General features: G+C 39.8%; 3 protein-coding genes and 1 pseudogene across 4 annotated transcripts in view; 3 read left to right on the top strand and 1 right to left on the bottom strand.

The window, feature by feature from the left end:
• Nucleotides 1-30,909: 30,909 nt before the first annotated feature.
• Nucleotides 30,910-31,536, top strand: LOC142605781 (uncharacterized). The gene has a single exon (XM_075777219.1). It carries the CDS (start codon nucleotides 30,910-30,912, stop codon nucleotides 31,534-31,536), a length of 627 nt encoding a protein of 208 aa, XP_075633334.1.
• Nucleotides 31,537-54,065: 22,529 nt separating this feature from the next.
• LOC142605780 (serine carboxypeptidase 1-like) lies at nucleotides 54,066-61,692 on the top strand (annotated as a pseudogene).
• Nucleotides 58,798-61,301, top strand: LOC142607546 (uncharacterized). Its single transcript, XM_075779083.1, has 3 exons — nucleotides 58,798-59,504; nucleotides 59,586-60,401; nucleotides 60,492-61,301. Exons 1-3 carry the CDS (start codon nucleotides 58,798-58,800, stop codon nucleotides 61,150-61,152), a joined length of 2,184 nt encoding a protein of 727 aa, XP_075635198.1. The 3' UTR covers nucleotides 61,153-61,301.
• A 5,010-nt stretch (nucleotides 61,693-66,702) lies between the features above and the next one.
• The window catches only part of LOC142607509 (putative protein phosphatase 2C 33), a 6,485-nt gene continuing 1,098 nt past the window's right edge, over nucleotides 66,703-72,089 (bottom strand). The window contains exons 1-6 of one of the 2 annotated variants that reach the window (XM_075779033.1): nucleotides 71,996-72,089; nucleotides 70,707-71,096; nucleotides 70,491-70,608; nucleotides 67,676-67,899; nucleotides 67,078-67,560; nucleotides 66,703-66,956 (exon numbers count right to left, since the gene is read on the bottom strand). The exon at nucleotides 71,996-72,089 is cut by the window's right edge and continues 975 nt beyond it. In XM_075779033.1, the coding sequence (XP_075635148.1) occupies nucleotides 67,093-67,560; nucleotides 67,676-67,899; nucleotides 70,491-70,608; nucleotides 70,707-71,096; nucleotides 71,996-72,089 (1,294 nt within the window). In that variant the 3' untranslated portion in view covers nucleotides 66,703-66,956; nucleotides 67,078-67,092. Of the gene's footprint in view, nucleotides 67,561-67,675; nucleotides 67,900-70,490; nucleotides 70,609-70,706; nucleotides 71,097-71,995 lie in introns of both variants that reach the window. The other variant, XM_075779032.1, reaches the window with a different exon arrangement.

Here is a 72,089-nt window from a genome sequence, read left to right as displayed (position 1 = left end):
AAGTCAGATACAATTTGCAAGATGATAGTTTGCAAGAAAAGAAAGTAAGATTCAATTTGTAAGAAAAGGAATACAGATACAGTTTGCAAGAAAAAGGATATGGGTACAGTTTACAAGATGAGAGTTTGCATGGAAGTACGACGCAGTTTGCAAGAGCATGAAATGTAGTTTGTAAACTTAGATGACATCTCAAAGATATGAGACAAATACAATTTGCAAGTGTTTAAGATACAATTGTTAGAACTACATGGGAAAAGGAAAAGAGTATAACTTCAAGGAGCTTCTAAGGCCCTGCTAGCTAGTGCAGTGTCCTTGGCTTAGTGTATCCATGATTGAGTAGAGGTATGCAAGGTAAGCATGTCCCCAGTTCACCTCTGGAGCTTGCTCAAAGTCACTGTTTGACTCCCATTAGCAAAGAAATATGCCCTTACCACATATAATAGAAACACCCTAACCATCTAGGAACGATCATAAGGAGTTGCTTGAGAAAGAGGCTTGTAATTCCTCTCTAGATCAAAGTAGCAAATATGCTCACTAGGGTAGGCACGCTCTATCAAGTTTATGCCCAGTGGAATGCCCAACTTGTCCTCCAAGTTGATGATAGGCCCATTGGATCTCAAACAGTTCATTCGGTGGAAATCATATGGAGTTACAGTGATTTCCCTCTTAGCAATGTTGAAAGTGTGGGTAGTGTCCCACCGCCTCTTAGGAAGGGCTTGAACTAGTATGTTGTTGGCTGCACCCTTAGGAAGAAGGCATATGAGTGGCCCATAGCCAGCCGCATTTACCAATTCCCTCGTCTCGGCCATCAAGGTTTGATACCACGGGGATATATGGTTAGCACTACCTCTACTAGAGTAAGTGATGGAAATATGCATGTGCGTAGTGGATAAATAACGGATCTACTTCATTCATAAATGTTAATATGCACTATGTAAGTTTCAGAATTAAAGAACAAGAGAGTGTACGTTAGAGCAGTGAATTTCAAAACCGAAGATCAAAATCACTTGGGAAGACTTTCAATCTTCACTCCAATTCCACTAACGCACAAGATGTGTGGTCTCTCAATCAGTTCCAAAAGGAGAATGTCAAAGTAGTGTCTAACACTTTTTGCACCACTTCACAATAGTGTTCTTAAAAAAAATTCTCTACAAAATCTTTCTGTGTGTATCTCCCTTTGTGTCTAACCGATTATCTAATTGGGCTGACCTTTTGGGCCTTTCCAATTGGGCTTAAGTGTGTGGCTTGGAGTGTGACCAAAAGGGACCAATAAGACACTAGCTTCAATGGGCCTTGGGCTTTTCTATCAACTCTTGACAAGTCCAAAGTTACCATTAACTATATTTAATACTACTTTATAAATATAGTTGCACTCTAGGCCTTATCTATAAATTATATCCCAAGACTTTATTATACATGCAACCCCTTCATAAAATATTCGTAGTAACACAAAGTCATGAAAGAAGACTGTCACTTTGTAGATTACTACATCTTAATTCCTTGAGTACCCGGTTTAATCCTTTAAAGTTATTCATTATATATATACTTTAGTAACTCCTTACTAAAGTGGTTAGGCTTAACTCTCTGAATAACAATCTCATTAAACTTATCTCAAGGGAATATTTTATATCTCCATTAAGAGACTATGAATTCCATCTTGAGAATATATGTTCTAGCAACACTAAATGTGGTTGCCCAACATACTGAGGTTTTGACCGTTACTCTAGATCTCACTCCTGATATGTCAAAGCAACCTACACCTCATGATCAAGTCCATTATTCTCTTAGGATTAAGAGTTCATGCAAATATAAGTCGTGAGTTTATTATTCATTTAACAGTCGTTGGAAGAATAATAAATCTCACACGGTCCAGTTCAATATGTTTTAACTCTTAAAACATATCAGTATACCAACTAGAAATCTTCATTTCCATGATCAAGAAAAATTATCTTAGTTGATATGTTATAGTCTTCGCAGATGAAATGCCCAATTTTCATCACCGACTACGAACTACATTTTGAGTTTACAAGGAACTTGTGATTTACATCTTCTGTGACTAAATCACATAAATCACATACAATGCATCTCATGGACTATATGATAATGTCCCAATATTCATGTTACCATTATTTTTAGATAATAATAAAACAAATTTATTAAACACAATATTAAGTCATACATCATGTCATACATAATGTCATACATAATGTCAAACATAATATCATACATAACATCATACAATAGGATTTAAGGGCACTAATACTAACAATAAGACTGCAAACCCTGTAGAAGACTTGAACAGAGAATCATTTTGGACAAAAATAAGTGGAAAAAAAAATATCAAACTGGCGTAAAACTGTGATTCTGACTCTCAGTATACATTCGCGTACTGAGAGTATGCATATACATGCCTTCTGTACATATGCGTATGTTGAGGCATGTGTCCATGTGATTTTATGAACATCTAAGTGTACACATACAGAGTGTACACACATGACTTGGCTGTGCATGCATGCACAATGCATGAGTATGCATGGGTGCAACTGGAATGGTTTCTTCAACATTGTTGGCCTGCCATGGATCAAACCTAATACTAAACATGTTCCTACCCCTCCTAGGACATTAGGTTTTCATCTAAACACAAGCATTTACAAGTCTAAAAACGGATTAAAACAGAAGATCATAATAAAACTCAAAAATAAGAAAAGTTTGAGAAATTTACTAATTCGACCTGTGCATTGTCAGAGAGATGATCATTTGGTCTGTAGAGCAATAGAGGAGACTCATTCAGCCTTGTGGCTCCAACTCGGCAGTTGAGGTTGAAAATTTCACCGGTGATCAAGTAAGAAGGTTTCTTGGTCTTGGGTGCCATTGGAGGGAATGAGAGAGTTTGAGAGAAAGAGATTTTCAGATTGTGAGAGGGTGAAGGATGAGGAGAAAGAGTAGAGGCTTTTTTAGGGAAAGAGGCAGTTGAAGAGTTAGAGAGAAAATGAAAAGATGAAGAAGATGAAGAGAACAAAAGGAAAAAAAATGGTTGGTAATTGTTTAGAAAATGAAGAGGCGGGAAAGACACCCAGTAGCTAGACTACATGTAATTTAGGCCCCCACTAAACTACGTGTAGTTTAGTTAAAAAAAATTGTAAGGCATCCCTAATAGACTCCTAGAAAATAGGAAATGAAAGGAAAAGTTCAAAAGCATCCCCAGTGGATCAAGAAACATTAGAAGTTACAAAAACATGCTAGAACGACAGAAATACCCTATTGTGGGTCGAAAGGCATCAAAATTTCAAGAAAACTCCCTCGTGAGTTAGAATCCCCAAGGAAACACCTTCATGAGTTAAAACCACCAAATCAACTCCCTAGTGGATCACAAAAAGAAGATTTCCCTAGTGGATCATACATCATTAAGGACTTCCCCATAAGTCAAAAATTATCGAGAAAAACCCCATGCATGTTTGGGAAGCCCTCCGAGTGAGCTTTCCCCCCAAGATCACAACTACCACCATTCTTGTGCACATATCCTTCGAGAATTGAATATGCAGGTACAAACCCCCAAGATAAGTTAGAAAAGAAGAATACAAAATTTGAGTACATATCCTTCTTGGAATTGAACATGTACACAAGAATTGAGGTGTTAGCCATTTGGAATAGAAGAGCTTGAGACATGGTCAAGAGCCATCTAAAAGTGAAAAGATTAAGATAGATACAAAAATCACCTAGAGGCAAGAGCCATGCGAAGACGTTTGAGGTAAGAGCCCCAAATGGACACCACAAATATGAATCCTTTTAGCTCGTAAGAGCACTTTGTTTTTTTGGTTGATGGTTGAGGTTGTTGGCCATGTTTGTTTTTCTTTTTAAGTGGCTCTAAGATAATGAGTCACTTGCCTTTTGCTTGCAACTAGTAAACCAGGTTTTGAGATAGTGAACCTATTATTACTTGTTTCTCGAGTAACACTCGTGGGACTTCAAACACACGAATCCCACGCAACTTTGCGAAGTTGCACCATGCCCTTTGTATGCGTGTTGTTTGCCTAGTGCGTGGGTTGGGCCTAAGTTATACGTTCAAAAAAAAAAATTTCTCTCTTTTTCTTTTGATTCCATTAGCAGAGCTCACGAATCAAAAGACGAGCATCTATAGACACCTCATTTTATACCCCTTATGACTCGGGCCCCCGTTCCCCAATGATGATAGTACTCTAAGGCCCAAGGTTGGTTTAGGGCCTAATATGATGAAAATTGACTTGAGGAAGTATTTATGGAAAACATAACTTATTTTCAGAAGGAATAAATCTATTTTTGAAAACCCTAAGTTTGCGAACGCATACACGCGTATATGTACGCACACTCAAGCCATGGCATGTATACGCATACATGGGCATGCATACACAGCTAAGGTTCCAGAAACTTTGAAAGGAAAGTTTTTCTACATTAAACTTGGTTTGGAATGAATCCTACATCGCCTGGGTGCTACCCTACTCTCCTATTTTACCATTATATAAAGCCATAGAAGTCACTTTTTCAAAACACACAAAAACGGAGGCAAAATACGCAAGATTCACTAGAAAATAGTGAATCAAATAGGGAATTTTTCACGAAAACATCCTCAAGTCAAATTTTACTTGATTGGAACCTATTCTGCTCTTGATCTTTGAGTTCCAAATTTTGCTAACCTATTTTGATTTGGTTGTCAATAGATTGACTGAAGGGAACGATCAAAACCAAGCTCTAAAGAGTTCTAGTATTGAGGTAAAGGTTCTGACTTTGGTTCTTCACTTTTCTTTGTTTTATTATTGTTTTGTACATTTTCTTTGTTTTAATATGTTTGTTTAGTTTAGGTTCCATTTTGTGTTTATGTTAGAAGCATGCTAGGTTGTTAGATTTTCTGTCTTCTTTGTTTTTATGTTCTGAGTTTTTGGGTTTAGATTTTTGGGTGTGTATCCATGCACATGCTTCATGCATGCATACACATACTTGAAGTGTGTGTACGCGTACAGTTGGGATGCACATGCATACCTTATGTATGCTTAAGCATGCTTGTGCCCAGAAACCCTAATTCACTTATATTTGTTCTTTCTTTGTTTTCTTTGACATGTTTAGTTTCTATTTAACCCCCTTTTTTTTTATATCTTTGGGTATCAATTCATCTGCTTTGTTTTGTTTTGTTTAGTTTTATCCCTTTAATGCTTATTAAGTTTTTATATTGTGTGAATACCATGAACATGTACATGCACATGAACATGAAACATGAATATGCATTGATGCATATGTGTTGTGTTGTAGTGAGGTAAGTCATGCATAGATCACATGAACATGCATTCTAGCTGTGAATATGAGATGTTTAATATGTTTGGTTGAATACCATGAGCTTTGATGCTTGGATTTCTGGATATGCTTGTTTGAATTTGCCTTGTGAGGTTCTGCCTTTAGAGATGTATGTTAAATGCCACGATAGACGAATGCTAGGCTTGGGGATGATATGCCATGTTGTTTTTGTTTAGATGCATGTTAAAGTGTGTGTGAGTTAGAATAACATGTTACATAACCCTTTAACGAGATTAAGACTTGGAACATAATGAGTGGAGGCCAACCCATGGGTCAGGTGGGGATGGGTGCCTAACACTTTCCCATCCCCATGCCTAAACTCTGGACACATGCTCTGGTAAAGATCAGTTCTTCCACAAGGGCGCTATATTTATGGTTCCTAGACCTAATCTAGGTGGTGACTCCATTTATACCTTCCCCCATGGTCCACCCTAGGCCAATGCGTACTTTCCACGGATTTTAGGGAAAACCCCAAGAAGCTTGTCACGGGTGCTGGCTCCCACAACTGCTTTTATAGCCCCGTTAGTCTGTAGTTGATATGTTGAAGACGTGTGATGCTCAATTTTGTACAACATAATCCTTTTAACTTCCCCTTCAAATTGAGACGCATTGTCAAAGATGATCTTTTGTGGCAGTCTAAATCAACAAATGATGTTGTTCTCTATAAATCAGGCCACATGCTTGGCTTTCAACACAGAATTGGAGGCTGCCTCCACAGATTTAATGAAGTAGTCGATGGTAACCAAAATGTACTCATGTCCATTCAATTCTTTAGGAACTCTTCTTCCAATCACATTTATGCCCCATACAAAGAAAGGCCATGAGGAGGTCATATTGTATAGTTCACTAGGTGGTATATGGTTTAGATTGGCATGTGTTTGGTAGTCATTGCAACACTTCATAAATTTTGTGCAATTAGTCTCCATTGTATTCCCGTAGTATCTCATCCTTAAAATCTTCTTTGCTAGCATCTCCCCATTCATATAATGACCACAAATTCCTTGGTGGACTTCTTCCATGATCCTTTTAGCTTCCTCTTTATTCAGAAAATGAAGGTGCACCCCATAATAGGACCTCCTATAGAGTTGATCTCCACACAAAATGTATTACATTGCGATCATTCTCACAGAATAGTGTTCTTTCTTGCTAGCGTTATCGGGATAGATTCCTAATTCTAGGAACTTTAGGTTGTCATTGTTAGGATTAGTGCCCTAAAATCCTATTGTATGCCATATGTATGACATTATATTCTATGTAATAAACTTGTTTTATTGTTATCTAACATAATGATAACATGAATGTTTGGACATTATCATATAGTCCTTAAGACGCATAGTATATGATTTAGTCACAGAAGATATAAATCACGAGTTCTTTGTAAACTCAAAATCTTAGTTCGTAGTCAGTGATGAAATTGGGCATTTCATCTTCGAAGACTATAACATATCAATTAAGATTTTTTGTCTTGATCATGGAAGTGGAGACTTCTAGTTGATATGTTGATGTGTTTTAAGTGTATAAAAAGTTGATATGTTGATATATTTTAAGTGTACAAAACATATTGAACTAGACCGTTATGAGATTTATTATTCTATCAACAACTGTCAAATGAATAATAAATCTCACGATTTCTCATTTACATAAACTCTCAATCCTGAGGGAATAGTGAACTTGATCATAAAATGTAGGTTACTTTAATATATCAGGAGTGAGATCTAGACAAACGGTCAAAACCTCAATATGTTGGACAACCACACATAATGTTGAAGGAACACATATTCTCAAGATGGAATTCATAGTCTCTTCATAGAGATATAAAATATTCCCTTGAGATAAGTTTAATGAGATTGGTTATTCAGAGTTTTAGGCCTAACCGCTTTAATAAAGAGTTACTAAAATTTATATTTTATGAAATTAGATTTCATAAAATATACATAAATAACTTAAAGGATTAAACTGGGTACTCAATGATCAAGAAGTAGTAATTTACGAGTGACAGTTACACATTATGACTTTGTATTACTACGAATATTTTCATGAAGGGGTTGATTGTTTAATAAAGTCTTGGGATATAATTTATTAATAAGGCCTAGAGTGCAATTTTATTTATACAGTGGTATTAAATATAATTACTGGTAACTTTGAGCTTGTCAAGAGTTGAAAGATAAGTCCAAAGCCCATTGGAGCTAGAGCTTTATTTGTTCCTTTTGGTCCCACTCTAAGCCACACACTACATCCCAATTGGGTTGGCCCAAAAGGCTAACCCAATTAGATAGTCAATTATTTATTTAATTAGAGTTATTAAATAAAAGTAATTGTCTAAGTGCAAAAATATATGTGTGATTAAAATGGAGAAAGAAATAGAGAGATCTTCTTAACTGAGACAAATGATTATTCTCTTGAAAGATTACATATAAAACTGATTGAGAGACCACACATCTTGGGCACATTGTGGAATTGGAGTGAAAATTGGAAGACATCTCAAGTCTAATCTTCATTTGCTTTTGAATTTCACTGCATTAAGGTACGCTCTCTCATTCGTTTTTTTCGAAACTCAAATGTTACATGCTATCTCACATGAATGCAGTAGATCCGTTCATATTCCGCTGCGTGTTTTTGTATGAGATGCAAAACTGTATTTTCCATGTGTTTTTCCAACAAATGGTATCAGAGCGGTCTTTGATCTCATGTTTGCATAATGTGTTGAGTGAGTTTTAGAATCAAAGAAAACTAGTTTCATGATTTTGAAAATTCTACAGTAGATTATTCTGCATTTTTAGTTTTAGAACTATGGTTTGATAAACATGGGAATATGTGCGAAGTGGGGAAGGAATGATGATTGCCCCACTAGCAAGAGCTTATAAGAGGAAGGAGTGGGTAAATTTTTTGTGGTTGGAAAACACTCTAAAGGAGGAGATATACAAAGAAGATACTAGGAAACATAGGGGAAGGGGAGGGAAAAAATGGTGAGGGAGGTGCATCAAGGCTAGGAGGAGGTAAACCAAGTGAAGCTCAGAGCCCAATTGGTAGGATTGTGCCAAAGCCCACATACAAATTGATTAAGGGCCCAAATACTGTTGTCCAACTAGGATTTGGTGCCCACAATTATGTTTTTTTATTTTCCCCTTTTTCTCTTTCTCTTTCTCTTTCTTTTCCTTTCACCCATACCTTCTTTCCTTCAATTTTACCTCTTTTGGATTTGGTCATACAGGATGCTCCAATTATTTCATCCAACTTTAAGATATAGAAATGACTTAAGGCTATCATGAAGTAGGTTCACATAGCTGAGAAAGCTAACAAAAAGTCTAATCAAAAGAAAGAAAGATTGACCGACCACCTTGATATCCCCCAAATTTTACTTTTCTGCACTTTATGATTCTCATGTCTTTTCTTATAAATTTAATAAAGGATCGGAATGTTCCACATCCCCCATAAAAACAATTTATCATCTTTTAATTTAAGCAATGAGAGAACCACCCATTTATTATCTTTGCTTATTGTCATCATTTTTCTTTTTCTTCTTTTTTTCCATGCCATGTAAATTTTTGCCCATGACATCCTTTGAGGAATTTTTGCCATGCCCATGGTCTTTGCCCCTATCTTTTACCTAGATCGCCCATCCGAATTTTCAACCTAGCAGGATTCTTTTGCCTTAATTTTTGCCTAGGCTGCCCTTTTGGGTTTTCAACCTACTAGGCTTCTTTCTTTTCAAATGTTGTACCTGTGGAATCTATCCATGTTGATTAGGCAAAGCATTTCTTCCCCATCCAAATATGTAATTCTTGTAGCACCTATTGACATGATCTTCTTAATAATAAAAGGACCAGTCCACCTTGGTTTCATCTTTCTTCTCGGATCAAAAGTTTCATCTCCACTTTTAAAACCAAGTCCCCTTCTATAAGGTTTCTAGGTATCACTTTTTTGTTGAATGCTCTAGCAATCCTCTTTTGGTATCCTTGTGCATAGAATTTTACCCTAGCTCTCTTCTCATTTATCAAAGCCAATTGCTCATATCTTTGTTTCACCCAATCTTCCTCTAGGACTTTGGTTTCTGCTAGTACCCTCAAAGATTGTATCTCCACCTTAATGGGAAGTACCGCTTCACTACCGTAGACCAAAGAGTAGTGGGTTGCCCCAGTTGATGCACGGCTAGAAGTTCTATAACCCCATAAGGCAAATGGGAGCCCCTCGGCCTAATCTTTGTAAGTCACTACCATTTTGGCTAGGATGTTCTTGATATTTTTATTGGCTGATTCTATGGTTCCATTGGTCTATGGTCGATATGGTGAAGACTTGTAATGCTAAATGATGTACAATTCCATGATTGTTTTAAACTCTCTCTCAAAATGAGAACCATTATTGAAGATGATTTCTTGGGATATCCCATACCAACAAATGATGTTATTCTCTATGAATCGAGCCACATGCTTGGCTTTTAACATGGAGTTGGAGGTTGCCTCTACCTACTTGGGGAAGAAGTCAATTGCCACTAGGATGTATTCATGTCCATTCAAGGCCTTCGGGGCTATCCTTCCAATCACATCTATGCCCTAGACTAAGAAAGCCCATGGAGAGTTCATGCTATATAGCTCACTAGGTGGCATGTGATTCAAATTCACGTGTTTGGCAATCATGGAAACTCTTCACAAAGTCTACACAATCGGTCTCCACCATGTTCCAATAGTACCTTATCCTTAAGATCTTCTTGGCTAACATTCTCCCATTCATATGAGGACCACAAATCCCTTAATGAATTTCTCTTGTAACTTTCTCGGCTTCTTCTTTCTTTAGACAACGAAGATGTATACCATCATAAAATCTTCTATAGAGCTGACCTCCACATAAGATGTATTACATTGCCATCAACCTAATTGAATGACTCTCTCTTTTGTTGGCGCCATCTGGATATACCCCTAATTCCAAGAATTTTGTGATTTCATAATACCAAGAAACCATTTCCACTTCTATAACCAAGATGAAAGCTTCGGTCTTCTCTTTTTGTGCCATCCCATAACTTTGTTCAATCTCTAAAGGCCATGTCCATACTCCTTCGAGCATTTCAACTATGGAAGCTTAAGTAGCCAAGGCATTTGCAAACTGATTTTGAGCTCTAGGGATGACTGTGTATTCAATCTTGTCAAAAGTCTTGGTCAAACCCTCTAAATTTTGATAACATGTCCTGGTGTTATCTTGTGTTTGCTTCTCTCTTCCCTACTCTTTAAGCTTTCATTTAATTGTATATTGTGGATTGATATGGCTTAGAGTAGTGTTATCAGTTCATTGTGCTTATTAATCTTGTTCCACACTTAGTCTAAGTTAGAGTAAAAGCAATCTAACCGTAATTTTTAATTGGGAGTCTGAACAAGTTCTTTTGTTTTAGCACAAATCCAAGCTTTCATCTTCTTCTTCTTCTTCTTCTTCTTTTTTTTTTTTTTTTTTTTGAGAATGAGGAGGACATTATCTAGGATTACATAATAAATAATAATTAAGTTTTTAACACCACTTGAGGATACACTTTTCACCTTTTCCTTTTATGATCTTTTTTGGATCTATGGCTAAGGTAGCAATTATGATGCTTTTTTTTTTTCTCTTTTTTTAAATTACAATATGTTTTTAACTTTGTAATTCGAATCCTTTCTCTCTAGGTCCCCATGTATTTTATTTTTTTTACTAAAAGATCACATGCATTTAATGCATACGGAGGTGCCAATGTAAATAAAAGTTTATTATAATTTTGACTTGGGAAAAAAGCGTTAGTATTGGTGGTGTCAAATTGCCAAATTGCTATTTTTAACAACCAATATAACAAAAATGAGCCTGCATTAGTGGAGGTAATGCTATAAATTTTACCACTTGAGCTACAGTAGCAGTGCAATTAAATACTATCATTTTATTTGCTCCTCAATTAAATATTGTTTTCCTTTTCTTTTTCTTTCTCTTTTTACATTTTATCCCTCTCATTCCACTCACCCTCTCCCTTTCATTTTTCTTTTATCTCTTCCTCCACTCTCATCTCCCCTGCCTAGCCACCATTTCTCTTGTTCCATTCTCTCTCTCTCTCTCTCTCTCTCTCTCTCTCTCTCTCTCTCTTTATTTTTTTTTCTCTTTCGCTTCTCCTTTTCTCTCTAGCTGAGATCGGTGACGATGTGGGTCAGTTTGTTGCTCGATTTTGTGTGTTGACGATGTGGGTCAATTTGTTGCTGGGTTTTATGGGTTTTGGGTTACTAGGTTTTGTGGGTCAGTTTGTTGCAAGCAGTGGCGGTGGTGGGTGTTGAGTTGTTGGTGTTGAATTGAATGCTAAAATAAAGCCAAAAAATATTATTTTATTGTGTTGAATGCTAAAATAAAACTATTGATATTGAGTATTTTGTAAATTGATGTGGTTAAATAGATAAAGTAATTTTTTGTGGTGTCAAATTATTAAATTTTTGGAACCACCAATACTGATGCTCTTATAAATGCTTTTGGCAGGAGGAAAGGCCACCTTGCATTGTAATTTAAGTCTATACCAATTAACAAATTGTGTTGCATTGTAATATGATTACTGATTTATGAAATATAGATTCAAATTTCCTTTAAAAAAATGAAAAGAAAGCCAAGAAAAGAAAATATTTATATTTTTTATTTAATATATATATATATATATATATATATATATATATATATATATATAATTCAATAGTTACAATAAAAAGAAATCCCTACCTTAACAACCCAAAACAAAAATATAAAAATCTAATAAATGAAAATTCTCAACCTCCTTCCACCAACGTCCCTTCAACAAAATTCATATAATCATTTTCTATTTGCAAAGATAAGTAGGTCCCAAATCATTTCTCATTGAAAATCAGGCCAAGATTATCACCCATTCATTACATAATCTGTGTGCTTACATTTCTCTATTTCCAGAAAAGTTCCCCTTTTTTTTGTTGGAAGAATAGTTCCATTTTGTCTCTTACGTCACATTCATGGCAATTTCAGGACAGTTCATCAAATAGCAAAAGAAGTGTGAGGATACATCTAGGATGGTTTGTGTGGGGGGTAAAAATGCTTAAATGCACGTTTGGGCCTTGGGCCTGGTTTGTTGGTATAAGTCCGTTCAGTCAGAGTCTTCAAGGCCCACAAGTCAGTCCGTGCTACAAGGGGCCGAGGAGTTGTCCGAGGAGGAGTATCTCCTCGGACAGGCCTAGTAAAGGCCAAGGGACTTGCTAAAGGGTTTAGAGATAGAATTCTGGAAGATCTTTTGGGTAAAGGCGTGATCCAAGCACCCGTTAGGAGTAGGAATGTGTGAGAAATATCTGAGGAAAAAGCTGCTACCATCGCATTAAAGGCCCTGCATCTACCTCTCTGGCCGCATTAATGGAGAAATGACCTCTGAAAAGTAGTATTTAGCCTTCCAACTATTATTTGAAGACTTTAAGAAGGTGGTGGATGGGACAAGTATCTAGGAGGAAAATCTGTGTTGCACGTGGATGAAACAGGGAAAAAGAAGAAGGATATAAGAAGATGAGAGAGGAAAGAAGAGAGGGATCTCTTGGAAAAACTAAAAAATTGTAATCTTTTGCTTAGAAAAAGAAAGGCTATACAAATTGTCCTCGGCTTACGTCCGAGGAGAGTTTTTTTTCATATTCAGCTATTACTTGCATAGATTGCGGCATTCTAGCTTGTTGATCAACTTTCCAATATCCCTAACCTAGGTTTCAAACTCATACTCTACAAATTTCATTGTATAAGGCTCTTTGGACCGGAGCCTATCACTCGTTTGGGTCTGGGTACAAATTGTGCACTTACAATTGGCGCCGTCTGTGGGAAATCTAGTGTTGAAGGAATTGGAACATCATGACAGGCTTAGGTTCGCATCATGCAGAGTCTTAGGGGTCTTAGCGTGAAGATCATTTTGAGCGTCGGAGGGATCGAGAGGGAAGAATGCATACAGTATACCCTAATGCAAGCCATTCACGTGGTGGAAGCAAGGCCACCCATGAGGATGATGCCAAGGCCATGTAGAGGGAGATTGACCACCTCAAGAAAAAGCTACGCTGTGTCAGACGAAGGCGGGCTTCACCTCCATCCAATCCTTCCTTTGGGGGGTCCTGGGGAAGCAGTTACAGTCCAAGGTCCAGGACTCCCCCTAGCGAAACCTTCTCTTACGAGAAGGATGAGCTTCCAAGTCGTAAGCATAAGAGGTTTCCCTCCAGGGGCTTGGGGAACGATGCTATGAGCTGAGCGTTGCACCAACTCTCCAAGTCACCCTTCTCACGCAGGATCGAGAAGGGAAAGCTCCCAAGATGGTTCACTCAGCCCACCTTCACCATCTATAATGGCAGGACAAACCCAGTCGAACATGTGAGCCATTTTAATTAGAGGATGGCGGTACATTCTCAGAACGAAACCTTGATGTGCAAAGTCTTTCCTTCTAGCCTAGGACCTGTTGCTATGAGATGGTTTAACGGACTAAAGTTGAGGTCTGTCGATTCTTTCATGGAACTCACTAGGGAATTCGCGTCTCGGTTCATTACATACAGCAGAGTCCCTCGGCCTTTGGACTCATTGTTATCCATGGCCATGAGGGAGGGTGAGACTTTGAAAGCGTATTCTGACAGATACTGGGAAATGTTTAATGAAATCGACGGAGATTTTGACGAAGTGGTGATTAACACTTTCAAAGTGGGCCTCCCAAAAAGCTCGTGCGAAGTGTACGTCGTCTCATGGATCGCACCAACGAGTACAAAAGGGCTGAGGAAGATCAGCAACAAGGTAAGGGTAAGGCGAAGGTTATCCCGCAGGAGAGAAGGGATTTCAGGTCAGACAGGTACCATAACAATAAGCCGAGGAGAGATTTCTCTGGGAAATCTGGTTCAGCCACTCCTCAAGTAGTTAATACCGTAATCTGAGAACCAGTGCACCAATTGCTGGAGAAAGTTCGTAAGGAACCCTACTTTAAGTGGCCCAATAAGATGGCGGGGGACCCTACGAAACGGAATCAGAATCTCTTTTGCTAGTATCATCAGGATGTGGGTCATACTACCGAGAATTGTCGGACCCTTTAGAACCATTTGGAGCAGCTTGTTAGCGAGGGAAAATTGAAGCAGCACCTGTATCAACCCAACAGACAAGGAAATCATTCGGGTTCAAATAATCAGAGGTACAACTCATCTCGGCCGCCCTTGGGAACGATTAATGTCATCTTCGCTGCACCTGGCAGGACCGGTTCCTATCCCATAAGGGTGATGGCGGTGTCACATTCCCAGGTCGAGGAGTCTAGCTTGAGGCCGAAGAGGATCAAAGGGAGTATGCCTATTTTGGGATTCTCTGATGAAGATAAGGTTGGGATTGTTCAACCACACGACGATGCCCTGGTGGTCACATTGAGGATAGGGAATTATGACGTCAAGAGGGTGATGGTTGATTAGGGTAGCGGTGCGAATATAATGTACCCTAACTTATTCAAGGGGCTTAAGTTAGGGCTGGAGGATCTCACTCCCTATGATTCACCGTTGATAAGCTTTGAAGGGAAGGCTATCATGCCAAAGGGACAAATTCGACTGCCCGTACAACCGGGCTCGGAGACGGTCGATGTAGATTTCATTATGGTTGACGCATATTCTCCATACACGGCCATCGTCGCCAGGTCTTGGCTGCATGCTTTGGGTGTTGTCTCCTCGACTTTACATGTTAAAGTGAAATTTTCCTCGGGTGGATTGATTGAAGAAATTCTTGGTAGCCAATCAGTAGCAGGGCAATGCATATCGGCCGTAGTACTGCATCAAGCCGAATCAGAATCCTCAGCGTCGGCTGTGGCAGACTTATAGCAATTAACAACTCTGGATGCGCCCGGTGCGATGACAGCAAAGGAGGCCTCGTGTGAAGATTTGGAAAGGTTTCTCATAAATGATGACCCCGAAAGGTGTTAGGATTAGTGCCCTTAAATCCTATTGTATGATGCTATGTATGATATTATGTATGACATTATGTATGACATGATGTATGACTTAATATTGTGGTTGATAAAGTTATTTTATTATTATATAAAATAACGGTAACATGAATATGTGGCATTATCATATAGTCCATGAGATGCATTGTATGTGATTTATGTGAAAAGTCACAGAAGATGTAAATCACAAGTTCTTTGTAAACTCAGAATTTATAGTTCGTAGTCGGTGATGAAATTGGGCATTTCATCTGCGAAGACTATAACGTGTCAACTAAGATGATTTGTCTTGATCATGGAAGTGGAAACTTCTAGTTGATATGTTGATATGTTTTAAGAGTTAAAACATATTGAACAGGACCGCTGTGAGATTTATTATTCTTCTAACGACTGTCAAATGAATAATAAATCTCACGACTTCTATTTGCATGAACTCTTAATCCTGAGAGAATAATGGATCTGATCATGAAGTGTAGGTTGCTTTGATATATCAGGAGTGAGATCTGAAGTGATGGTCAAAACCTCAGTATGTTGGGCAGCCACATTTAGTGTTGATGGAACATATATTCTCAAGATGGAATTCATAGTCTCTTGATGGAGATATAAAATATTCCCTTGAGATAAGTTTAATGGTTCGATTATTCGAGAGTTAGGCCTAACCACTTTAGTAAGAAATTGCTAAAGTATATATTTATGAAATTGGATTTCATAAATATATAATGAATAACTTTAAAGAATTAAACCGGGTACTCAAGGATAAGATGTAGTAATTTACAAAGTGGCAGTCTACGTTTATGACTTTGTGTTATTACGAATATTTTATGAAGGGGTTACGTGTATAATAAAGTCTTGGGATATAATTTATTAATAAGGCCTAGAGTAAAATTATATTTATATAGTGGTATTAAATATAATTAATGGTAACTTTGGACTTGTCAAGAGTTGATGGAAAAGCCCAAGGCCCATTGGAGCTAGTGTCTTATTGGTCCCTTTTGGTCCCACTCCAAGCCACACACTAAAGCCCAATTGGAAAGGCCCAATAGGCCAACCCAATTAGATAATCAGTTAGTTATAAAGGGAGAAACATATAGAATTTTTATTGAGAAGAGATTAGAAAAGAAAAAAAAACGGTGTGTGAGAGAGTGTGAGACACACTTTCATTCTCCCTTTGAAAAACTGATTGAGAGACCACACATCTTGGGCGTAAAGTGGAATTGGAGTGAAGATTAAAAGTGTTCCCAAGTGCTTCTAATCTTTATTTTGAATTTCTCCACACCAAGGTACGCTATCTTGTTCTTAAATTCTGAAATTTACATTGTGCACGTTATCAATCATGAATGAAATAGATCCTAGTTCGTCGCTTCCGCTGTGGGTTTTGTATGAGATGCAAAACCAAAATTTTTCCTTCAAAAGGTTCTTTCAAGTTGGGATACAATTACCACACCAAAAGAAGATGGAATTGGTGATGTTTTTGAAAAACAATATCGATGTTTTTGCCTAGGATCCCTATGAGGCTTCGGGGGTTGACCCAAGTTTTATTTGCCATCATTTGAACGTCAAACCTGTTGTTATTCCCAGGAGGCAACCACCTCGGCGTTCTTCGAAAGAACATTCCAAGGTCGTCAAGGAAGAAGTGCTCAAGCTCAAAAGGGCTGGGGCTATTAAAGAAGTTTTCTACCCAGAATGGTTGGCGCACACTGTCGTAGTAAAAAAGAAGAGTGGAAAGTAGAGAGTATGTGTGGACTTCATGGACCTGAACAAAGCCTGCCCAAAAGACTCGTTCCCGATGCCTCGCATCGATCAACTAGTGGATGCTACGGTTGGGCATCTTCGAATGAGTTTTTTAGATGCTTTCCAAGGTTATCACCAAATACCTTTGGCATTGGGTGATCAGGAGAAGACTGCCTTCATTATCACTATAAAGTGATGCCATTTGGTTTGAAAAATGCAGGGGCTACTTACCAAAGGATGATGACCAGGATGTTCGAATCTCAGCTTGGGAAGACCATTGAGGTATATGTGGATGATATGGTATTGAAGAGTAAGATAGTACCTATGCATGTAAAAGATTTGGATGACACCTTTCAAACACTTAGGAAGTACAAGCTGCGTCTTAACGCCTCAAAGTGTTCTTTTGGGTGGGCTTCGGAAAGTTCTTAGGCTACATGGTGACTTATAGAGGAATAGAGGTAAACCTGGCATAGGTCAGAGCCCTTCAGGGCTTGCAACCACCTCGAAATTCGAAGGAAGTTCAGAAATTGACTGAGATGACTGTTGCTCTCAGCAGATATATCTCTCAGTCCGTTGATAGGTGTAGGCCTTTTTTCCAATTGTTAAATAAATGGAAAGGATTCCAATGGTCCGAGGAGTGCGCTTTAGCTTTTCAGCAACTTAAGGAATATCTTTCCCGGCCACCCATCATGTCTCGGTCGGAGGTCGATGAAATCCTGATTGCATACCTAGCTGTAGCTATCCATGTAGTCAGCCTGGTTTTGATAAGGGATGACGGTGGGGTACAAAGACCGGTTTATTATGTCACCAAATCTTTGAATGAAGCTGAGGTGTGTTATTTACCTTTGGAGAAGGCAATTCTAGCCGTAGTCCATGCTACACGAAAGCTTCCTCACTACTTTCAATCCCACATCGTCGTGGTTTTGACTCAACTGCCTCTTAAGTCAGTATTGCGAAGTACTGACTACTCGGGGAGGGTAGCTAAGTGGGGAACTATTCTGGGAGCTTTCGATATCAAATACATGACACGCACCTCGGTGAAGGACCAGGTTCTCGCTGATTTGGTGGCAGAATTTGCCAAACCGTTGTTAGAAGAAACTACGAAGGATCGCACATGGATGAAAAATCAGTTGGCATGATCACATGCAAAGCGCCTCCAGTTTGGAAAGCGTATGTTGATGGGGCAGCAAACCAAAGGGGATCAGGCGTTGGACTTGTTTTGGTATCCCCGGAAGGAATTACATTTGAGAAATCATTGAGATTAGCGTTCTCGGCCACTAATAACGAGGCTGAGTACGAAGCTGTCTTAGTCGGTATGGATATGGTATGGAGAATGGGGGGAAAGGCAGTTCATATGTCCTCGGATTCTCAATTAGTTGTGGGCCAAGTGACGGGGACCATGGAGGCTAGGGATCCAAGAATGCAAGAGTACCTGACCCAGGTCAAATGTTTACAATCCAAGTTTGATTCTTTCATCCTTTCGTATGTTTCTAGAAGTGGAAACACGCATGCAGACTCGTTGGCCACTTTGGTGACATCCTTGGCTCAGTGTTTGCCTAGGATTATCCTCGTCGAAGACTTGTTGAAACCGACTTTAACCACCACAAGTGCCGTGCATATCCATCTGATAAGGCTCGGACCTAGCTGGATGGACCCCGTGGTTTCTTTTCTAAAAAGCGATGTTTTGCTCGAGGAAAAGTCTGAAGTAGATAAAATTCGTCGAAAGGCTCCTCGATTCTAATTGTCCGAGGATCAGAAGTTGTATAAACGCTCCTTTTTCGGACCATACCTGCTATGTGTACATCCTGAAGTGATGGAGGCACTTTTGGAAGAACTGCACGAGGGAATTTGTGGAAGCCATACTGGGGGAGATCCTTAGCCCATAGAGCTCTGACTCAGGAATATTGGTGGCCCAATATACAGAGAGAAGCTCAAGACTACGCAAGAAAATGTGACCAATTCTGAAGGTTTGCTCCCAATATTCATCAGCCTGGTGGTGTCCTTAATCCTTTGTCTAGTCCTTGGCCATTCGCTCAATGGGGACTGGATATAGTTGGGCCTTTTCCGAGGGCTGTGGGAAATAAAAGGTGGCTACTCGTGGGAACTGACTACTTCACCAAGTGGGTCGAAGCTGAGCCTTTATCAAATATTAGGGATGTGGACTCCAAGAAATTTATCAGGAAGAACATTATTACTAGATTTGGGGTACCTCACACACTTATTTTAGAAAATGGCGTGCAATTTGATAGCAAAGCTTTCAGGAAATACTATAATGACTTAGGCATCACAAATAGATAATCCACTTCCGCTTATCCTCAGGGAAATGGGCAGGCTGAGGCCGTTAACAAAGTTATAGTTAGTGGACTTAAGAAGAGGCTGGATGACGCAAAGGGTAGATGGGTAGAGGAATTGCCACACATTTTGTGGACATATCAGACTACGCTGTGAAGATCCACAGGAGAAACACCTTTCTCCATCACCTACGGGGCTGAGGCGGTAATACCTTTGAAATTTGGGTTTCCCACATTAAGGATGAGTTCTTTCAGCCCGGGAAATAACGATGGCCTCCTGGAAAGAAGCCTAGATCTGGTTGAGGAACGGCGAGAGGCTGCCATGGTCCAAATGACTTATTATTAGCAGAAGCTCAAATGAGGATATGATGCTTATGTGAAGCTAAGGCCATTAGCGCCTAGGGATTTGGTGTTGAGGAAAATCATGGGTACTTTCAAAAATCTAGCGTGGGGAAAGCTAGCACCAAATTGGGAAGGACCATATCGGATCATTTCTGTAGCGGGCATAGGGTTATATCACTTAGCTGATCTAGATGAAAAAATTGTACAACGCCCTTGGAATGTAAACAACCTACGAAGGTATTATTTTCAATACAAAGCACTTTTGTCATTCATTGTTCAAATTATCATTATGCAGTTCAATTCACTATTTCTAAATATCAAACAGAAACTTGGTTATGTATGGTCCTCGGACCACATACCTCGTGGAAATTGATATCCTATTGATTGTCAAACAGAATCTTGGTCATGCATGGTCCTCGGACCACATACCTCGTGGAAATTGATATCTTATTGATTGTTAAAAAGAACCTTAGTTATGTCGGGTCCCCGGACCTTCTACTTTGGGGAAATTAACATTTCAATTCACTATTTCTAAATATCAAACAGAAACTTGGTTATATATGGTCCTCGGACCACATACCTCGTGGAAATTGATATCCTATTGATTGTTAAACAGAACCTTAGTTATGTCAGGTCCTCAGACCTTCTACTTTGGGGAAATTAACACTTCAATTCACTATTTCTAAATATCAAACAGAAACTTGGTCATGCATGGTCCTCGGACCACATACCTCGTGGCAATTGATGTGTTGATGAGCCACAGTAAGTTTGATGGATTGCTTTATGCCCCAAACTAAATGCTAAGTTCAGTTTTAGATTGTGTATTGCTGTATTACATGTATTATGGTTTTAAGGCATAATTTACATATATACGTTAAGTGTATGTACTATTATTTGAAGTTACTGCTAATCGAAATGTTGTAAAGACCTTCCTATGTATTAGGAGGTGGAGTTAATTGTTCCATTCATGTAGTTTTGCGCTAAAGAGAAGCGAATTAGTATTGTTGTACTGAAGGTTGAAAGCCAGTTGAAAATCAAAATTTTCAAATTTCTAATTAATTTTTGTCAATGGATACATTGGAGATAATTTTTAAATAAAAAAGTTAAAATGAAAATCCTAATACAAAAAACTCATCACAAAAAGGAAAAAGGGGGTCCTAAGTGGCCTGAGCCTTAAGCCTTGGTAGGGGGTCCTGCTTGGAAGTGCTGGCAGTCCCTTTTGCTTTGCAGTCCTCCTCCGTTTGTTTCAGCTCTGCTTCGAATGAGGTCTGGACTTGTTTCCCTTTGTCTCTTGCCGCTAGTGGAGGAACATTGGGCTCAGCATCCTGGCTCGTAGGCTTCTCGGCTCCGTCGCCTTGTTCCTTCTCTTTGTCAGAACCCGCAGGTTCTTTAGGAGTTGGAATGGGCTCTGGAATCATGGATGGATGCGTTGAAGGCGCTGTCTCGGGGGTAGGAGCGACAGGAGGAAGCTCTTCGAGCATTTGAATGTCCTGAGGAAGCCAAGTGTTCTCAGGCTTCCTCAACTCGGAAGTTGTGGGAATTCCTACCACATTTAGAGCTTCCACCCACACTTGTTGGCAGTACTCCCGGCATAGCTCGGTGAACTCCTCTGTCAGTTGATTTTCTGTCACCTCAACCCCTTCTTTGTAAGTAGCCTTCTTTGCGGCCTCCATGCTTTCCTTGAAGGTACGAGCCTCTTCCCTCATTCTAGCAAGCTCCTTCTTCAGGTCGGAGTTTTCTTGCTGGGCTTTGGAAAAGTCCTCGTCCTTTTGACGCAGAAGCTTGCATTGCCCCTCCACCTGGGTTTTCATCGTTTTCAGGTTGGCCTTAGCACCGTCCCTCTCCCTTTTCTGCTCTGCCAACTTCTTGGTTAGGTTCTCGTTCTCCGCAAGAGCTTGGCCTAAGGACTTCTCGGTCTCCTGCCTGACCTCAAGTTCAGCTGTAGCTTTCTTCCGAGAGTCTTCCACCCACTTTTCGGTAGCAAAGACTTCTTGAATGGCCTGCGTTAAGATATTAAAATAAATGCATTATTGTTAAGGCAAATTCAAAGTACATGAGAATGATTTTTTTCGGTAAAGTGTAATGAAAGCAGTAAAGTGGGGGTAAACACGAGACACTCACCAGAGTCAAGCCCCTTTTGAGCGAGAGAAAAAGATGTGGTTGGTTCATCTTATCTAGGGCATCCATGTCCTTTGGTAGGAGAAGAGGCCGTTCCAAAGCCTCAGCCAAGTGATGAGCATGTCCTTGCTGGAACACCCTGATGCTAGATTGGTAGGAGATTAGGGCTCCATCTAGCTTTATTTCGGGAGTCCAGTTGGCCGGTGTACGCTGTACCTTGGCCAGGTCACGATTCTCCCCACTCTCTACCAAAGAGCCACGTCCCTTACCTTTGCTTATTCTCAGTTGTTGTTGTTGTTGTTGTTGTTGCTTTAGTTTCTTCTACCTCTCCATTTCGGCCTCCTCGGCCTCGTTTTCCTCTTCTTCTTAGGCTCCGGCATAGGAACCTTAGGGTCGGAGGGAGGAGGGGCGGTGGCAGAGGGGGAGGGATCTGGGACTTACCCGCGTCCTTTTTAGAGGCTTTCGAGCCCCTCTTCGACATCAGCTTCCTTAGAGTGGACATGTCGTCTTCTTCGGAGCTAGAGTCGGGCTGTGCAATTATTAAACCTTTTATGCTCGAAGTTTCTGTGGGCACGTGCTCTTCGTCCGAGAGGATAACGAGTTGATCCTCTCGAGGTCTCTTAGCTTCTTCAAGGCGAAATTGGTCAATCTCCTCGTCCAACGATTATTGCAAGGACGCAGGTTCTTCTCGAACGGTTGTTGTTTGGGAATGTGCCGAGAGAGAATTGATGCGATGAGGCAAGAGTATAGAATGATGGAGGGGTCGTCTGGGAGTTCGTGGTCAGAAAGGAAGCCTCGTCGTGAAGCGTCTATCCTTCTGCGTCGTTTGTCTCCTGCAGTGATCGCGTTGTCAATCTCTTGGAAGTCGTCTGATAAAGGATCGTATCCTAATATCAGGTGGGCTGCTCTCACTTGTAGGTCTTTGCTAACAAAGACTTCGGATCGGAGAACGCGATTGAGGTCTGCAATGCTGCAAAGACTTAAGCGCGGCCGTACATGTTGTTTATCTGTGAAAAATATCTGAGGAGACGAACGTGGTTAAATCAGCAATAAATATCAAAGAAAGGTGAAATAATATGCAATGTAATAAGAAAAAAAGGGGAAAGATAATGGGACTAAGTCATGGGTTAGGGAATCTAACTCCTATGGAGTCACACCTGGGTCTCCCCATTCGACAGGGTAGTGAGGGCCGTTAGACCAGTTTCCCGAGGCGATAAGGTAGTCGTCTTTCATGCCTTTATTGGATTTGGAAAGGTAGGATATGAGCCCAACAATGCTAGATCTGGATTTGAGGTAGTATCCTACGCTTTTAAGCTTATGGCACTTGTACATGTAAACAACGTTGTGCCATGTGAGGTTCAGACTTATCTGCTCGTTTAAAGCATCGACACAACCTAAGACTCTAAATACATTTAGCGTGCACTGATCTGGGCATAACCTATGGTTGCGTAGGAATTCGCTAGTTACGTTTTTCATGGGGAGGGTCATCCCACCTTCTAGGAAGGCGATGATGGGGATGATAACTTCTCCTTCTCTCCTAGCATTACCTATGACTTCTACTGGGCAATATCTTAAACCTACATTTTAGGGAATTTGATATTTGGCCCAAAAACCCTCCATACCGGCGTCAGTATCTACTAAACACTTAAATCTACCCATTTGGTGGGAGTGAGAATGACAGTTTAGAAAAGGGGAGGGGTCTAGATGGTGGCCGAGGATAGAAGCCAAGAAGAAATGAGTAAAGGAAGTTGAAAACTTACAGGAAATAATTAGGCGATTCTTCATGAGCTTCTTGAGAGAAAAGATATTGATTAACTCTTAGATATGATTGATTTCTGAAGGGATGGATGGAGATACAGTTTCCTAGGCATTTTGGCATGTGGGAGGCGGCCTCAAATCAGAATTATCCCGCCCAATTTTTTTTAGAACGAACTGGGACCGTTGGATGTGTATCTCACCGTTGAACGTGGTAAACAAGACGTAACTTGCAGTCATTAATGCGAGTGTTCCGGGTTTCGAAGCATTAGAGGTGGTTTTAAAGGAACGAAAGGACCCCTACACGTGTGGCGATTTGCAAAGTGCGCGAAGGTGTGCTGTTGGTTCAAAACTCCATTTCTCTCCTCGGAGGGGGGAGGGGAAATAAAGTTTTGAGGGGCTATTGTGGGGGGTAAAAATGCTTAAATGCACGTTTGGGCCTTGGGCCTGGTTTGTTGGTATAAGTCCATTCAGTCAGAGTCTTCGAGGCCCACAGGTCAGTCCGCGCTACAAGGGGCCGAGGAGTTATCCGAGGAGGAGTATCTCATCGGACAGGCCCAGTAAAGGCCAGGGGACTTGCTAAAGGGTTTAGAGACAAAATTCTGGAAGATTTTTGGGTAAAGGCGTGATCCAAGCACCAGTTAGAAGCAGGAATGTGTGAGAAATATCTGAGGAAAAAGCTACTACCATCGTATTAAAGGCCCTGCATCTACCTCCCTAAACGCATTAATGGAGAAATGACCTCTGAACAGTAGTATTCAGCCTTCCATCTATTATTTGAAGAATTTAAGAAGGTGGTGGATGGGACAAGTATCTAGGAGGAAAATCTATGTTACACGTGGATGAAACAGGGAAAAAGAAGAAGGATATAAGAAGACGAGAGAGGAAAGAAGAGAGGGATCTCTTGGAAAAACTAAAAAATTGTAATCTTTTGCTTAGAAAAAGAAAGGCTATACAAATTGTTCTCGGCTTACGTCCGAGGAGAGTTTTTTATCATATTCAGCTATTACTTGCATAGATTGCAGCATTCTAGCCTGTTGATCAACTTTCCAATATCCCTAACCTAGGTTTCAAACCCATACTCTACAAATTTCATTGTATAAGGCTCTTTGGGCCGGAGCCCATCACTCGTTTAGGTCCGGGTACAAATTGTGCACTTACAGTTTGTATCTGGTTTGACTCTCTTAATAAAATCTCTTTTCTCAAAAAAAAAAGGTGTGCGGATACATCAAATTGTCTACAGCCAAAACTGCTAGATCCTCCTCTACTTACTCTAGTGAGTCAAGTCTCATGCATGCATATATAATTGGTAATTTTTTATTCTTATCTTTTTTGTTCTATACCAAAAATCACTAGTGATGATTGGAAAAAGCATTAGGCAAAAGATGCTCACTTTACAAACCATAAATAGTCTAACAATCATTTGGAGAAAGGTTTACTCCAAATGAATCATTTAATTCTCTTTGTAGACGCTCATTTTTTTTACAAGCCCAGCAGGGAGTTAGGCCCGGAGCCATGGGCAAGAGGAAGTAGTATGGAAGTGCCATTAAGCTAAAGTAGCAGGAATGAAGGATAATGGGTCTATAAAGCAAATAAATGGATCCTGAGGAAGTAAGTGGGCGTAAGAAGGCCTAAAAGAAAGTAACAACAAACCCATGGGCTGTATGGATGTGGAAAAGTGAGAATGGGCCACGGCTGTTACGGCAAGCCCAAAGTAATGCAGGAAAAGAAAGTAAGGGGCTATGGAAAACCCATGAGCCCCAAGAAATAGGTAAGAAGTACTTGGGCCGAGGAAGCCCAAGAAGTTAGTAAAAGCCCATGGGAAACATAGAATTGAAAAAGGGCCAAGGATGCCCAAGAAAGTATATGGGCCAAGGATGCCCAAATGAAAGTAGGTGGGACAAGGGAGCCCGCAAATAGCAAAGGGCCTAGTAAGATTATTGGGCCTTCGGAGAAAGAATGAACAGAAAAAGTCTAAAGTGGCCTAGCAGGCTTGGGTCAAATAGACTCCACGGCAAGCACAACAGAAATTGTGAGATAGGAAGCAAGTAACAGGAGCTAGGAATAAAGGCATGGAACGGCCCACAATCGGGCAAGGCCCAGCCCATAGAGGATGCAAGACATAAAAGAGGAGTCAGGCGAAATAGCCCACGGCAAAAGAAGCCAAAACCAGCAGCAAACTAGACGATTTGACGATCAAACCGCGGTAGACAGATGAGCAGTAGGCAAAGTTTGAATAAGCACGGAGGCAAGGCATGCGCGAGGCTCAAGCACCACCAGCCTGTACCCAGCCAATACAGGAAATGGTGAGGTCATGGGTCATAGGTAAGGGAGTATGGTCTGGCGGTGGGGAGGGGGAAAAACCCACTTTCATGTTTCCTGCTCAAGCCCTTTTGGAAGCAATGTCCTATTAGGATGACATACTACCCAAAAGAGGTAAAGCTAAGTGGGAACCACCAGGTGCATGCCGAGAGAGGTAGAGAGAAGGAGAGTATTCACACCATGGCAGGTAAGAGTGCCACAAGGAGCAAGCAAAAAAAAAAAAGCCTTCTCTATATGAAGCGGAGTGGCTCTGGCTGGGTGATTGACCAGTCAGTGATGGTCGGCAAAGAAACCCACGCCAGACAAAAACGGTTAAGGGCTAAAATGGTAAAAGCCAAGTATGGGCTGGCCCAATATAAGGAGCCCTACTGTGCAAGGCCAAAGAAGGAGGAACCTCTGGGAGATAATCATTGAAATTGCAAGAAACAGGGGAGCAAGAGAAACAAGAAGAAAAAAAAAGAATAAGAAGAGAATAAAAACAAAAAAGAAAAAGAAAAAAAGAAACAGATTAAAGAAAGAAATGAGAGAGAAGCAGAGAGAATGGAGGGATTGGCATGCACCGAGTGGGTTAATCTCCCTCTCCCCCTCTAATCCATGCCCTTTGGCAACAAAAAAAAAAAAAAAGGAACTTCACCCAACCCCAGTCACTTAGGCCCATTCTTTCAAAGCGGCTAATTTCCTTCTTAGGGAGATTAGTAGCGTTGAAAGAGTGGTTTCCCTTCCTGACGTTGATTCTGCAGGATGGTTTGACACGGCAAGCTGACTTTTATTTTTAAATACACTTGATTTTTCTCTGTTCAATACTTATTTTTTTTCTGTTATCATTGTGTAAAGCGAGCACCCCTCATACGGGCCCACTGTCTGATTTAACTAAATCCATATTATTGTTTTATTATATCTGCTTGCTGTAGTTAATGTAACAGTCCTGCCTGCCGAAAGCATACGATCAGGAGCTGATCAACAGGGGATTTGTTTGTGCACAAACTGAACCAGGATGGTTTGCTCCAGGACCGGTCCTAACTCCTCGATCCAGAAAACTCTGGGCCTGGTGTAGCGGTGGGCGGCCCAACCCAACACTTGCAAAAAAGGCCTACAAATTTAAATTGGCCACTTCACTGGGAGTTGGGAAATAGACGGATACAGAGATCCTCGCAAATAAATGCCACCAAGATCTAGAACAACACGTAATATGAGCGTTATCCCCTCGCAGGCTGAGTCAAGGCCAACAACGCCTCATCAGCCCAATCATGCAGAAAACATCAATGAACCGGGGGCTGAGCCCCAACCGCAGGCAAGGAATCCCACTGACGGGATCAATGCTTTTGTTGAGATGCTACAAGCACTGCAACACTCACAACAACAGATGATGGAGGAAATACGCTAGTTAAAGAATGAAAACACTAAGGAAAAAGGAAGCCAGCATGACCCTGACCATGCGACTGACAAAGAAGAAACGCCAGTCGAAGGCGTCCCGCAAGCTGAAGGACAGTGCTACATCACCATGGCCGAGGTGACAGCTCTCTTGGAGCAAAAGAGGGCCAGAGCGCCTAAGGAAAGGTTCTACGCACGCAGGCCCCCTTACCCGCTAAGGTTGCTTAGCAAACCATATTTAGAAAGATACGAACCACGCGCCTTCACACAATACAACGGCAGGAAGGGCAGCACTGTCGAGCACGTAAGCAAATTTATTGATACTCTTGGCCTATATGCGGCAGATGAGGACTTGTGTTTGTAGGAGTTTTCAAAATTGCTATGCGACCGTGCCTATACATGGTACATAGGCCTAAAACCAGGATCCATCCCAACCTAGGATGATATGGTGGATGTATTTTGCACTAAGTACTTCCATGGAGAGGAAAGAGTAACGCTTGCCACCTGGCAAGCCACTAGACAGAGAAATGGAGAAGACTTGATGGAATACATCAAGAGATTTAGGGACATAATGCTAGATTGCTATGACCATTGTGAGGAGAAGACATTGGTGGAGATGTGTATGACAAATATGGTCAGAGAGTACAGAGCTGTTCTGGAGAACTTAGAAATTTCCCAGTTTGCACAGCTATTACAGAAAGCCAGGAAGACCGTCCAATCGGTGAAGCTAAGTTTCAACAAAAGGAACGCCCCGCAGGCTATGGTAGTGTCCACCAATGAAAGGAAGAGAAAGACAGATGGGAGGGAATACGATACCCCTCCACCAATACCATGTACTCCTAAGGAATTGGATGTGCTTTTAGACAAATGGATAGAAGATGGAGTTTTTAAGCCCAATCCATTTGCTAGGGAGCCCACAGAGGAAGAACGGAGGGACCCATGCTTCTCTCGCTTGCACAATTATGTGCAATATCCTACGGCAGAATGTTGGGCGCTCCGTAGGCTGGTGCATCGCATGATTAAAGAAAGGACGCTGAAGCTGACGCAATAGGAAGTTCAGAGGAACCCTCTCCTGAACCACAAAGGGAAAGGTGTGGCAACAGTGGTAATCTATGCAGACCCAGGGGAAGACGAGGAGGAAAACCCAACCCTGCCTGCCACGGCCATCACCACCTTGCAGAAAAGCTCTAAGTTCAAAAATATGTTTGACCAACTAGGTCTCATAGCAAAGGAGCGAAAGACGGCCACAGAAGCTCTGGTAAGCATTGCTTCCGAGGCAGGAATAGCATGCTTGTCGGCAGAAGTTACAGAGGATAGGGCTCTCCTGCGGGAGTCAACTGAAATCACCATCAGTGATGGGGATATGGAAGTGGGCCGTCCTGACCACAGGAGACCCCTTTACTTGGCTGCGTCGATAAATCAGATCCCCATCAAGAGAGCCTTGGAAGATACTGGCACCTTGGTGAACCTGGTACCATTAAGCACCTTGCAGGCGATAGGAATCTCAGAAAGAAAAATCCAAGGGTGTCCAATGGAAGTAACAGGGTTCGGTGGGAATAGAGAGTACACTCCCAGCCATATCCAACTATGGCTAAAAGTAGGTCCAATAGCCTCTTTGGCCTGGTTCCATGTGGTGAAAACAGAGGTTTCGTACCATGTGCTCCTGGGGAGTCCATGGCTGTACAAGCACCGGGTGGTGCCATCTACTTACCACCAGTGCGTAAAAGGGAGACTGAATGGCCACATGGTACGTATAGCGGAAAATCCATCACCATTTGAACAGGCAGAGGTTCATTTACTGGAAACAATGTTTTACAACCAATGGGCACTATCTGGGGAAAACTCAGTATCAAAACCGAGGGGTACTTTTGTCCCTAGGTGGGAGGACGTTCGAAACGATCCAGAGCCTGATCTAAGGGAGTTACTTTCTCAGAAGAAGAAGAGAAAGGAAGCGCCTACCGCAGAACCGAGCGATACACCACAATGTGTTAGGGTCCAAGGACCCAACGGCAGGATTATGTATAAGTTATGAAGGTGCGTGGGGCCCACAGGTGAAGCACAAGCGGGCCCCAAACGTGAAGAGCAGCGCAAAAGCTTGATGTGTTGCATAGCCCAGGAAAACTTAGAAGGAGGAAATTGTGAAGAAAGAGACAAAGAAATTACGGCGAATAAAGATGCACAGGTTGTAGCAGAAGAACAGATGGAGGAAGTCAACTTGGGACTTAGCCCTCACGAGCCAAGGCCCATCTTAATCAGTTCAAAGTTGTCAGAAAAAGAAAAATTGGAGTTCATACTATTGTTAAAAGAATACAAAGACGTCTTTGCATGGAATTACAGTGAAATGCTAGGATTGGATCCTGGGTTAGTAGTGCACACGTTGAACGTGGACCCAGAGGCCAGGCCAGTAGCCCAGCCTGCCAGAATTTTCCATACTGAAATAAAGGAGCAAATAGTCAAGGAAGTACAAAAGTTGTTGGCTGCAGGATTCATCAAACCTATTCAGCATCCACGTTGGTTATCCAACATCGTGCCAGTAAAGAAGAAGAATGGGCAGATAAGGTGTTGTGTAGATTTCAGAAATCTCAATAAGGCCTGCCCAAAAGATGAGTTCCCATTGCCAAACATGGACCTATTAATAGATTCTGCAGCAGGAAATGCCATGTTCTCCTTTATGGACGGGTTCAGTGGATACAACCAGATCAGAATGGCGCCACAGGATGCGGAGAAGACTGCCTTCAAAACACCTATAGGCAACTTTTACTATACAATAATATCGTTTGGGTTGAAAAACGCAGGTGCAACTTATCAAAGGTCAATGATGGCCATAATTCATGACATGATGCATCAAGAGCTAGAGGACTACGTGGATGACATAGTGGTGAAGAACACATTCAAGTGTTGAGAAGGGTATTCGAAAGATGTAGAACCTTCAAGCTTAGAATGAATCCCCTCAAGTGCGCATTTGGAGTATCTTCAGGGAAATTTTTGGGTTTTCTAGTCCATAGTAGAGGAATAGATGTGGACCTAGGAAAGGCTACAGCCATAGCCACTATGAAACCTCCAACCACAGTGAAGGAGTTAAAAAGTTTCTTGGGGAAGGTCTCATACATTCGAAGATTCATCCCCGAGCTAGCGTCTATCACCTCTGCCTTCAGAAAATTGCTAAAAAAGGGGCAAAGCTTCAAATGGGGGGAGGCATAGCAGGCAGCCTTTAAAAGGTTACAGCAGATTATGATGAACCTCCCTAATATGCAAGCTCCAGTCCACAAGAAGCCACTATTGCTATACTTAGCCACCAACCAATACGCTGTGGGCGCACTAATCACTCAAGAAGATGGAGACAGAGTGACACAGCTGGCATATTACATTAGCCGAGCCCTAAAAGACACAAAAACTCGCTACCCAAGGGCAAAAAGGGCATGCTTGGCTATTGTGTATGCCTCGCAGAGGTTACGACACTATTTCCTGGCCTATGAGGTGTGGCCGATGACTAAGTCTCATGCTATCAAAGCCTTATTGCGACAGCCAATTCTCTCCTGCAGGATATCCCAATGGTTGCTGCAATTATCACAATATGATCTGAAAACGAGAACGCCCAAAGCGGTGAAGAGCCAGGCTATAGCGAACCTGTTAGCACAGTTCCCAGGAGAAGAGGAATTCCCGCTAGGTGATGAAGTCCCAGAGGAAGTAGCCGCGACAAAGGAAGTTGGGGAATAGTGGTTAATGAAGTTCGACAGGTCTTCTACGACCCAATCAGGGGGAGTGGGAGTGGTTTTGTATCATGAAGAAAACGAGGCTGCAGCACTATCATTCAAACTGAAATTCCCTTGTTCGAATAACACGGCAGAATATGAAGCCTACCTAACTGGGTTGGCCACGGGCGTGGAGATGGGGCTCAAACACTTGAAAGTGATAGGAGACTTGAACCTAGTGGTCTTCCAGACCAAAGGAAGCTTCTCCTTGAAGGAACCCAGCCTGGCCCCTTACTGGGCGATGGCCCAGAAGATGGAGGAGAGGTTTTCAACCTTTGAAATAGAACACACGCCGAGAGGCAAGAATCGATTCACGGATGCGCTAGCCACGTTGGGTTCGCAAATAGTATTTGAAGGGAATAGTGCCAAGATAGAAGTCAGTAAGAGGAGAGAGTCGATCGTAGAAATTTTGAAGGAAAAGTTCCAGGAGGAACAGTGCGAAGAAGATTGGCGAAATCCCATATGGGAAGTATTGATGAAGGGAGGTGAGCATGTGGAGTTAAAGGCGCCTAAAGATTATGCTCTGATAGGAGGAGAATTGTACCGCAGAATGCCAGGAGGAATCTTGTCAAGATGTGTGGGTCAAGAAGAGGCCTAGAGAAAGCTGAAGGAGATACACAATAAGACCTGCGGATCCTACAGGGAGATCAGCCTCTACCGCAGGCTCCAAATGGCAGGCTTTTCCTGGCCCAGTATGGGAAAAGACGCGAACTAAGTCCAAGTCCAATGAGAATCTAACAACTTGCGGCTGACAGAGAGGAGAGCTACGCTGTGTTTGTCAACGAGGACTAGAGAGGGCCCTTCACTCAGTACCTAGCAGAAGGTGTCCTGCTGCAGAAGCACAGTGAGCAATACAAGCTTAAAAGGCTAGTAACACGCTACTTTTTATACAATGGGGTCCTCTTCAAAAAGGGGTATGATGGAGACCCACTGCGTTGTCTGGGCCTCGAAGAAGCAAAAGGTATGATAAAGGAGATACACGCAGGAGAATGTGAAGAACACCAAGAAAAGAAGAAATTATACAGGTGTCTACTGCAGATGGGCTATTACTGGCCTACCATGAAAAATGACACGACAGAATTTGTAAAGAGATGCCACAGCTACCAAGTACAGGCCAACTTGATCCACACCCACCCGCAGCAACTACACAGTATGGTCATCTTGTGGCCATTCCACACTTGGGGGCTTGATTTGGTGGGGCCAGTTAACCCACCATCGCGTGGATACATATGGATCCCGGTTGCTACAGAATACTTCACCAAGTGGGTAGAGGCAGTGCCACTTCGCAAGGCCACGGGAGGAGCAGTGGCAAATTTCATTAAGGAGAATATAATCGTAAGATTCGGAGTTCCCCATAGGATCATTAGTGACAACGGCACGCCATTTGTCAACAGTGATGTAAGGAAGATGCTGGAATTCTACCAAGTTAAATACCATCGATCATCACCCTACTACCCGCAAGGAAATGGGCAAGCAGAGGCGACGAACAAGGTCCTCATAAAAATCATCAGTAAAATGAGCCAAGAGTATACAGGAGGATGGGCAACACATCTACCAGACACCCTTTGGGCTTACAGGAATTTGCCAAAGTCAGCCACAGGATTTTCACCTTTCTCACTAGTCTACGGAACGGAAGTGATGGGCCCGGCAGAAATAATGACCCCTTCCCTACGGGTTATGCAAACGAAACAAAAGGAAAAGGAGAAAGAGGTTTTTGCGGCAGAAAGATGTGAGGACCTAGAAGGGCTCGATGAGAAGAGAGAAGAAGCCCAGGAACATAGTCGCAGATACAGGCGAAGGATGACAGAAGCTTACAGCAAGATGACCAGAGAAAGGGTATTCGCAGAAGGGCAACTTGTGCTGAAGGTGGCAGATTATGTTAGAAGAGGCATGGCAAGACCATCTAAGTTTGCACCTAAATGGGAGGGACCCTTTGTGATAAGGGAGGCACACCCCACTGGGTTTTACCACCTAACTCAGACAGATGGCAAGGACTTGATGGACCCAATCAATGGGAAATGCTGAAGTATTATTATGCATAGAAGGAAGGAGGGTGAAAGATAATGAAACCACCTTTTTTCTTTTGTCTTTTTTTTCAGAGAATATCGTTACTCCCTTCTTCTTTTTTTCCTTTGTTTTCTCTTATCTTCCAAGTGGCTATGTCACAAAACAAGGAATTGTAATATGCTTTCATGAAAAGAATATGCAATGAAAAATTATGAAGCATTACAAAAAACATTCCACGTCATTATAAGTAGCTAGAAAGGATAGCAATAGCATCTCATAGTTACAAAACCCAAGTTGTGGCAAACCCGCCAAATGAGTGCACAAAAAAAAAAAAGAAAAAAAAAAAGAGGAGAACAAGACAAGAGAAACATAAAAGGGATTAAATAGAAAAGGAACTGGAATCACATCAACAGAGGCCAAAGATAAGAGTCCAGTCACCAAAGCGGCTAGAACCACCAGTGCTAGAAACAAGGCGCTCACGACGACCCTCAAAGTCTGTCACCTCCTTCCTCAGAACCTCAAGGCGCGCGTCAATAGCTTCAACGGTAGGCTAAATCTTCCTCATGAAATAAGCACGGGCAATCTCACGAAGATGGTCCAAGACAAACCCTACAGCAAACCCCACACTGACAAGTTCCTGAATCGCTTCCCTCCACTGAAGAATCCTCTTAGTCGAAACAGTGTCAACAAAGTTGTGCTCAATATCATTCATCATACCCCCTAGCAACTTTAGAAAGTGCTCCCTAGTAGAACGGCCAAACCTAAACTCTCGCATGAAGTCACTGCGACTACTGTAAATTGCCTCGAGATGGGAGGCGCAATCCTCAGGAATCCTAAAGCCATGGAAATCAACATAGGGAGGCCCGGAACCTCAGAAATCTACAAGGCCGAGGTCGTTAACCTCATGCTGATCAAACCGGGTAAAGAAGGCCACAACCTCACTCGCCGGATCAAGTGCCACAGCAAAACTACTACCCACCTTAAATTGAGAAGGAAAAGTAGGGAGCGAACCTAGCAGAAGGCACCAGAAGTGGAATAAGAACGTGCGACTAAGTAAGTCGAAACACATAGCGAATGAAGAATGGAGATAAGAGGAAAAGAGAGACTTTCCAGGCTCTACAGGAGTGGGGGCTGTGGGAATGGCAGAAACAAGTGCTACAAGTGTGGCAGAAGAAGTTACGGTGGGCATGTCCCTGTCTGTTGCCACTTCTGGCTCTTTTGAGGTCTTTGCAATAAGGAGGAATGGGCATGCAAAATAACGGGAAACCATAGCAGGAAGAGTGTTATACACAGAAGGGAGATAACAAAAAAAAAGGGGGAGGGAATTTTGGCGATACATAGAGATACGTACCCATGTATTCAACTTTGTGCCCAGAACTTTCCTCCTCTCCTTCAGATTTCGAGACCCTATTCTTCTTGGCCGGTTCATCATCAGAATCCTCCAGAATATCTTTGGATTCCTCGGAGGACAAGTCCGCGGTAGGACCACGTGTGGCAGAATCAGGAATGGAGGAAGGGGTGACCACTAAAGAAAAGCCATCCTTTGCGGCCTGGGATAGAGATGCAAAAGGGTCACTAGTAGAGATAATAAGTGGCGTGACCGAGGAAGCAACCTCGGCCTGAACAACAACAGCGGGACTATCCTTCTCTTGGGAAGTGGGCATCGAGGTAGGAGTGAGAACGATCGCATTGACCCCCCCAGCAGGAGCTCCTTGTGGAGCAGCAGTAGTAGAAGGGGTTCCAGCAGGAAACACCGTGTCTGCCCCATCAAAAAAGCCCTCCGTTAAGATGCCCTGGGAGGCAAAAATCTCCGCGGTTGTGGGACGGTGCACGAAGATGGGTTGAGGATCAGCCTGAGAAAAGAAAAAAGACAAAAGGTCGGAGACGCAAATATAAAAAAAAATAAAGGAATAAAAGGAAGAAGTCATACTTCAAGCTCAGGCTCATCCAGCGGAATGGGATGGGTAGCATTTGAGTCCTCCTTGTACTTAGACTGCAAGAAAAGAAACAAAGGGAAGGGAACAAGCCAACATGGGTTAGCCACAAATTCTAAACAAGAATGACAAAGAATAAGGAAGAGGGTTAGAGACGACATACCCTCCTCTCAGTAGTAGTGGGCACTTGGGGGGGGGAGAAGTCTTCCTTTTACCTACTAGAGGGAAGAGCGTCAGTGGATGGCCGAGGAATGGCAGGCTTGGTCTTGCCTACAGCAGAACGTTTGCTGGAACGAGTGCGAACAGGGGGGGGAGTGGTGCTCTCTAACACTATATTTCTCATGGGAGGCAGATCGCTTTCGAAAGGGACAATATCCAAGCAAGTATCAAAAGAATCATCACCTACCTTCTTCTTTACAGGCTTGGACTTAACAGAACTTTTCTTCGCCAGTACTGGTACATTGATCACTGTTGCCTTCTTTTCCCAGCCTGTGGGGTAATCACCGTCATGCCAATACCACCCTTTCTCCTCTTCGACCCACTCAAATATGGTAAAACGGCTTTGCTTCCTAGAATAAGCCCGCACAGATGCAGAAGGCTAAAGCAGGTGGGGATTGGCAGAGACAACCATGCTAAGTCCGTTTGGTGGAATGAGGGAAAATCCACGACTACCCAACAACTCTTTCTCAAAAGAGATCATCACTGCTTGCTAGTATCCATGCATAGCGACAGTACACATACCTACCCTCTAAGAGCCTGGGATAGTAATTGCTGTGAAGTGCTGGCTCTAGAACTCAAAGGCAGTATGCCGTAGGAAACATCGGATAGAAGTAAGAGACTTCGCAAGAAAAGACGGGCCATCAGGAATGTCTTAGTCCAGTCTAAATTACCTTCACACGCGGTTGGCAGGATAATGTACATACCTGACACCTTCATTAGCCAGATAAGGTAACCACCCAACGTTGGTGGCTATCAAATATGTTATAGCCCACTCATCAAACTCAGTCAGCGGGGTGGTAGTGCCAGCAACATCAGTGAAACTGCCCATACAGAATCCATACATGTATAACCTCTACCTAAATCCCTATACGCCTTCCAAGAAAACTCAACTCCTTTATCAAAAAACTCAACAATAGGATGCCCAATTGGCTTGAAACCAACCCAACGAAAAGCCAAAGGAAAATCAAAGTCAAACCTGCCACAGAAGTCTGTAATAACCCCTGGACATGAACTGTATTTCCCTCTGGCAAAGTGCACGAGCCTACACTTTGTCAGATGCTTGGCGCAGCGCTTGTACAACATATGCTGCAAGATGGTGCTGTGAACAGAAGTAGTGATCAAGTGACAAGAACCTGCCTGACTCTCGTCACTTCGCAGGATGTCTAGTTAGACATAAAGATGCCCCAGGAACATAGGTGCCAGTGGCAGACTCACCCCAGCAGCAATCTTGATAGCCAAACGAAATTACAGAGGCTTCACAGCGTAATGGGGGTGAGAACCAAAAACATACTTACATAACCAGAATGCGACAAAGGTTGCACGGCTGGCGGCGGCGGAAAGCTTTGAAGGAGTACTAATCCAAAACGACAATTTAGCGTTACCGCTCATCCTCTTCTTCAATTTGGCTTTAAGGGAGAACTAATCCAGAACGACCTTTTCACGGTCTGTATTTTTTACACTTCAAAACTGATATGTATTTTCATTAAATACAAATCTGTATTTTTTACACCTCAAAACAGATTTGTATTCTAAAATTAATATGTTGAAATTAAAATTCCTATATTTTACAATGCTTCTATTTAAATAAATAAAAACATATATTTGTGCATTCAAATGAAAAAAAAAATTACTTATTTTTATGTCTATGTTTATTTGTGGATTATCAAAAAAAATATAAGGAACTCGAGCTTAGCAAACTCGAGTTCCATATTACAAGGAACTTGAGCTTGGAAAGCTCGAGTACCATACATGAAAAAAAAAATACAAAACTCGAGCTTGGTAAGCTCGAGTACTGTGTTGCATGGAACTCGAGTTTACAAAACTTGAGTTCTATGTGGCATTTCTTCAATCAGAAAATCCACGTCAACAAAAGTTGTTTTATGAAACTTGAGTATTTAAAACTCGATTTACACAGCAAACTCAAGTTTCAAAAAAGTAGTATATTGTTATTTATTTTGTAAACAGTGGTATGTTGCCAATAATTTCTGCGAAAAATGTTTAATGGCCAATTTGGCCGCATATATTCTTTGCTTTTCTGTTTTCCTTAATTTCTTCTTATTCTATACTTCTTTAGCCCCTGCAATTATGGTAGACCTTAAAGGTGGTTTTTGTGGTTATTACCCACCACAACCAAACAACTCCTTATTTTGTGTCCTTCATTTATTTCGTTTATTGGTATATTGGAGTTCTTCAGGCTTTGATGCCATGAAGAAGAAGTGGGTGTGAGGAGAAGCTGACCACAATAATATATTTTTAAGAGACATGCTTATCACTTTTTCTTTTTCTTTTTTCTTTAAATCTGTATGAGATGGTATTTTTTTTTAAGGTTCATCTACAAATGCAATGATATGGTTGCCACTACAGGGTATCATGTTTAGTTTACGCTGGTATATGTGTTGCATGTAACAAAAACTAAGGATTTGTTTGGAATCTGCTTATTTTGCTAAAACTGAAAACTAATTGCTTAAAGTACTATAGATAAAGGTAAAATTTAGCTAAAATAGTATAGTAAGATCCATAAATAGTACAAAAAATACAGTGAAACCCATGAATAATAGCAAAAATAAGCTGAATAGTAAAATAAGTTAACAAAATTAATCATGCCAAATAGACACCAAATGTAGTTAATTTATAAGAATGAAATTGGGTGCTCTTGAGTTTAAACTTTAAAGTGTTGAAGATTAATTAAAGCTGCTTCGGTTTAAAAAGAAATTAAAAATAATCTCTATTAATTTTCATATACTTCTGCAGTGCTACTCATTTTATAAGCACAACTTTAATATTAAATATCCCTTAACATTCTATGACAATCAATTGAGAATGCAAATCTTGTATACTATTTTTTATATTTCACTAACCACAACTTATCATATATTTTTTATTTTTCTTATATAATAAGAGCATTAGCATCCAGTATTTAAAAAATATCTCTATACGGGGTTGGGCCTTGGGGCCATTGGGCCTTAGACCCTTGCCTTTTGGCACCAAACGGGGCAAGGCCCCAGGCCTGTTGGGTATTGGGTCTTGGGCCCTAGTCTTGAGATACAACACCTGACCCTCTCCCCATTGGACTTAGGACCTTGATCTGAACACCCCTTGAGACTCAATATGAGCCCAAAAACTGTAACGGGACCATTTTGCCTTGAACGTCAAAAGCTGGCCCCTCGTAATCAATCTTAACTTGATTGGGTGTGTGATTGCTTGGCAGTACGATGTCTTGGCTTCCCGGTATTGCCTTGGGGAATATCGCTGCCGAACAGTCTCTTAAAAATGGGAACCAGTTCCGATGCCATTACCACCGTCCCCGATAGAGCACCCACTTAGAAACGATGGAATTGGACCGCTATCAGAAGGTAATCATAACACCTCCACTTATCTCCAACTATAAATAGGAAAGTAGAGTAAGAAATTGGGGGTTGGCAATTCTGAAAGAAAACAGAGATAATAGGATAGCCATATAAAGGGAAGGGAGGGGGGGCAACTCTGTAAGGGGAAAGGGAGGGAGTTTTGTGAGAACAAGAATGTGTAACTGGACCTCTGAGCAAAGGGTCACCCATAGTAGGAAACCCAAAACCCACAATATAAATAAATTGTGAGCCAAAGTATAGGTCGAGCCCGTTAACCGTATTCTAGGTGCACACAATTGGCGCCGTCTGTGGGAATCCCCTATGAAGCTGTTGCTCTGCAGAGACGTGCACTAGAAAATTTCTAGAGGTTAATCAGGGAGTTACGCTGAAAGTGGCTCCGGTCTTCTTGGGGATCTACCTGGCGAGAAAGAAGGCAAAAGAGGCGTGAAAATAGGGAGCATGAGCGGGAAGAAGAGCAGTTCGGCCTTGGAGAACGGTCGTATCAAACTAACTAGACAATATCAGGTGCTTCGAAGTGTCGGCGTTTTGATGAGAGAGACGAGGAACTTGAACGATTGTGTAGGTTGGTAAGAGATTTGGAGTTGGAAGCAAGAGGTAGGCATCGAAGAAGAGACCGTTAAAAAGAAGAGACTGGCATTGGCTAATATCCGGGATGTAGATGAGAAAAGTTTGTGTGAAGAAACATAGTTACAGGATTTGGAGTGCTAGAGTCCCTCATGTCTAACAACGGGTAGCAATTCGACAGTAAAGCCTTTCGCAAGTTCTGTAGTGATCTCGGCATAAAAAATAGATATTCCACCCCAGCTTATCCGCAAAGCAATGGCCAAGCTGAAGCCACCAACAAAGTGGTCGTAAACGAATTAAAGAAAAGATTGGAGGGTACAAAGGGTAGGTGGGCCGAGGAGCTTCCAAACATTTTGTGGGCATATCGTACAACCCCCAGAAGGTCTACGGTAGAAACTCCATTTTCCCTAACGTACAAAGCGGAAGCCATCATTCCGGCCGAGGTAAACCTATGCAGTGTACGGGTTATGGGATTTGCCCTACCTATAACGACGAATTAATGGTAAAACGGTTGGATCTGTTAGAAGAATGCCGAGAATCAGCAACTATACGCCTAGCCGAGTATCAACAAAAGCTTGCCCAACGATACAACTGGGATGTAAAGACAAGGCAATTCGGTGCCAGAGACTTAGTACTGTGGAAAGTGGTAGGAAATATGTGAGACACCAATGCGGGAAAGTTAGCCCCGACCTGGGAAGGACCTTATAGAGTGACCGCCATCGCCGGTGCGAGAGCATACTATTTGGAAGACTTAGACAAAAGACCACTTCCCCGGCCATGGAACATTCACAATCTAAAAAAGTTTTACCACTGATCGTCGGTGTACATGATTATGGGTTGGGTATAATATTGCATGTATACAATACTAAGTAATATGATAGCGATGTTCATCCTTACAAATGTGTTCATACTTTTGGTCCTGTCACTGTTAATTAATTAACTCCAGTCAGCAAACTTGAAGAAAACCAAGCCTATATTTTATCTAAGGACAAAAACCTGTCCCCAGTTCGATCTTCATCACCGGACAGGTGGAAACCCAATTTCAAATTTTATCAGACAAAAACCTATCCCTGGTTCGATCTTCATCACCGGACAGGTGGAAACATAATTTCAAATTTGATCTAAGGACAGAAACTTGTCCCTGGTTCGACCTTCATCACCGGACAGATGGAAACCTTATCTCAAACTTTATCTAAGGACAAAAACCTGTCCTCGGTTCAATCTTCATCGGGATAAGTGGAAACCTTATCTCAAATTTTAATTGATGGAAACCTGTTCTTGGTTCGATCCAAATCACCGAGTGGTTGGAAACCCTACTTCAAATTGGTCGAAGGGCTGAAGTTGTATATTAATACTCGTTTTTCTAAGAACAAGAGCTTCAAATTTGTTTTTGCTAAGTACACTAGCATGAGTTCGGTTCGGTTAAAATTACCGAGAGCGTGCAAGTCTAACCTCTTGGAGACAAAAAACCATCTCCACTCCACTCTCAATTGTCGAACAGGTGAAAATATAATCTATCCTTTCTAGGACATAGGAACGGGTGAGTAACCTTTATGAACATTGACTTAACTGCTTAACCATCATGAGTGAAAAAGTAGGGTATGACAGAAAACCACTCAAGATTTAGATGTACAGCAAAAATAGGTTGTCAAACCAAATGAAGAAAGGGCAGAATAAAAGTTAATCAATGTTCTATCACCACATCCCAGTGACCATAGGCAAAGCCAAGTAATTAAGAGGGAAAAGTATATAGCGGGCAAATTAAAATTTAACCACTGTTTCGTCACCACAACCTAGTGACTATAGGCAAACCAAATGAATAAAAAAGAAGGGTAAACAAAAGGAAAGTAGTAGATAGGCTTAAATCTGAATAATCAAGCTAAAGGACCTATGGGTAGGAGCTGGGCTGCATCCTTGGCTAGCCATTCTGGCGTATCCTTGGCAGTCTGAGCAATTGAGAGTGGTTGAGCATAAGCGTCTAATCGCTAGCATGAAGGTTGCTAATGACTTCCAAGTCAACTAACTCCACGTGGGAGTCAATCGCCTGCACCAGCTCCCTCATGCTAGGAGTCTCTTCTTCATCAACAGCACCAAAAGGGTTCTAGACGAGGGGAGAGGGATCTAGGAAGGGGATCTGGTTGGGGTTCCTTAATGGAGAGTCTTTAGAAACCCCCACAGCTTACAAGGCAGCCAACCACCCCTCCTCGAATCCCAGCTTCCGAGCTTAGTGAACGATAGGTTCCGCGAAGTTTTCTACATCTGCAAAACCTTCATTGTACCATTTGTTTTCGCAAGCTTCTTGCTACCTTCAGGTCAGCAATCTCATCGACATGTGTGAGGTTCAAGCTCTCCGCCTCTGCCAGCTTGAGCTTGGTCCCACCCAACTTCACCTCCATCTCCGTTAGCCTCTTTCTTGCTAGCGCTCTAGCCTTCTATGACGCTTGAGCTTTCTATTTCGCGACCTCGGCAGATTTTACCTTCTCCTTCTCAGTAGCCACAGCAACATCCTTAAGGGCCTTCTCCCGTTCAGCATCCTCAGAGAGATCTTTTAGCCACTCATCAAGAATGTGAGTTAGCTGCATGGCCTAATAACGCAATAAGGACAAGTGTGAAGGCAAAAGGAGTACTCACACATCAAAACGAATGGAAAACAGAAGGATAAAAAAGTTATCACTATGGTGTGCCACTGCAACCGCCTAGCACGAGATTCCTCAGTCCCGTCTGAGAAAAAAAGAACATCCTTAGGCAAGAGGAGGCCCTGCACCAAGCTCTTGGCAACCCACCCCTCTTCACCCTGGGCCTATGTCCATACGCTGGCAGACACTAACAGGGGCTTGTTACCTAGCTTGAAAGTGGGCTGCCAATTTGCCTCGGATTGAGAGGAGGATGTCACGTTGGTCCCGACCTGGGCAGTTGGCTCCCGAATAGTGATTCCTCCTCGAAGGGGAGTACATGAGGGTGCATCCCCTGAGCCTGCAGGAGGTTGCTCTATTGTGCGTTGTCTCTTTCGAGAGTAGTTGGGGTGAGGAGAAGGAGGAGTTGGGTCTCTACATTGGGGTTCTTGTTGTTATTGGGTTGGCTAAGTGCTGGGCACGAAACGGCTAATGGTCATCGTCCATCTGGTCACCATCTCGTCCTTGCTGGGGTCAAATTCGGCACTTGAGGAGTGTACGGATTCGGCTGCTTGAGCAGGGGCTTCAGGCTCTTCAATGGGAATGCGGACTCTTCGGCTTTGAGACACAAGTTCAACCAAGGCGTCCCTCACCAATGCAAGATCTTCTGCAGTAGTATACCAGGGGCCGAGGTCCCAGGCTTCACCAATGGTTGGCCAAGGAGGAAGTAGGTTGGCGTGCCACACGTCTATGTATGACAACAAAGGGTTGTCCACCAGCAAAGCTTGACTAAAAGGTTGCCAAATTTTGTAAACGGGAGTGCAGCCGAGTATAAGGTGTGACACTCGAAGCTGCTCGTCAGAGTTCACGAATATCTCAGACCTGAGCACGAAGTTCAAGTCTCTCACGTGTACCACTCTAATGTTTGGATTAAACCTTTTGCTGTTTGCGACAAAACAATACAAAAGCTGGTTAGTGCCTATGTGAGCAAAATAATCACGGGTAAATCACAAATTAAAAAGTAAAAGATACTCAGTACTGATTAACATCACGAGGCGAAAGTGGCTAGGGAGCTCATCGGCAAGCCAATTGCCACTCACCTGGACGAATTCTCCCGCGGAGTTTCTATTGGAGTCGAGCAGGCATGATATAAGCCGTACCCACATGTCCCTAGTTTTTAAATAATAATTGGACCTAATATTACCGCATAAACTATACATAAAGTTGATATCGTGATGGTTCAGTTGCAACCCGTATATTGGGTTTAGTCTGCTGACACAACTCACAATCCGGTATAAATTGGGGGGAAGTTGGTCAGGGCATAGGCCATAAAACCTAAGGGTACGTACAATGAGAGGGTCCACGGGAAACCTAACCCCACCCTCTATTATGGCCATCAAAGGAAAAAATGCTACATTTGAACCGGAGTGCCTCTGGATAGCAATATCGCCCTCATGACAGTAGGAGATATCAACATCTTCAGGAACGTCATAGGCTACTTTAAAACTAGCCAAAGCCGCTTCAAAATTGAGGAGAGAGAGACACACTTTCATTATCCCTTTGAAAACTGATTGAGAGACCACACATCTTGGGTGTAAAGTGGAATTGGAGTGAAGATTAAAAGTGTTCCCAAGTGCTTCTAATCTTTGTTTTGAATTTCTCCATAACAAGGTACGCTATCTTGTTCTTAAATTCTGAAATTTACATAGTGCACGTTATCAATCATGAATGAAATAGATCCTTGTTTGTTGCTTCCGCTATGTGTTTTGTATGAGATACAAAACCAGTTTTTCCAACAATTGGTATCAGAGCCAGGTTTTCATATCATGATTGTATAGCGTGTGATTGAGTTTTAAAATTTAAGAAAACCGTTATCTTTGTGTTTCAATTTTCTGCATCAAGTTATGATGTTGTGTCATGGTCTTTAATTTTCATGGAATCCGTATACATATATATTGCAAGTGGGATTGCATAGTGCCGTGTCTTATGGATGCCAAAGATATGATTATTGAATTTCATAACTGCCTTGTGGGTGATTCAATTTGTACGGATTGCATTGTTTATGGTCATTTATGGTCATTGGAGTAACCGTCCTCTGTTTGCACCGCTTGGCCTATTGTTTTCACGGCATGGACTTAATGAAATTGCATGGCTTGCATGGCTTGACTTCATTACACGGCTTGGTTTTATAGCATGGCTTGTATTTTCATATACACTGAGTACTTGTCATATGCCATGGAGAAGTTGAATCCGTATATAATATTAAGGGTTCCAACAATCTAAAAGTTATATATATATATATATATATATATATATAATATAATATGAATGATTCTATATATAATGTTATATATAATGTAATATTTACATATTATATAATATGGGTTTATATTACATTATATATATATATATATATATATATATATATATATTTATATATGTTAATGCTAGTTTAATGAAATTTATTCTTAATGAGATTAGGATTATGTTTTTCACGTGTCTAGCATTATTATGGTTCTTGACCTTAAAAAACCTTTATTTTAAAATATCTAGTGGGAGAGAGATACAAGGGCTGGATCTCACGGCCTCCATTATAGGTTCATAGTAGTGTGGATAAACACCTCGTCTTGGCGTATATGCTTCGCGATCCTAAAGGAGGGTGTTTATTTCATAATACTAGAAGATTGAACTTACCTGTTTGAAATAGTGTAGACAAACACCTCATCTTGGCGTATATGCCTCGCGATCCCAAAGGAGGGTGTTTTGCTCCGTGGTACTACAAGTTTAAACACTATAAAAGAGAGATGAAATGTGGCTACACATGACTCTAGATAATGGTGTACACTAGACTAAGTGTAATGTTAACCTCCCAAAGGAGCTGTGTCATTATTACTTAGAGGCTAAAGGCAATACGGTATATTGTTAGTGTTTGATAAGAGTTATCATGATAGCACTAATAATGAGAATAGTTCTCAACCAATTAATGTGTTTATAATAAACTTGCTACCAAGGAATTATGGACATGGATTGGGTTGTCGTTGCATATATTATTTTATGGTTTTATTAAGGTTCCATATTATATACTTATATGCTAAATTGATAATGTCCAGTTTACTTATTGTAGTCATGTTTATTATTTTCAGATTTAAATCATGGCATCATTTAGCCCACTTGTTGCTATTTTTAACCAAAACAAACTGACTGGATCCAACTATGTTGTCTGGAAAAGAAATTTGGACATTGTTCTTACAATTAAAGAGCACAAATATGTGCTTACTCAACCATGTCCTAGCTTTCCTTCATTAGATGCTCCTCTTGAGGAAAAACAGCGATATGATCGTTGGCAGAAATCTAATGAAATGGCCAAGTGCTACATCTCAACATCTATTTCAAATGTTCTACAGCATCAAATGCAGGATGTAGAATTTGCTTCGGACATAATGCATAGTCTGAAGGAGATGTTTGGTAAGCAAGGCCGTTCTGCAAGGCAAGAAACCATGAGGCAAATTTATAATACCAAAATGGATGCAAGAAGTTCAGTGAGGGAGCACTGTCTTAGGATGATTGCTAATCTGAACACATTAGAAGTTTTAGGTGCCGACATTGATGGAGAATCCCAAGTGGATATGATACTCCAGTCACTACCGGAATCATTCAAGGAATTCAGACTCAATTATAATATGAACAAAAAGATTTATTTTTTGTCTGAATTAATGAATGAGTTAGTGGCGGCAGAAGGCATCCTCGGTACTTCTAGTGTTGAAGCCAATGTGGGTGAAGCTTCTACTTCTCAACCTAAGTCGAAAGGCAAGGGTAAGAAGAAGAAGAAGAAGGACTTCACTAAGAAAGATGGTAAACAAATTGCCTTAGGAGTTGCCAACAAAGGAAAGAAAACCAAAGGAAAGTGTTTCCATTGTGGTGAGAAAGGACATTGGAAGAGGAATTGTCCAACATTCAAGGCTGCCAAGAATAAGGGTATGAAAAGTTCATTTCTTCTTGAAATATGTTTGGTACAGAATCCAACGGATTCCTGGTGTGCGGATTCAGGTTGTACTAATCATATCTACAATTCTTTGCAGTGGTTCTAGGAGACCAAAAAGTTGAATGAGGGAGAACTATTTCTTACTTTGGCTAATGGGAGCAAGATTCCGGTTGAAACTGTTGGAGTGTTTAATTTATGTTTTATGTCTAGAGTTTTAATATTGGAAGACTGTTTGTATGTACCTAATGTTCATAGGAATTCAATTTTTGCAACTTACTTAGGTAAACATGGATATTGTGTTATCCTCAAAGACAATGTTGTAATAAAGAATGATAAAATGTTTATCTGTTTTGGCAATATTGTGGATGATCTTTATATTTTAACTCCTGACAAGCATGAATTATACAATTCTTAATTAGATAGTAGCTCTCATGTAAAATCATTAAAGAGAAAGTTTCCTTCTACTAGTGATGCATATCTATAGCACTTGCGTTTGGGTCATATTAATTCAAATAGGATTCAAAGACTAATCAAAGATGGACTTTTACAGCCCATGGACTTTGATGGATTTCCAGTTTGCGAATCTTGTTTGGAAGGTAAGATAACCAAACGACCTTATAATGAAAAAGGTAGAAGAGCCCAAGAGTTGCTTGAATTAGTTCATACAGATGTATGTGGTCCTATGTCAACCCAAGCAAAAGGAGGTTATGAGTATTTCATCACTTTTATGGATGATTACTCAAGATATGGTTATGTGTACCTAATGAGACGGAAGTCCGAAGCCTTTGAAAAGTTCAAAGAGTTTAGGGCTAAAGTTGAAAATCAATTAGGTAAACGCATAAAGGTCATTCGATCTGATCGAGGTGGCGAATACCTTCTTGGGGATTTCAAGGATTATCTAATTCAAAATGGAATTGTCTCCCAATTGACTGCACTTGGAACCCCCCAACAAAATGGTGTAGCAGAAAGAAGGAATAGGACTCTTTTGGAAATGGTTAGGTCCATGATGAGTTACTCAACTTTACCAGTTTCTTTTTGGGGATATGCACTAAAAACTGCTATGCATGTTTTGAATTTACTCCATCAAAATCTGTTCCCAACACACCTAAGGAATTGTGGAGTGGGCGTAAGCCTAGTATGAAATATCTCCATATTTGGAGATGTCCAGCACATGTGTTGAAAGGGAAGTCTGATAAGTTGGAAGCTAAAATGAAAGTATGCATGTTTTTAGGGTATTCAAAGGAAACCAAGGGTTATTTATTCTATAATCATAAGGATAACAAAGTGTTTGTTAGCACCCATGCCAAATTTTTAGAAGATGATTATGTGAATAATTTTAATCCTAGAAGTAAAGTTGTATTGGCTAAAATAGATGAACCTGTAGTTGAACAACCAATGAATGAAACTAGGGATTATATGACTATGCTAGATACACCACAAGATACTACTCATGAGATGTCTAGTACACAGGTGCCTCTCGTAGTGGGAGAATTATTCGGACTCCTATAAGATTCATAGGTTTGGGAGAAACTTATGAGGCTATCTTAGAAGAGGCTAAATCGGATCCTTACACTTATGATGAAGCAATGAATGATATTGATGCACATCATTGGGTCCAAGCTATGAAATCTGAATTGGATTCTATGGATTCCAATCGTTTATGGGATCTTGTAAAGGCACCTAATGACATTAAACCTGTTGGTTGCAAATGGGTTTACAAGAGGAAGAGAGGGATAGATGGAAAGGTTGAAACCTTTAAAGCAAGACTAGTGGCAAAAGGGTATACACAAAAAGAAGGTATTGATTATGATGAAACTTTTTCGCCAGTAGCCATGCTTAAATCTATCAGAATTCTCTTATCCATTGCTGCTCATTATGATTATGAGATTTGGCAAATGGATGTCAAGACGGCATTTCTTAATGGCAATCTTAAAGAAGAAATATACATGATGCAACCGGAAGGTTTCATAGCAAAGAACCAAGAGCATATGGTATGCAAGTTAAAAAGGTCCATTTATGGACTTAAGCAAGCATCTAGGTCATGAAACATCAGATTTGATCAAGTAATCAAGTCGTTTGGTTTTGAACAAAATCTTGATGAACCATGTGTGTACAAAAGACATCGAGACAAAGTAGTAATATTCCTAGTGCTTTATGTTGATGATATTCTACTCATTGGGAATGATGTAGGGGTAATGTCATCGGTTAAAGTTTGGTTGTCAAGCCAATTTGATATGAAAGACTTTGGTGAGGCTAACTTTATTCTAGGGATCAAGCTTTGGTGAGATCACAAGAATAAGATGTTAGGCTTATCACAAGCTGGATATATAGATAAGGTCCTAGAACGGTTTAGCATGCAAAACTCCAAGAAATGATTGCTTTCTTTCAGACATGGAGTTCCTCTATCTGATGACCAAAGGCCTAAGACTCAAGAGGAAGAAAATATGATGAGACAAGTTCCTTATGCTTCTGCAGTGGGAAGTCTCATGTATGCCATGCTTTGTACTAGACCAGATATCTATTATTCAGTTGGTATGGTCAGCCGATATCAATCAAATCCAAGACCAAAACATTGGCAAGCTGTAAAGCATATTCTCAAGTATCTTGGGAGAACGAGAGATTATATGTTTGTTTACCGGTGTGAGGATTTAATTCCCATTGGCTATACAGATTCAGATTTTCAATCGGATCTAGATTTCAAAAAATCCACTTCAGGATGTGTTTTCACCTTGGGAGGTGGAGCCATAAGTTGGAGGAGTGTTAAGCAATCTTGTATTGCGGACTCCACCATGGAAGCTGAGTACGTTGCTGCTTGTGAAGTAGCAAAAAAGGCTATTTGGCTCAAGAAATTCCTTTCTAATCTTGGTGTTATGAGAATGGAGCAAGTTCCCATCACACTGTTTTGCGACAATAGTGGAGCAGTTGCACAATCCAAAGATCTAAGGAATCACAAGAAAGGAAAGCACATTGATAGGAAGTACCACATCATTCGAGACATTGTTGCTCGTGGAGATGTTATGGTAGCAAAGATTGAAAGTGCAAATAATCTAGCAGATCCTTTTACCAAAGCCCTGCCTCAAAGGACTTTTGAGTCCCATTTAGAAGGAATGGGAGTTAGATTAGTACACAATAGTCTTTAGGGCAAGTGGGAGATTATTAGGATTTGTGCCCTTAAATCCTATTGTATGATGCTATGTATGATATTATGTATGACATTGCGTATGACTTAATATTGTAATTAATAAAGTTGTTTTATTATTATCTAAAATAATGGTAACATGAATATTGAGACATTATCATATAGTCCATGAGATGCATAGTATGTGATTTATGTGATTTAGTCACGAAAGATATAAGTCACAAGTTCTTTGTAAACTCAGAATTTATAGTTCGTAGTCGGTGATGAAATTAGGCATTTCATCTGCAAAGACTATAACGTATCAACTAAGATGATTTGTCTTGATCATGGAAGTGGAGACTTCTAGTTGATATGTTGATATGTTTTAAGAGTTAAAACATATTGAACAGGACTGCTGTGAAATTTATTATTCTCCTAACGACTATCAAATGAATAATAAATCTCACGACTCCTATTTGCATGAACTCTTAATCCTGAGAGAATAATGAACCTGATCATGAGGTGTAGGTTGCTTTGATATATCAGGAGTGAGATCTAAAGTGACGGTCAAAACCTCAGTATGTTGGGCAGCCACATTTAGTGTTAATGAAACATATATTCTCAAGATGGAATTCATAATATCTTAACGGAAATATAAAATATTCCCTTGAGATAAGTTTAATAGGTTTGGTTATTCAAAGTGTTAGGCCTAACCACTTTGGTAAGAAATTACTAAAGTATATATTTATGAAATTGGGTTTCATAAATATATGATGAATAACTTTAAAGGATTAAACTTGGTACTCAAGGATAAGATGTAGTAATTTACAAAGTGGCAGTCTACATTTATGATTTTGTATTACTACGAATATTTTATGAAGGGGTTGCGTGTATAATAAAGTTTTGGGATATAATTTATTAATAAGGCCTAGAGTTCAATTATATTTATATAGTGGCATTAAATATAATTAATGGTAACTTTGGACTTGTCAAGAGTTGACGGAAAAGCCCAAGGCCCATTGGAGCTAGTGTCTTATTGCTCCCTTTTGGTCCCACTCCAAGCCACACACTAAAGCCCAATTGAAAAGGCCCAATAGGCCAGCCCAATTAGATAATCAGTTAGTTATAAAGGGAGAAACATAAAAAAAATTTATAAGTGATATAAGAAACGATGTGTATGTGAGAGTGAGACACACTTTCATTCTCCCTTTGAAAACTGATTGAGAGACCACACATCTTGGGCGTAAAGTGGAATTGGAGTGAAGATTAAAAGTGTTCCCAAGTGCTTCTAATCTTTGTTTTGAATTTCTCCACACTAAGGTACGCTATCTTATTCTTAAATTCTGAAATTTACATAGTGCACGTTATCAATCATGAATGAAATAGATCCTTATTTGTTTCTTCCGCTATGTGTTTTGTATGAAATACAAAATCAGTTTTTCCAACAACCGGTACATATACCGGTATCGAAATGCTAACGTTTCATATCGGTTTAAATACCCGAAATGGTACACTGGTATTGATCGGTAGTGAAATATATCGTTCTACTGGTCAAACCGGTACAGCCTCCGGTACGAGATTGACTCCCTTGGGTTTGATGCTAAATTTTAACATATTTGGAACTTTAGCATGCCGGATACTGATGCTCTAAGAGAAATTTAAGATGTAGAAAAAAAAAATTAAATATATATGTTAAGTTATAATTAGTGAAAGATAAAGTGAAATACAACAAGGAGTACAAAAGATTTGTATTCGCTTATTAGTTAGTGTTTTTAAAGAATCATCTGCAAATCCAAAGGCTCTAACTGCTTATGTATATGACAGTGGGTGTCATATCTAGCTAATTTCTGTCAGAACATCTGTTGCATGTGAAAAACATAAAAACAACTTTTAACAATGAAAATTCTTTTGGTTTTAAAACAAAGAAATTTTTATCTTATGTTGTTATCTTTCTTTTCTTTTTTTTTCTTTTTTTTTTTTTTTGATAAGCTATGTTTATATCATTGTATGTGACAAAGGCACTCAATTAATATATTTAATCGTCGAGAGCCTTATAATTTGGTCATATTGTCCATTTTCCCTACAAACTATGCCTGAGTTTGAATCCTTTTCTTCTCATATATTGTAAGCTATAAAAAAAATGTGCAAAGAGAAATACTAGCAATTTTAATCACAGATTTTCTTTCCTCTTCTCCTATTTTCTCTCATATCTTTCTTTATAACATACCTTTTAACTTTCTGATTCTACAAGCAGCCAATAGATGGTAAAGAATTTTTTGCTACCACCAATTCCACCCACAATGGGCTTCTACTTATGAAATTCTCCAAATGATATTTTAGTGGTGTGGGGACAAATATTATGTGCAAAACTCCAATCCATCATAGCTCGACTGCAATTTTTTGTAGTATCGCTTGATTCAAGCATATAGATGTGCAAAATATGAATATCCATCTTCTTATTATGAGTAAGCATTCACATGCGTTGACTACATAATTGCTCGGTAGTTTACATTTTTGTAACAATTTATTATTATTATTATTATTTTTAAGAATATACTAAAATATATTTTAGGCCTCGGTTGTCACAAAATTAATCAACTTTCAACCAATTAATTAATTAATTAATTATGCTCTAGATCAAATTGATTAAAACATCACACAAGTACATATCATATATGACACCATATTAATGACCTAGGAAAACCAATGAAACAACTATTTCACAATAAAAAAAACTTGAGAGAAATTAACCTAACAATTCCCAAGGCAACATAACGCTAGAATAAAATCAAAATTTGTACAATAGACTTAACCCTAAATCTACTATTACCTTATGTAGTACTTACTAGCATGACCACACAGATTTGAGATCCACAAACTCTTCTAGTATGGATGGTTGCACGTACGTGAACTTTCTTCTTTGTGACTCCGAGATCCACGTGTAGATGCTCATTTTTAGAGGCCCAACAAGAGGAAAAGCCCAAAGACGTGGGTAGAAGAAAGTAGGATAGAAAATGTCATTAAGCCTAAGCAGCAGGAATGATGGATCATGGGTCCACAAAGCAAGCAAATGGACCCTGAAGAAGTAAGTGGGCCTAAGAAGGCCCGGAAGAAAGAAATAACAAACCCATGGGCTATATGGACGTAGAAAAGCAAGAATGGGTCACGGCTGTTACAGCAGGCCCAAAGCAATGTAAGTAAAGAAAGTAAGGGGCAATGGAGAATCCATGAGCCCCAAGGAGGAAATAAGAAGCACTTGGGCCAAGGAAGCCCAAGGAGTTAGTAAAAGCCCATGGGAAGCATATAATTGGAAAAAGGCCATGGATGCCCAAAGAAAATAAACGGGTCAAGGATGCCCAAAGGAAAGTAGGTGGGACGAGGGAACCCACAAGTAGTAAAGGGCCCAAGGAGTTTATTGGGCCTTCAGAAAAAGATTGAATAGAAAAGCCCAGAGAGGCCCAACAAACTTGGGTTAAGCAAACCTCACGGCAAGCTTAGTAAAGGGATGCGGAAGGAAACAAATAACAAGGGCTGGGAGCATAACAACAACCCACAAATGGGTGGGGCCCAGCTCCTAAGAGAAGCAAACCATAAATGCAAAGTCAAGAAAAGTAGCCCACACTATAAGAAGTTAAAGGCGAACGGCAGACAGGGCAGATTGACTTTCAGACCGCAGCAGACTCCTAAGCAACGAGCAGATCTTGGCTGAGCATGGAGGTAAAGCACGCGCAAGGCTCAGGCACTACCAACCTGTACCCAGCCAATACAGGAAATGGTGAGGTCATGGGTCAGAGGTAAGAGGGTATGGTTTAGCGGTGGGGAGGGGAAAAAGACCTATTTCCGTGTTTCTTGCTCAAGCTCTTTTAGAGGCAATGTTCTGCTGGGATGACATACCACCCAAAAGAGGCAAAGCTAAGTTGGAACCACTAAGTGCATGCCATGAGGGACGGAGAGAAGGAGAGTACTTACATTGTGGCAGGTAAGAGTACCACGGCAAGCTAGCAAACAAAAGAGCCTTCTTTGTCTGGTGAGGTGGAAAGGCACGGCCAGTGCAGGTAAGTGGTACTGGCTGGGGGACTGTGCAGTTAGTGACGGTCAGCAAGGACACCCACACCAGACAAAAAACGGTTAAGGGCAAAAATGGTAAAAGCCAAGCACGGCTGGCGCTATATAAGGAGCCTTTGCTGAAAGCAAGAAGAAACAGAGAGAGAATCAGAAAAAATAAAAATGAGAGTAAAAACGAAAAGAAAGAAAGGAAAGGATTAATGAATAGAAAGAAGAAGCAAAAGAAAACAGAGTGAACTGAGTGGCAGGCATGCACCGAATGAGTCAATCTCCCTCTCCCTCTTCAACCCATACTCTCTGGTAACAGAAAAAGACCTTGCAAAATACAAGTCATTTAGGCCCGCCCCTTCAAAGCAGCTAATTTCTCCTTTCATAAGAGATTAGTCGCATTAAAGAGGTGGTTCCCCTTTTTGACTTAGACTCGGCAGTAACTTAACGTGGCAGGCTGACATTTACTTCCTTTAATAAGCTTGCTATTGTTCATTCAATACTTATTATTTTGTTGTTGTTTTGTGAAACGGGCACCCCTTATCAGAGCCCACTGTTTATTTTATCTAAATCCTAAAGGAATTTCCATTACTGTCATTATTATATCTGTCAGCCGTAGTTAATATAACAGTTCTGTCTGCCATGGACGTGTAACCAAAGCCTGATCAACAGGGGCATTGTTTGCGCACAAGTCGGACCAAGAAGGTTTGCTTTTAGACCGGTCCCAACTCCCTGATCCAAAAATCTTTGGGCCTAGTATTGCAGCAGGCGGCCCAGCCCAACACTAGCAAAAAAAAGGCCCACACACCACGCTCAAAGATTTGATCAGAAACTGTGGTTAACTAATGACAACAACTTTGCTTTATAACCAGTTCCTTTTTTTTTTTTCACGTAGCCAGTTGATGCTTCAAGAACTGTGTATAGAAACACTGCCATCTTGTGTGTGTAAAACGTGATCTAGGGTTTGTAACTATATGTACTTAAGTTCCATCAAAATCCTAGATCAAACAGCTATGAAAAGAAGCTAAAATTCCAATTTGCCCAAATCTCGATCGGTCTAGATATGCAATTTGATCGGTTGAGATAAGTGGTTTTCAGCCTATCAAGTTGCAATTGAAATGCAGTCTTCCAACAATTTATTTTCTATATTCTTGAATCTTTCATTGTTTTGAACATGATTTGTCTTGATCAAATATCATCTAAGGTAATTCTATCTAGAAAAGCTAAGTTCTAAACTGTTACAATCGTTCGTGGTTGCCAATCTATAATAATGGACTTTACAGGACCATTTACCGTTGAAGAGGGAAAACCAAAAGGAAGCCTTCCTAGGCTGCGTCTTAATCCTTATAGCTGGTCCAAGGTAAATTAGTCTATCTCATGCTTATATTTAGGAAGTTAAGAAATAACTTATAACATATTTATGAACTCCCAAACAAAACGGTAAAGAGATAATTAAATTATTGAAAATTTAAATAACGATTTAATTTATTGTTTTGCAAGCAGTGGTTTAAGCAATTCCCAGAGTTCGTCTCCAATCCATTTAATATATCAGGAGAGTCTTATGCTGGAGTTTATGTGCCAACTCTTGCTTCTAAAGTAATAAAAGGTACTAATTGAGCTCTCGTCTTTATTTTTTTATTAAATAAGAATATGTTAAATAAATTATATATTTTCTCATAATACATATTAACTATGTGGTAGTATTAATTTTAAAAATGTAATTTTAAATTTTTCTTCGGGAATAAAAAATGGCGTAAAGCCAATTATCAATTTGAAGGTATGTCACTTTTGGCATTTTGGATATTCAATCTATTATAGGCTAATTTTTTTTGTTATTAAAAAAAAAAAAAAAAAAAAAACTATGTAGGGCTACGTGGTGGGAAATGGAGTCACTGATGGCAAATTTGATGGCAATGCTCTTGTCCCATTTGCACACGGGATGAGCCTTATTTCAAACAATTTCTTTGAGGTGGGTGAAATTTTATTAAGAAAGGAACAGGTCTATACAATTGCAATTTGCAACGTAGACCAACCATGCTGTTTAAATATTGGTTTTTTCTACATCATATCCTTGGCTTTATTGTGAAGCTTACTTAAAATGCTACAAAATCTGGACCAATTTTTATTCAAGATTTCCAAAATGCTTCTACGGAATTTTAATTTAGAATCCTGCTTATAATAATTATTCAAAGTGTGATACACTGTTTCTCATACTTAAAAATTCCTAATGGAGGCAAATTTGACTATGATTTTTGCAGAAAGTTCATTCTTCTTGCAAAGGAAATTACTATAACCCTGTAGGAAAATCCTGCAATCAGAACCTTCAACTAGTTTATGCGGTGAGATGATTTTGCTTGGCCAATTACCATAAGAATTAACTTCCAAAGAATCTGAAATTGTGATGTTAGTCAGAAAAATAAAAACTGCAAATTTCTAAACGTTTATCTCAGTATAGGCTATTGATGGGCTAAACGTTTATGACATCCTTGAGCCTTGCTATCACTCCCCGGGAACACAAGGCAAGGAAACACAAGTTTACCATTAAGCTTCCAGCAATTAGGAGAAACTGAGAGGCCTCTTCCGGTGAGAAAAAGGATATTTGGCCGCGCTTGGCCTTTTAGGGCACCTGTAAGTGTAAGAGATGGCTTGGTACCATTGTGGCTTCAATTATCCCAAGGAATCAGTGTTCATCTTACTTGCAATTAATTTATTTTTGCAAGTGTAGAATGATGAAGTTGCAACTGTATGGCTGAACAATAAAGAAGTTAGGGATGCAATTCATGCCAAGCCGGTAAATCAATCTATATATTATTGATTAGTAGTATTCCAAAATTTTGCATCACTTATTTTCTTCTAATCCAAACTTAAACCAATGACAGCCAAGTGTGACTGGTGGTCCTTGGGTATTATGCACTGGTGCAATACATTATGAGTATGATGCTGGAAGTATGATCCCCTTACCATAAAACTCTGACCCTTCAAGGATATCGAGCACTTATTTACAGGTAAATCTCTTGGATTGAATCAGGAGATTCTTAAACGTTAATTCAAGAATACCAATCACATTTCTACGATTTTATTTTATGCAATGTTTACAAAAAGGGCTTATTTTGATTTCCATGCTACTTCTAATTATTTTGAGGATTTAGTTAGGGACTAATAATTAGGATATTACATTTCCAATATTTTCTATAATAATATTAAAAAATGACTACTACAACTTGTAAAAATAAAAAACTTACTTTTTGGATGTAGATTATTATGTTGGTAAAGGCAGTCAAGCAAAAACGCTTTGGTAGGTATATACTTGGCATAAAATGACGAAGGATTAGAGCTGAAAGCATTTCATGTAGATTGGAAGTTCATCAGTTTGCTTACTCAAAAATGTATTGCCTTCTTCTAGGGAAATCCTAGTGTTACCTACTAGTCTGAAGGGATACAAGAAAACACATTAAAACAAGTGTTTTCTTTTTTAATTGCCAATTGGGATCTTGTGGCCATGTCCAAAGGCAACCAATTATGACTCAAATTGAAAGATATGTGAATTTAATTAGAGAGATGATGATAATTATATAGCCAAAGCTAGAAATTTATGGACTAGACCAACCTGCTCAAGAGCCCACTTAACTTAAACATGCCTACCTAATCCAACATGCATGGTGTTACTCAAATGCTTTCTTTTTCAATGGGAACCAAAGGACCTACTAAATAATTAAATTGTTTATTCTTTGTTGGCACCTTTCCATCAATACGGTGGTCTACAACCCAATTCCACTGACATTGATGTTTTGGATTCGAACTAATACATTAACATTATACATATACATGCAATCAAAATTCCACATTTGGATTCTCTGTGCTCGTCCCAGGGATATATTTTGACAAATTCCTTGTGCTATATTACTTTTTCAAGATGTCACTGGAATACTGTGCAATTATATGTCATAAATGTCCAACTGTTCCTTGATAAATGAGAAAAGTTATACATGCTTATGAGTTTGGTGTGAGCCCCCAAAAGTTGTGATCATAGTCATACACACCTAAGATGGTTACAGAAATATGTCACTATCGATTATAGGTTTAATTTGTTAGAAGTTAGAACAAAGTTACTATACTTTGGAAAATAATAGATCAAAAGTAGTTTATTTTCTTCAAGTGAGTCTTATTTTTTGTGACAAATACCATTTTTCAATTTGAATGCAGTGGTGACCATGATATGTGTGTGCCGTTTACCGGGACCCAGGAATGGACTAGATCACTTGGATATAAGATTGTGGATGAGTGGAGATCTTGGCACTCCAAGGGGCAAGTTGCTGGGTAAATTTTTCCACTTCAAAAACAATTTCTTTAATTTCTATTACACAAAAGACACATCAATAGTATATAAAAGACACATTGGAGAGAATTATAGTCAAGTGCTCAAAGAGTAAAGGACAACCACGTCAATAATATATGTATATATATATAACATTCTAATATTTATGTTATAATTTGCTTGTTTTCAATTGTTGCAGATACTTGCAAGGATATGATAATAATCTCACCTTTCTGACCGTCAAGGTTTGTATATATAAGTGTTATGCTTTAATCATTGCAAGAAAATTGACCAAAAAAAAACTAGAAGTGTACTTTCTATATGATATATCACAATAGATTTCCTATTTTTGGTAGCATTTTTTTAAAATTTTTATAATTCAATAGTTTGGAAATAGAGAATTTGAAAACATTTAAATAGCATTTACCTTTTTAATAACGTGCACACATGCATGATACAACAGTCTTTTTTTTTTTTTTTTACTAAACACAAACAACATAGTCAAACAAGAACAACTACAAAAGATATTATTATTATTGGGATTAGCTAGAAGCCTAGAAGGAACCCCTATTTGAATTTTTTTTCTTTTTCTTTTTCTTTTTCTTTTTCCTAACAAAAAGAAAATCTCTAAGCCTATTAGTTGCATTACTCTATTTTATTTACAAACTGACTATATCTCATGGTGTAGGGTTCGGGGCACCTGGGATGCACGGACGCGGCACCGGTGGTGCCGCACCCGCGTCCGACGCGGCGGGACTCGCCGACGCGCGAGGGACGCCGCTGCTCGCGCGTCGGTGCGGCGTCCGGCCGCGTCGGCCACGTGGCAGATGGATTTTCACGCCGACTCGCGCCGACGCGGCGTGGACTCGCGCGATTCGCGCCGACTCGGTCGGACCGCGCCGACCGGCCGGATCGGCCGTATCGGGCGAAACCGCCGAAATTTTCCGGCTCAGCCCGATATGGCCGATTCAGGCCGAAATTCAAAAAAAAAAAAATAGAAAGGTGCGAAACGCACCGTATGAACTAAACCTAAACCTACTTCAACCAAAACAACACCGCATTCTCACTTCACCAAATTAACAAAAATCTCATCCGTGCTCTTATTAGCTCTCTCTCTCTCTCTTCGTTTCGCTCTCGCCCGTGTGCTCGCCTCTCGACTCGTGAGCCGTGTGCTCGCCCTCCATCTTGGTCTTTGCCTTCAAGCTTCGTTCCCTCCATCTCTCGCCTTTACTCTCTCCGTCTCCCCTGTTCAAGCTTCAACCCTTCAACCCTTCGGCCTTCACTTTCAAGTTTCAAGTTTCAATCTCTCTCACGCATTCTCAACTCTCTCTCACGCATTCTCAAGTCTCAACTCAGGTATTAATAAAGCTTTCACTTTCAATCTTAGTTTGATTTAGTTTGATTTGTGATTTGTGAATCTTAGTTTGTGATTTGTGAATGTGATTTGTGAATCTTAGTTTGATTTAGCTTTCACTTTCAAATTCTTAGTTTTATTTAGTTAATAGTTATCAAATAATAGTTTGAGTTGAGAATAATAGTTTGTGAATCTGTAAACTTGGTTAATATCATGAACTGTGAATCTATGAATCTGTGACACTGTGAATTTGTGAACTTGGTTTGATTTATTCTAAATTTATTTAGTTAATAGTTATTATTTGTAGGTTAAATTCAATTTATTGAATTTGCAATGGACGAAGTTACTAGCACAGAAACTTCACCTTCGTCTAATCAAGAAGTGCCAAATGATGAATCTTCTCTTTGGCAGTATGTGACTAAAGTAGAAAAACCAGCTGGTGCATCTGTTAAATCAGGGGGAAACACATACTTTAAGTGCAATTATTGTGGTGTAGTTTATATGGGATCTTATTCTAGGGTTAAGGCTCATTTGTTAAAAATTCCAAATAAAGGAATTAAACCGTGCCCTAAGGTGACACCGAGTCATAGGCTGGAAATGCAGCAAATGTATGATAAAGTTGAGAATGATAAATTAGAGAGGGAACGGAGAAGTCAAATTCCCTTACCCCCACCTCCCCCAGGCCGTGGGCCTATACCTATTTCCCAATTTCGGAGACATGAAAGGAGTGATAGTACAAATCCGATTGATGGTAAGAGGAGGAAGGTGGTCGTAAATAATACTTTGGAGAAAGCATACCGTAATAATGCTAGACATGAGTTGGATAGTACAATTGCTAGGATGTTTTACACCGCTGGGCTTCCGTTTAACTTTGCAAGGAACCCATATTATCGTAATTCCTATGCATATGCCGCTACTCATAGCATTCCGGGTTATGTTCCTCCCGGATACAATGCTTTGAGAACAACACTTTTGCAAAAAGAAAGAGCTCATGTTGAAGGACTTCGAAACCAATTAAGGACTTTTGGCTTGAACATGGTGTAAGTATAGTTTCGATGGATGGTCCGATCCACAAAGGAGGCCTCTTATTAATATTATGGTCAGATCGATGGGGTCCAAAGGTTTATAAAGGCAATTGATGGGTCGTGTGAATTCAAAGACAAACATTATATTGCCGGGGTGTTGAAGGATGCTATAAAAGAGATTGGACATGAAAAAGTTGTCCAAGTCATCACCGATAATGCTAGTGTGATGAAGGCCGCCGGATCTCTTATTGAAAGTGAGTATCCTAAAATATTTTGGACACCCCGCGTTGTCCACACTCTCAATCTAGCTTTGAAGAATATTTGTGCAGCAAAAAACACTGAAAAGAATGAAGTTACATATGAGGAATGTAGTTGGATTACACGTATTGGTGATGATGCATCCTTCATACGTGTTTTTATCATGAACCATTCAATGAGGTTGGCAATGTTTAATGAATTTTGTCCATTAAAACTGCTCCAAGTTGCTGATACTAGATTTGCTTCAGTTGTTGTAATGCTAAAAAGGTTGAAGTTGATAAAAAGATGCCTTCAAGCCATGGCTATTAGTGACCAATGGGCTTCTTATAGGGAGGATGATGTTGGAAAAGCTCAAAAAGTGAAAGATCTGATTCTAAGTGATCTTTGGTGGGATAATATTGATTATATCCTTGAATTCACAGCACCTATTTATGATATGCTACGAATGGCCGACACAGATAAGCCTTGTCTTCATCTTATGTATGAAATGTGGGATTCAATGATAGAGAAGGTGAAAGCAACAATATATCGGCACGAAGGCTTGGAAGATGATCAGCATTGCTCATTTTGGAGTGTGGTGTATGATATACTCATTGATCGATGGACTAAAAACTGTACACCACTACATTGCTTAGCTCATTCCTTAAATCCTAAGTAAGTACATTTATTTTTTATTTTCTTTAGTTCCCCTTTCTAGTAAAACACACCTTTTATTTATATTTGTTTTTTAATCTTTAACTCTAGGTATTACTCCATTGAATGGCTTTCGGAAAATCCAAAACGCGTTGCTCCACATCGAGATTATGAAATTTCTATGGAAAGGTGCAAGTGTTTAGATCGATACTTTGAAGATGGGAATGAATTAAGTGTGGTGAAGTTTGAGTTTGCAGCATTTTCAGGAGGGAGGTTTCCTTCACCAGCTGCCTTGACAGATAGGTGGATCTTACAACCTTTGGATTGGTGGCAATACCATGGTACCGCATTTCCAACTCTTCAAACCCTTGCCCTTAAGCTTCTTGGACAACCTTGTTCATCCTCATGTGCTGAGAGGAATTGGAGCACATACAAATTCATTCATTCCTTAAAAAGAAACAAAATGGCTCCTGCACGTGCTGATGATTTGGTATATGTGCATTCTAATCTTCGACTCTTGTCAAGGCGCAATGCGGAGTACATACATACCGCAACAAAGATGTGGGACATTGGAGGAGACTCTTGGAATGAGAGCGACATACATGGAGGAGCTGGAATTCTTGAGAGTGCAACCCTTACTCTTGATGAGCCAGAGTTGGAGGCCATAGTTATTGGGAATGTTAGCACTAGTGCTACTACTAGTGAAAGTGAAGTTCGAAGTGAAGTTCGAAGTGAATCTATTGATCTTGATGATGAAGATGTTGGGATTTGATTGTCTTGTTGATTGTCTTTTATTTAGTTTTAGTTTCAAACTTATGAGTTGTATTCTAATTTCTGAACATCTTGGAATGTTTTAGTTTCAATCTTGTGGGTTGTATTTAATTTATGAACATCATGTTTTAGTTATTATCTACTGTTGTTCTTAAATTTGGTATATGTTTATATAATGTGAAAAAGTATGCTTAGTAATATATTAAAAATATAAATAAATATATTTTTAATAATTTTTTAATCGCCGAGTCCCGCCGCACCCGCACCCACCTTTTTCAAAAATTGCCGAGTCCCGCACCCGCACCCGCACCCGCACCCGTGCTTCATAGCGGGGCACACAGTTCCTGAATATAAGCCACAAGAGGCACTGGATTTCTACCGTCGTTGGTTGGAAGGGAAACCAATATGACAGATGAAAACAATTATAAACAATAACTTCTTTCTAGCTTCTACCGACCTAGCAATAGTAGCCAATCAAGATCTCTTCTAATTTTGGGGACAAAAAGAGGTTCATTGGCCTATAGACTAGAAAATAGGAGGTCATTCCCTCGTTCTTTTAAAGACTTTTGTCTGTTTGAAAATTACTTATTTCTGTAGCTTGTTTGCATAATGTGAAGAAGAAAAAAAAAAAAACTGAAAAGTAGATTATTTTGAATAAAGATGAAACAAAAAAATAAGAGAAAATAATGAAAAGCATATATCAATGCAAAGAAAATCAATAAATTATAAACAAGAACTTCTTTCTAGCTTTTATCCACCTAGCAATAGTAGCCAGTCAAGATTCCCCTCTTCTACTTTTGGGGCTAGCAAGAGGTTCATTGGCCTATAGACAAGACAATAGGAGATAATTCTCTCGTTCCTTTAAAAAATTATATATATTTGAGAATTACTTATTTTTGTAGCTTATTTGCATAATGTGAAACAAAAAGCTAAAATTAGCTGATTTATAAAATAAAAAATAAAAAAAAACTGAAAAGTAGATTATTTTAGATAAAGTTGAAACAAAAAAAATAAGAGAAAATCAGGAAAAGCATATATGAATGCAAAAAAAAAAAAAAAAATCAATAAATCATAAACAAGAACCTCTTTCTAACTTCTATTCACCTAGCAATAATAGTTGGTTAAGATTCCTCCTCTTTTACTTTTGGGGCCAGCAAGAGGTTCATTGGGCCTATAAACCAGACAATACGAGGTAATCTCCTCGTTTTTTTAAAAACTTGTGTCCGTCTGAAAATTGTTTATTTTTGTAGTTTATTTGCATAATGTAAAACAAAAAACTAAAACTAGCTTTAAAAAAAAACTGAAAATTAGATTATTTTAAATAAAGCTGAAAAAAAAAATTGTTTGAGAACCGGTATATAAAATGAGCAAAAATCTAGCTTATACATTCCCCAAACACACGTCTGGATTAGTTAAAATTAAATTTCAAGTTTTTTTTTTTTATGATAAAAGATAAATTACAAGTCTTTTGTTCAATGACAATAGATTTTAAGTTAACAAAGACTTGACTTCATAGCTAACATAAATAAGAGCAACAGATATGTATACATGCGGTTTGCTAAAACTCAAGCAATTTCTTGAAAACTTGCTTAAAAAAATAAGACTTTCAATATTTAGATATGCTTTTGTTATTCCCAAAATAAGATAGATCAGTAACATATTGCTTCTTGCAAAGCATGTCATATTCGTTCCACTCACAACAATTGAATTAGTTCCCTAACTAGAAAAACATTAGACATTTCTTCTCCTAAAACCAACACTTCTAATGTCATTCGACACATAATAATTTATATATATATATATATATATATATATATATATATCAATTAGGAATCTACACTGTCTAGGATTTATAAACTTTTTAGATCTTCTTAACCTAAGAGAAACAACTTTGCACTAGAGTTAGCTACCAATCAAAAATCCCCAAGGAATTCCCAAAATGTTTTTTGTTATACTCTTGTTCCAACCCTCAATTCTCTTTTCTATGTTCATCGAAATTGAATCAATTGAACACACATTCTAAGTCACATGAGAGAGAATAAGAAGTCAAGTTTTTGTATAATAAAAAAGGAAATGAATAAATCCAATTACTATATAATTTTTTATTGGTAAATTCATATACTGTAACAAAAGTCAAAATCATAGAAACTGTGATTACGCTAAAAAGTGGTTTTTTTTTTTTTTTTTTTGGGTGCCAAGTGACCACAATCTCCATGTGCCAAGTGACCATCCTCTTATTTTTTTTTATTTTTTTATTTTTTTTGAAGACTTGAATAGATACATAATTCTCTTATAGGTTAGGATGATTTCAAATTGTAGATGCTCTTTTTTTTTTTTTGTGAGCCCAGCAGGGAGGAAGGCCCAAAGTCATGGGCAAAAGAAAGTATTGTGGAAATTCCATTAAGCAAGTGGCAGGAATAACGGATAGTAGGTCTAAAAAGCGAATAAATGGATCATGAGGAAGTAAGTGGGCCTAAAAAGGCCCGGAAGAAAGTAACAACAAACCCATGGGCTGTGTGGATGTAGAAAAGTGAGAATGGGACACGGCTGCTACAGCAGGCCCAAAGTAGTGCAAGTAAAGAAAGTAAGGGACCGTGGAAAACCCATGAGCCCCAAGGGAAAGGTGAAAAATACTTGGGTCGAGGAAGTCCAAGAAGTTAGTAAAAGCCCATGGGAAGTATAGAATTGAAAAAAGGTCAAGGATGCCCAAGAGAGCAAGTGGGCCAAGGACGCCCAATTGAAAGTAGGTGGGACAATGGGAGCCCGCAAGTAGCAAAGGGCCCAGTAAGATCATCGGGTCTTTGGAGAAAGAATAAACAGAAAAGGTTCAAAGTGGCCCAGCAGGCGTAGATCAAGTAAACCTCACGACAGGCACAACAGAATTGTGTGGCAGGAAGCAAGTAACAGGGGTTGGGAACAAAGGCTTAGAACGGCCCACAATCGGGCAAGGCCCAGCTTTCAGAAGATGTAAGCCATAAATGAGGAGTCAGGCGAAACATCCCATGCCAAAAGAAGCCAAAAAAATGAGCAGCAGACTGGGCAGTTTGACGATCAAACTGTGGCAGACAGATGAGCAGCAGGCAGAATTTGAATAAGCATGGAGGCAAGGCACGCGCAAGGCCAAGGCACCACCAGCCTGTGCCCAGCCAATACAGGAAATGGTGAGGTCATGGGTCAGAGGTAAGGGGGTATGATCTGGCGGTGGGGAGGGGGAAAACCCCATTTTTTTGTATTTCCTGCTCAAGCCCTTTTGGAAGCGATGTCCTGCTGGAAAGGCATACGACCCAAAAGATGCAAAGTTGAGTGGGAACCACTAAGTACATGCCGTGAGAGATAGAGGGAGGGAAAGTCTTCACACCGTGACAGGTAAAAATGCCAAAAGGAGCAAATAAAATTGAAAAAGCCTTCTCTAACTGAGGCGGAGTGGCATCAGCTAGGTGCTTGACCAGTCAGTAGTGGTCAGCAAAGGAACCCATGCCAGACAGAAACGGTTAAGGGCTAAAATGGTAAAGAGCCAAGCACGGCTAGCCTTATATAAGAAGCTCTACAGTGCACGGCTGGGGGGACGGCAACTTCGGTGAGAAAGTGGCTAGAATCACGAAAACAGGGGAACCAAAAAACAAAGAAAGAAAAGGATTAAAAGAAACAAAGGGAGAGAGAAGTAAGAAATGGAGCGAATAAAGTGATTGGCATGCACCAAATGGGTTAATTTTCCTCTCCCCTTCCAATCCATGTTCTCTGGTAACAAAAGGGAGAAACTTCATTCAACCCAAGTCACTTAGGCCCGTTCCTTCAAAGCAGCTAATTTCCACCTTAGAGAAATTAGTCGTGTTGAAAGAGTGATTCTCCTTCCTGACGCAAACTCCATGTAATAGCTTGTCGCGGCAGGCTGACATTCGTTTTCTTTGATACGTTCCTTACTCTCCATCTAACACTCATTATTTTGATACCATAGTGTAAAACGGCCACCATTCATCAAGGCCCACTGACTATTTTGCTTAAATTCCTATTATTCTTATTATATCTGCCTGCTGTAGTTAACGTGATAGTTCTGCCTGCCGTAAAGACCTGACTACCAAATGGCATTGTTTGCGCACAAGTCGGACCAGGAAGGTTTGCTCTCGGACCGGTCACAACTCCTCAATCTAGAAGAAAACTTTGGGCCTAGTGTAGTAGCAGGCGGCCTAGCCCACCACTTGCAAAAAAGGCCCACACACAAATCAAATCCGAAAATTTGCAAAAGTTTTAATTACAACCACTAGGCTTCTAAATCATTTCAATTTACGTCCATAGTGAATCCCTAATAACTAAAAGTACCACAATTTTAAATAAGTTGCGACTAAAACCTATTTAAATACGAAAAAAAAAAAAAAAAACACATATTCCCTGTGAAACTATAAGATCTTTGATACACAATATGAAAGTTACGAAATTATATAATGACCGGTTATATAGTTATTATTACCAAAACATGCATAAGATTCCATTTAATTGAATTCTCCAATTCCTTGCGACACAGCATTTATTTGATACAAACCAAAAATTTTGCTGCAACTTATAATTTACCCCCTCAAGTATTACAAATTTACAATAATATCAAAGTATTGCAACTGTCAACATTTATCGTTAACTTGCACATAAATAACCTTTTGAATAGATTACAATTTTCTGTGTGTGTGTGCATATATATATATATATATATATATATATATATATATATATATATATATATTATTTTAAGCAAGGTTAATTACAAAAACGTGACTAAATATACCATAAACTGCACATTAACATTGTTGCAATTGTAAGTTTTGAAGGTCATGTGACCGATTTAGAAACAACCCCAAACTTAGAGGGTGTAGAGGGTTTTTGCACTATAAACAAAATGTTTGAAGATCCCATTACATTTTCCTTTATATTTTATAATATAAAACAGTAGTTCAGAAAATCACCATCCCTATGCTTAAGTTGATATTGTGAGCTAACTGGGTATGGGTGAGCCTATTAACCAAAACAAAAGAATTGCAATGTGGCAGGGAACTCAGGTTTTAGGCTATAAAAGATAGGACAAAAAACTTATGGCCTGGCAAACTTTCATATGGTCAAAAGAAATGGTAGGCCAACCTTGCCCTCCTGCCAGTTATTTAGCACTCGCATGGTCTTGGACCAGCAAACTTCAAATAGCCAAGAAAAAATGATTGGCCAACATTGGCCCCCTGCCAGTCATTCAACACACTTAGCTTAAGTCTCATCATGAGCACTAAACAAATATGTTCTGTTCCATTCAGGCCTTTCATTTTCTTATGGTGAGCTTATCAATCTTTTCTGCCAGTCGTTTAGCCTTTCAAATATCTGTTTTCTATCTCAAAGTGGCAAACACAAGTAGTAGCTACTAAAAGGATCCATATTATTCCATTTTCACTGGTGAAATAATTTGAACCACAACGAAGAAAGAAAAGATACTTTTCCGGCATAAGCACGCGCTATAATATAATTTCAGTCCATATCCGAACATGACAAGAAAAGAAATTCAAACACAATACCATTCAAGTAGCACTATAATAGGAGGCTTCATTATCACAAAATTATTATCAACATGACAATTGCCAACAAATCACACAAGGAATTTTTAAAATTAAAAATTGAAATTAAGCGAAAATTGACGGAGAGTTGGATTTTACAAAAATTCCAATTCTACCCACACTAGAGAGAGAAAGGACTATTTCCCAGACACCTTAATATAGCCGGGTCCACCTCTCCGGTTCAAATTTAACATTGATGTCCCTATTAAATCTTTTTCCCTTTCTGTAGAATATTAAAATTTATAAAAAAAATAATAATTAAAAAAAAAAAAAAACACTAAACAGAAACAAGGAAAAAGAAATATAAAACAAATTGAATTATGGATTTCAAAGACAAAGCTAACCTTCCTTCCTTTCCATCATTTCCGTGCTTTATCTTCTTTTCCTGGCACAAACCTAGGCAAATTCAACAATGTGTTCACACGAGACACTCCTTCTAGAGCAGACCAGTCTTTTTCCACATCTGTATGCATTTCCTCCTCCCTTGAGGCATCTTCACTGCTTCCTTCTTGCAGAATCTCATTACCATTTCGGACAGTTCCTGAACGGTCCAAAGCGGCTGGACCAGAGGGATCTTCTTTCTCACTGCAAGACTCAACCTGGTCCGCTGAAGTGAGCTGATCGTTTAACTTGCTATTGGAAGCAGTACATGCGCTGTTTGTGTCAAGGAAGAGGCAAACTACAGCACAGTCATCAATTTTGGAAGTTGGATATTTGCATCTCCAAGCACGAACCGCTGACTCAACCAAGTACCTAGCCGCAGAGGCATGTGCTGGGGCTGATGCTACAATGTCTACCACTTCTTTGTTTGATAGCACATCCCAAATCTGTGGAAAAGTCACATTAGTCTTACTTGAAAGTTAAAAGAAATAGTATAGGCAGGCAAAACAGAAATCCAATTATTGAAACAGAGGACAAAAGACCTATACTTGGCTCTCTTACCCCATCCGTAGCTAAGACAATAAATTCGTCCTTCTCAGTGATACGCCAATAGGATATATCTGGCACAGAGATCAGACCATAATCTTTTAGGCAGAAATCTCCAAAAGCACGTGCCATGGCAAGGCCAGGGGAGTCATTATTTGGCAGCCAGACACGAGCAACCTCAGGTTCATCCTGGAGAGCAAAAACACGCCCTTTACACTTTCGGATTCTCTCCGCTTCCGCTGTAAGGGGACATAAACAAAGAAAAAGACTTAAGCAAGACATTGATGACAAGGAGAAAGAGGATAAACCAAATTGATGGTGAAAAGAAGCGACCAAGCAAGAATAAAATTGATCACTAAAATCTTCCCTTTCTATTTCCTGTTCAATGTTTAAGGTAAATGAAAACAAATTTTTTTTTTTTTTTTTGATAAATAACAAAGAAATTTTATTAAAAACACACAGCCCAATACATAAGAAATGTACAAAAAGGCAAAAACATCAAGAAACCAAATTACAATGATCTAGCAACACAGGAAGGGAAATATAGGAAAAATATAGTAAAACAAGACACCATTCGAGAAAAGTAAAAAAGAAGAAAGACTTAAGCTCAATCATGGACCGTTCACGACCCTCAAAACTTCTAGAATTCCGTTCCCGCCAAATACACCACATCAAACAGTGCAGCACAAGCCTCCAAATAACTATATTACGATGACGCCTGAATTTGCATGTCCAACAATCCAACAAATCCACTACCCTTTGAAGCATCACCCAACACATACCAAACAAGCTAAAGATCATACTCCACATCTCAAAGGCTATGGGACAGTGAAAGAGGAGATGATCTACAGATTCCCCACACCTTTTGCACAAAAAACACCACTCAAGGACAACAAAATGCCTCTTCTGAAGGTTGTCTATAGTTAAAATCTTGCCTAAAGCCGCAGTCCAAGAGAAAAAAGCTACCTAAGAAGGAACCTTCGATTGCCACACCATCTTCCAAGGGAAAGAAATGCCAATAGAAGGGGAAAAAGAATGGTAATATCCACTCACCTTAAAACCTCGACTACTGGCTGGCATCCAACAAAGAATGTTAGAAGCAACACCCCGCACCTTTGTGGAGTAGATCAAAACCATAAACGAATCCAAAGATTGTGACTCTTGGTCATTCACTAAACGACGAAACTGAATATCCAAAGAAACTCTCCCATTTATAAAGCACATAACCTCAGAGACCGAAGCATCCCTTGTCCTACTAATATTATATAAATCTAGAAACGCCTCCTTAAGAGGACGATCCCTACACCACACATCATCCCAAAACTTCACACGGGTTCCATCACCCACTTCATACCGAATGAAGTTGGAAAAATTCCCCCAACCATTCCAAATGAACTTCCACAAACAAACACCATATGCCCCAGACACAGATTTTGTGCACCAACCACCCCACTCATTCCCATACTTCGCCTCAATGACCCTTCTCCAAAGGGCATCATTCTCCAAACCATAGCGCCACAACCATTTGGCTAATAAGGCAGAGTTAAACCTTCTCAAACACCTAATGCCTATCCCTCCATTCTTCACTGGCCTACATATCTTAAACCAATTTACTAAGTGAATTTTATGCTCGTCCCCCATACCAGTTCAAAGGAAATCCCTTTGTAATTTCTCCATCCTCTTAGCCACCTTGTCTGGGATAGGGAAAAGAGAAAGGAAATACATAGGTAGGCTAGAGAGAGTACACTTAATAAGGGTAACCTTACCCCTCTTAGATAAATACAACCCCTTCTAACCAGCTAGCCTTCGCTCCATCTTCTCCAAAATAGGATTCCAAATCATCTTATCTTTAAAAGAAGCACCCAATGGGAGACCTAAATATTTCAGCGGAAGAGCCGACTCTTAGATTAATGGATCCTGCAAATTAATGGGCTTTTAGGTTTTTTCCCCATCAGTTACAACAGTGAACTTTAAAACCATTTCTGCCTGACTCATAATATAATATTCTATACATTAGTTCCATTATAGAATCATCAGTGGAGTCCTAGTGGATTGTATGCTTGCTCCTGTAGTCATTACCCATCATGGTAATGTTAGATTTTCTCCAGCTATTTTATAGATTCGACCATTGCAATCTAACATGTGCCTCAACAATTTCTAGTGCGTTCTAAATTGCCCACTACTCTGCTTCATGTATTGACAGTCCTAATAGTTCAAAAATTTATTGTTCTTAACAATTGTGCCAAGCATGCATATAATGCTAGACCATCATTTAAGAATTAATTGTTAAAATAGAAACAAATTTTAGGAATTAAAAGCTGACAAGTTCTTTAGCATGTTTCTTCTAAATGACAGGACTACCATATGAGACATTTATCTCATTCTTAAGTCTCAAGATGCACCCTTCCTAGCATAAATAGTTAGGATAGCTTTTGCAAATGATGAAACTAATGATGGCACATCCAATGTTCTCTTACCCTACCCCCACTCCCCCCCAATCCAACAAAACCCTAACCACAACCCCCCCCCCCCCTTCCCCCCCAAGAAGCTTCCCCTCTACAATATATATATATACACACACACACACATGAAGGTCCTAGGTCCAAGCATGGCTTTTGCAATCAGGATAGCTCAAGATTACAAAACTAACTAGGAGTACCCGAAATGAAACCATAGATCAAACTAAAATTTAGATGTAAGTCTAAAAAAGGCACATTCTGTGTGTGTGTGTTAATGATTCAAGGGTAGTATCACACAGAACAAGGTCATGTACATGTGTAGATTAAAAGGTAGTAGTAGGAAAGAACTTAATTGAGAGAGAGAGAGAGACCTGGAAGATTTGGTTTAAGATCCACAGTCAACTGAACTGCAATTAAAGAATCATCATTTTCTCTTGTACCCAATACCGCTCTAGAATCCCCAACGTTTCCAATGATAAGATCCCGACCCTAAAAATGCAGCCATTGCTATTAATGAGCATGAAGAGAATATCAAAATATACTAACATCATATTGGAAACAAGTTTCTAATGGTTGAAGACAAAAACCTGTTTAACCAGAGTTACTGCCGTTGTCCCACTACAGAAGCAATTAATGCTTGGATGCACTCTCAGTTCCCTGTCCATGACTCTAAAAGCCTTCAGAAATGACTCTTTCAGAGTCTGAAAGATCTCAGGATGCTTATCTGCTTCCTCAAGATCAATGGAGACCCTGGATTCATCATCAACAGATATGAAGGGAGTATCTTCCGAATTCATGCTTCCAGCAGTATTAAGGCTGATCTCTTTGAGAACATCCTCACTGGTTATGTTCACTTCCCAATGGGCACTCAGTTTCAGAGGAAGAGAATCTCTCACTCTCTTTGCAACCATGTGACCATAGGGACCATGGCCATCAAAAACACCACAGAAAATTGTGTCTGTTCTGGAACCAAAGTTCTGGAACCCACAGTTTAAAAAACAAAATCTTATAAGCAAGCAAACTGAGATATTGCTACTGCTACTATTAAGGATACAAATGCAAGAATGTTAACATCATATAACATAGATGGTTCTAAAGAATATTCTGATAATAAGAAGATATAGACATACAAAGGAAAATAAACAAGGAGCTGGTATGGAAGTAATACTATGAGCACAATCATGATGGAGCAGTCTCAGTTCTGACATTTGTGGAAAACTTCATACATTTAACTCAACCAAGCCTTAATACCAACTAATTGGGGCCACCTAAAATGTCAAACACACGTAAGAAATGGGCAGAGTAGCTTGTTTATGGGATCTTTGAATTACATGATATGAAGGTGAGCCAATTCTTTTGTTCCTCATACAAACTGACTAGTGATGACAAGAGTGAACTGACAACAAAAGAAGGTAAAGTTCAATTTGCCACCATAGAAGTGTGGTTTGGTGAGGCAACTGAAAGTAGACAATTTCCTGAAAACAAAAATATAGAGAAGCTGCAAGCAATTAATTCAAACTCGCTGCTTTTTCTTGTACTCTAAAGTAGAATTTCCTCTATCTGAATGCATCACTGTACATGAGGTAAATATGAGGATAAGATCAGAATTGCAGTGGAAGACGAAATCTTGATATATAATTAATATATAAGTTAAATACCCATCAAAGCTACAGGTCATTATACTACTATTCGATTGGCTAGACAAGCAATTGCAAAAAGAGCATATTCTTTTATTCAAGAAAGAAATAACTTTATTTTAATAGTTTGCTTGCCATGATACTCAAGGATCAACATAAATAAATCTAAATCTAACTAAACAACCAAAAATTTGACCAGAAATAATCTGCTGAGCAGGTGATGATGAGAAAGAGCTCACCTCCCAAACAATCATGGCATCTTGATTGGTCCCTTTCTTGCCTTGTTGGGTAAACATAGATGCCACTTCACTAGACCCATTCAAGAACATCCTC

This window comes from Castanea sativa, chromosome 8 (genome assembly GCF_040712315.1).
Source record: "Castanea sativa cultivar Marrone di Chiusa Pesio chromosome 8, ASM4071231v1".
In the NCBI taxonomy this organism is placed as follows: Eukaryota; Viridiplantae; Streptophyta; class Magnoliopsida; order Fagales; family Fagaceae; genus Castanea; species Castanea sativa.
This window is presented reverse-complemented; position numbering and strand designations above follow the sequence as displayed.

Bases quoted from the DNA above. Each gene is read 5' to 3' on its own strand.
- LOC142605781 (XM_075777219.1), top strand. From the start codon at position 30,910: ATGAAGTTCGACAGGTCTTCTACGACCCAATCAGGGGGAGTGGGAGTG.
- LOC142607546 (XM_075779083.1), top strand. From the start codon at position 58,798: ATGGACGAAGTTACTAGCACAGAAACTTCACCTTCGTCTAATCAAGAA. The intron at 59,505-59,585 runs GTAAGTATAGTT...TGGGGTCCAAAG, and splicing joins ACTTTTGGCTTGAACATGGT to GTTTATAAAGGCAATTGATG. The intron at 60,402-60,491 runs GTAAGTACATTT...CTTTAACTCTAG, and splicing joins GCTCATTCCTTAAATCCTAA to GTATTACTCCATTGAATGGC.